Source organism: Rhinoderma darwinii, chromosome 5, assembly GCF_050947455.1.
Source record: "Rhinoderma darwinii isolate aRhiDar2 chromosome 5, aRhiDar2.hap1, whole genome shotgun sequence".
NCBI classification, from domain to species: domain Eukaryota; kingdom Metazoa; phylum Chordata; class Amphibia; order Anura; family Rhinodermatidae; genus Rhinoderma; species Rhinoderma darwinii.
Window position 1 is genome coordinate 317025229 of NC_134691.1, and position 66647 is coordinate 317091875.

At 40.6% G+C, this 66647-nt stretch overlaps 1 protein-coding gene across 1 annotated transcript; it reads left to right on the forward strand.

The window, feature by feature from the left end:
• Positions 1 to 17109: 17109 nt before the first annotated feature.
• On the forward strand, positions 17110 to 50339 carry LOC142653010 (patched domain-containing protein 3-like). The gene is made up of 4 exons (XM_075828717.1): positions 17110 to 17856; positions 28815 to 28936; positions 46867 to 47012; positions 48670 to 50339. The coding sequence occupies exons 1-4, from the start codon at positions 17110 to 17112 to the stop codon at positions 50337 to 50339; spliced, it is 2685 nt and encodes an 894-aa protein (XP_075684832.1).
• The last annotated feature ends 16308 nt before the right edge of the window (positions 50340 to 66647 follow it).

The following is a 66647-nucleotide window of genomic DNA, read 5'->3' on the forward strand; positions in this document are numbered from 1 at the left end:
AGTATCTTCTTTCGCTGCCAGAGCCGCTCCTATCAGCACGGTCACATCCTGTAACACGCTTCCTGCTTTCCCCGCTGGTCTCTGCAGTTCACCCAGGCATCTTCTCAGCCAGTCCTCCATTATGTGCTGTTTACCAGCTTGAATCCAGCTGGTCTGAGCTAGTCACTACCACACTTTTAAACACAGAATCTTCCCGCCATTGGCGGCAATGACCAATCAGGATAATACAATTTTCCAGCTCTCAGCAGAGAAGAAGCTTCTAGAACCTTCCGTGATTACACAGCTGATCTCCAGGTCAACAAACTCAAGTAAGTACCACTGCACACACAAAAAAGGGGGAGGATGAAGAGCCATAAGCAAAAGCCTGATACATAATATAGGACTTCATAACCATGTGTCTCCCAAGCTAATTGCTATAGGGGGCTTTGGCAGGAGTGAAAGAGCACCATGAGCATCAGAGGCATAATTTGCCATTGGCTGACAATCGCAGAGGCCCTGAGGTGAAATGATAAAAGAAACCTCCAAGTAGTCACCCCATTTTGGAAACAGTAGTGCTTAAAGCATTTATCAATGGGTGTAGTGAGCATTTTAACCCCACAGGCAAGGGCGGATTGGCAATGTAACCTACTGGAAAGATTCCCGGTAGGCCGTCAGTCAGTGGGCCGCCCCCATATCTCCAGCTGCCGGCTCACCTGTATGCAACACACTCGGTGCCACTTGGAATTTCTGATTGGATGAAAGCCTGTCAGTCTCCCTAGCTGACAGGCATTCATCCATTCAGCAGGTCCTCTTGCAGATATATGACAGAAGCAATGGAGTGACAGTGGGCGGCGCCATGACGAGAGGGCGGCCCTGCAAGTTAATGCAGGCAAATTACAGGAGATAGTAAAAGAGCCTAGGCTGCAACGTACTACTCAAGTAAGAGTAATGTTGGGGGGGGCAATGTCTGATTATATTTAATGTGCTCGGGCAGGTGAGAAATTTTTTTTGTTTTTAAATCGCGGCATTCAGAAGGGTGGTTTCAAATGCGACAGGCAAAAAATTTGTTTTTTTACTGTACCATTTTCCAGAGATTTTCCCAAAAACGTAGCAAAACCACGCCGTTTTCCTATGATTCTTCCGAAAATAACGTCAAAAGTGTGCGCTTTTGCCACGATTTTCTGAAAATCGCAGGACTAAAAGAATTTTACTGCGATCAGTTCCAACCTGCTATTTTTTTCTTTCAGCAGATACACTTAACTAAAGAATCTGAAGCATATGTTGCTACGGGGTGGATCACTTATGGCTATAAATATTTTTTTTCAAGGGGAGTTTGTATACTGATTCATAGAGCGATCCAGTTCAAAGAGGTGAATTGTGCGAGTGATCTGGAGGGGAGATACATTCTTTTACATTGTATGATAGAGGGAATTAGATGTATCCTGCTCTCGGTTTATCTCCCCCCCCCCCCCCCCCGTATCATTGTGTGACCCTCTCTCTCTGAGGAAAGGCCTAGATGCCCTTTGTTTATCCTTGGGGATTTTAATAAAATCTTAGACCCAAAGTTAGATAGGGTACAGGCGAATGGGCAATATAAAGGGCCTACTGAATTCACAGGGCTACTAAATGAATTAGGGTGGGTAGAGATTTGGAGATATTTTAATCCAGATATGAAAGCTTATACATGTATTTCAAGAGCTGGGGCAAGTATGTCTAGGATTGACTTTTGTATCTTGAAATAGGAGACTTTTGACTCTGTATTATCTCCCTTTGCTCTGTTCCTAGTTTGTTACCTCTGTTTCCTATATGGCCTACTTACTTTGTATTGTTACTATGTATACACACTCCAGTCCTTCACACATCACAGGAGTAACATATAACCCTCGCAGATACTTAAATATATAAAAATACTTTACTCATGACATAGAAGTGAGAAGCAATATACATTACATCAAGATACAATACATTACATAGAGAACAAAACCACTCACAGCTGCCTCCTTTTCCTACCTTCCCTGGGCACTTTGCACATCTGACTAGTTATGTGTATATATAGCATAAATCCAGGTCCCAACCCTATAACCTATAGGTCTCCTGATACTACACCTATAACCAAAGCCACATACAGCGCCTGACCCTTAGCACATGTACATATAGAGACTCATGCATAAATAGCATATATATAATCTACTCATCTATAAACCACACAGGATTCCTAGAATATCTCTATGTACACATATAAAGTCTGCTGTAATGGTATTATACTTATATTTATATACATACACAGAAAGCACACATATGATATAACTTAGCTTGTTCCTGATGTTAAGTGCTATTCGTCCAGGGCTGGCAGGAAAAGAGCGAGAGAGACCCAGAACTTCATATGGCCTATATGTTCCTATCCCTGAGTTGAACTCCACCTTAAGACCACCCATATACCTTCCAACGTGCATCTGTACAGTATAAGTAAATCTTTGATCTTTGTTTAGAATTTTTTTTATTCAGTTACAGTAGTGTTATTCAGTCACTATGTTCAGTGGCGGATTAAGTAGACCATGGGCCCTGGGCTGTTACCCAAACTTGGGACCCCCTTCCGCACCGCTGCCGTGCCGTGCCGTAACTATTTTTAAAGGAACAGTGTCATCACAAATTATTTTTTTATATGTTAAAGATGTTAGTGCTTTATTAAAAACGTTTATATTCATTTGTGTGTTTGTGTTTTACTTTTTCTTATTTTTACACTTTTTCTTCCCTATGGGGGCTGCCATTTTTTGTTCCATTTCTGTCTGTGTCGATTAACGACACATACAGACATGGAATACGGCAGCCACAGTCCCATAGGGACTGCGAACGGCTCCCGTCCCATTGACTTCCGTGTACGGCGTCTGTGTGGGAACTGCGCATGCGCCGCTCCCACACAGTCCAATTCGAAATTGGCGCCGTCCGGCGCCATTTTCCTGTGGACCGGAAGTCGCGGCCGGACAGTAATATTACTACTTCCGGTCGCGGCTTCCGGATTTGTGCACTTGGACCAGCGGCAGCAAACGGAGCGGACGGGCCGGAGGGAGCCGCGGCGGCAGGAGCAGGTAAGGGATTTCAATGTATGTTCGTGTTTGTGTGTGTTTACTACTGTATGTAAACCTACTACACTGTGTGTTAGCTCAAAAAATGGCGACACACAGTGTAGGAGGTTACACCGTTCAAACCCCTCGTTTATCCCGGCACTAGCCAGGATAAAGGAGGGGGGATGCTGAGAGCTCACTAGAGCGAGGGCTTTTAACCCAATGTTGCAATGCTGCAATTTTGGGAATAGCTCCATCTAGTGACCAAAAATGGGTAGTATTATAAATTAGAATTAATTTATAATATTTCCTGACTCGTGAAAAAAATAAAAAAAATTTGAACAATGTTTAATCACCCACACACTAAATGTTTAATTTTTTAAAAAAAAACATGTTTTTCTGGCAACACAATGCCTTTAAGACTACCTTTTTGGGCAAGCATTAACAAATGAGTTTTACGATTCCCCTTGTCACAGGGCTGTGTCCCTACATACTGACAGTATCACACTGTGCAGGGACACGTCCTCCTGACAAGGGGAATTGTATATCAGTCCTGGACTTCAGAAAGACTTTGTGAAATACAAGGATTTCCTATAATAAACATGTCAGGAGAGGTGACAGATTCTCTATATATCTAGTGACTCACAGGTGACGACGTCTCAGATTCTAGTAGTTTTTTTCCTCTTTTCTTCTCCATCCGATCCAGCACTCATGACGACTTCACCCGGCCATGACTTATTTCTGCAGCCTCTAAATATAATATCACCAATCACTGTGCCCCTGACTATAATTGTGTCATGACAAAAGAAAAGACAGATGCCTCCAGCTCACCTTGTTGTGTGGACTTTTGTAGTTAGTCCCTGCGCACGGGTCTTCGTGACGGCACACGATCGGTGTATAGGGGAAGAGGTAGATCCAGCGCTAATGATATTTAAAAAGTAACTTTTTCCAAGTATTATTTCTGTTTGTTTAAAAATTGGGATCAATGAAAAAATATGTGATCATATCCTGTGTTGCCAAGATGATTAGTTGTAGAATAGATGGCCTACGCGTTTCGAACGCCGCCTGCGTTCTTAATCATGGCTTGTCAAGCCATGATTAAGAACGCAGGCAGCGTTCGAAACGCGTAGGCCATCTATTCACACACACAAATATCATTAGCGCTGGATCTACCTCTTCCCCTATAATTGTGTCACACACTGTAAAGTAAAGCACCACAGACACAGTGCCCCCTGTAGAAAGCGCCAACCCCCCATGTAGATAGTGCCACACACACCCCCCTGTGCATAGCGCCACAGACACACACAAAACACACATGTAGATAGCGCCACACACACACATCCCCCTGTAGATAGTGCCACACACACATCCCCCTGTAGATAGCGCCACACACACACATCCCCCTGTAGATAGCGCCACACACACACATCCCCCCTGTAGATAGCGCCACACACATCCCCCTGTAGATAGTGCCACACACACACACCTCCCCCTGTAGATAGCGCCACACACACACACACACACACACACACACACATCCCCCTGTAGATAGCGGCACACACACACACATCCCCCTGTAGATAGCGCCACACACACATCCCCCTGTACATAGCGCCACACACACACACACACACCTGAAGATAGCGCCGAAACACACACACACACACACACCTGTAGATAGCACCACACACCCCCCTGTAGATAGTGCCACACACACACAACCCCCTATAGATAGCACCACACAGCACCCTATAGATAGAGCCCCACAGCGCTCCCTTCCTTATATATAGTGCCACACAGCGCTGCCTTCCTTATATATAGTGCCACACAGCGCTCCCCCCCTTGTATATAGTGCTACACAGCGTCGCTACACTGCAGCGCTGGGATGACATTTTATCCCATATGACTGCTGCAGCCTGTGATTGGCCTGTTATTGGCTGCAGCGGTCACATGGGGTGAAACATCATCCCAGGAGGCTGGCCTGGACGAAAAAACAGAATTCTGGGCAAGTATAAGATTTTTATTTTTTCTAAATTGCGTTTTTACATAACATCTGCTATCTGTTGCGGGTTTTACCTCCCCATTGAATTAAATGGGGAAAACCCGAAACAAATAAGCAGTATTTACGCAAATACAATTGACATGCTGCGGAATTAAAAAAACGCACTGCAGGTCAATTTCTGAGCTTTTTTTTTCCGCTTATCATTTACGCAGCGTGTGATGAGAATTGTTCACATCTAATCTACTCTGCTGCTACTGTATTAGGGCTTGTCCACACTTAACGGAATTGCTGGGAATTTTCTGCCCGGAAAATACGCAGAATAAAGTAGCAGCAAAGTGAGTGAGATTTAACAAATCTAATCCAGACACTGCGTAAAATTTCCGACCAGAAATTTTGTCCCGCGGTGCGTATTTTTCGTGCCGCATCATGTAAATTCCTGCTGCAGATAGTGGACTGAATTGCTGCGTTTTTCAGAGGAGACGTCACCATCTCCCAACATTGTGAAAAACGCAGCAAAATACGCACCACTTTCTCCAGTAAAAACCGCAGGAAATAGTGCTTTTTTTCTGCAGCGGAATTTCTGCTAGTTTCTGCGGAATTGCTGCAGAAATATGTATATTATATATATATATACACACACACACACACACACACACACACACACACACACACACACACACACACACACACACACACACACATACATACACTATATATATATATATATATATATATATATATATATATATATATACAAATAAATACATACATACATACACATATTATATATACATACACACATACACTATATATACATACACACACACACTATATATACATACACTATATATACATACACACACTATATATACATACACTATATATATATATATATATATACATACACACACTATATATACATGCACTATATATACATACACACACTATATATACATACACTATATATACATACATACATACATACATACATACATACACACACACTATATATATATACATACACTATATATACATACACACACACACTATATATATATATATATATATATATATATATATATATATATATATATATATATATATATACATACAGTGAAGGAAATAAGTATTTGATCCCTTGCTGATTTTGTAAGTTTGCCCACTGTCAAAGACATGAACAGTCTAGAATTTTTAGGCTAGGTTAATTTTACCAGTCAGAGATAGATTATATAAAAAAAAAAAACAGAAAATCACATTATTATATATTTATTTGCATTTTGCACAGAGAAATAAGTATTTGATCCCTTTGGCAAACAAGACTTAATACTTGGTGGCAAAACTCTTGTTGGCAAGCACAGCAGTCAGACGTTTTTTGTAGTTGATGATGAGTTTTGCACACATGTTAGATGGAATTTTGGCCCACTCCTCTTTGCAGATCATCTGTAAATCATTAAGATTTCGAGGCTGTCGCTTGGCAACTCGGATCTTCAGCTCCCTCCATAAGTTTTCGATGGGATTAAGGTCTGGAGACTGGCTAGGCCACTCCATGACCTTAATGTGCTTCTTTTTGAGCCACTCCTTTGTTGCCTTAGCTGTATGTTTCGGGTCATTGTCGTGCTGGAAGACCCAGCCACGAGCCATTTTTAATGTCCTGGTGGAGGGAATGAGGTTGTCACTCAGGATTTGACGGTACATGGCTCCATCCATTCTCCCATTGATGCGGTGAAGTAGTCCTGTGCCCTTAGCAGAGAAACACCCCCAAAACATAATATTTCCACCTCCATGCTTGACAGTGGGGACGGTGTTCTTTGGGTCATAGGCAGCATTTCTCTTCCTCCAAACACGGCGAGTTGAGTTAATGCCAAAGAGCTAAATTTTAGTCTCATCTGACCACAGCACCTTCTCCCAATCACTCTTAGAATCATCCAGATGTTCATTTGCAAACTTCAGACGGGCCTGTACATGTGCCTTCTTGAGCAGGGGGACCTTGCGGGCACTGCAGGATTTTAATCCATTACGGCGTAATGTATTACCAATGGTTTTCTTGGTGACTGTGGTCCCAGCTGCCTTGAGATCATTAACAAGTTCCCCCCGTGTAGTTTTCGGCTGAGCTCTCTCCTTCCTCAGGATCAAGGATACCCCACGAGGTGAGATTTTGCATGGAGCCCCAGATCGATGTCGATTGACAGTCATTTTGTATGTCTTCCATTTTCTTACTATTGCACCAACAGTTGTCTCCTTCTCACCCAGCGTCTTACTTATGGTTTTGTAGCCCATTCCAGCCTTGTGCAGGTCTATGATCTTGTCCCTGACATCCTTAGAAAGCTCTTTGGTCTTGCCCATGTTGTAGAGGTTAGAGTCAGACTGATTAGTTGAGTCTGTGGACAGGAGTCTTTTATACAGGTGACCATTTAAGACAGCTGTCTTTAATGCAGGCACCAAGTTGATTTGGAGCATGTAACTGGTCTGGAGGAGGCTGAACTCTTAATGGTTGGTATGGGATCAAATTCTTATTTTTCTGCGCAAAATGCAAATAAATATATATAATTTTGACAATGTGATTTTCTGTTGTTTTTTTTAATATAATCTATTTCTCACTGGTAAAATTAAGCTAGCCTAAAAATTCTAGACTGTTCATGTCTTTGACAGTGGGCAAACTTACAAAATCAGCAAGGGATCAAATACTTATTTCCTTCACTTTACATACATACACACACTATACATAAATACATTCATACACTATATATACATACACACACACACACACACACACACACACACACATACACACACACACACACACACACACAAACACACACACACAAACACACACACTCACTATATATACATACACTATATATACATACATACACACACTATATATACATACACACACACTATATATACATACACTATATATACATACACACTATATATACTGTGAGACAGTGACAGGTAAAGTCATTGAGGAAAGGTACATTTCCCCTAGAATCCTGTCATATGTATCCTAGGCTCCAAGCGGAAAATCGTTGCTAGGGGCAACAACACAATTTTTTTTCTCCCCGAGAGTGCTTGGAAGTGTATGTCCTGGGTGAAGGCGGCAACAGGGCTAAAAAAAGAGACTGTTAAAATGGATGAAATACTTAAACAGCTGATTCAGGCTAATATCAACCAGGGGAAGATAAGCACAGCTCTACAAGAAGCCAGCGCGACTCAGCGAATGGTGCATGAGGAAGCCATGCGTGCACAGGCTGAAACCAATATTCTGCTGGGTGAAGCCCACAGACTGGCCTAAAAAGAACAGCAGCAAATTAATCGCTATTTGCAAGACCAAATTCAGGCCTCAGTGGAGAGGTCAGCGGGGCCTCATGGTTTGCGCCAAACCACTCGTGCAGCGGTACAGACATCTCTGCAGAAGATGACATCCACCGACGACGTTGAGGCCTATCTCATGGTGTTTGAGTGAGTGGCAGAACGAGAGAAGTTACCTTCAGATCAGTGGGCAGCAGTGGTGGCACCTTTCCTAACCGGAGAGCCGCAAAAGGCGTACTTTGATCTCAATGAGCAGGATGCCAAGGATTACTCTGGGTGTTAATATGAATGTGCGTGCTCGACGGGTGCACAACTGGCCTTTTGTGGAACACCTACCTGCCCGATCACAAATGTATGATCTTGTCCATCTTGCAAGGAAATGGCTACAGCCAGAGGAATCAACCCCTGCGCAGATCGTGGAGAGAGTGGTGCTTGACAAATACATCCGCTCCTTACCACCGAAGGTTCAGCGTTGGGTCGGTCAAGGAGATCCTACAGATGCGGAACAGCTGGTGAACCTGATTGAAAGGTACAGAGCTACTCAGGATCTACTCCAAGAAGTACCGCCTGGATGTTCTAACCCCAGGAACAGCAAATCGTGCGGAGCACCCGGTAAGACTGTTCCATTTACTAGAGGGGTGAGAAATGTCTTTAAGGGAGGTGGCTCAGAAGGGGAGCAGACGGAGGGAAGAAATCCCAGAGAGACACTGAAGGCCAGACCAGGGTCTCAAGTTGGGGACCGGGGCCGCATACAGTGCTGGCGGTGTTATGGACCTGGGCATATTGCTGCCAATTGTCCCCTGACTACTGAGCCAATGGAGTGTGATGCAGCAAGGCGAATATCCTTGTTTGCACGTCCTGTTTGTTCTGCTGAGACGGTTTACGAGACTGAGCAACAAATGTGTGTCGTAAAAGTGGAAGGGTGTACTGTGAGTGCCTTGCTGGATTCTGGGAGTCTGGTTACACTCGTGCATGCCAGCCTGATAGACCCTGGAACATTCAGAGGACATAGTATAGGGGTCCTGTGCATTCATGGGGACACTAAAGAATACCCCACCGCTTTGGTCACTCTAGAGACTTCCTGTGGAACCGCTTGCCATGAAGTGGGTGTGGTCAAGTCCCTGATGCACAGTGTGATCCTGGGGAAAGACTTCCCAGTGTTCTGGGACTTGTGGAGGAAGAAAGATGTAACCTCCACTGTAAATGTTAATGATGGTATTAATGTGTGCACTGTGATTAGCCCAGAACCCTTTAACGAGGATGCTGAGGTGCCAGCAGTAGGGGTGACCACTGAGCCTGATAAATTTCCTCTGGCTGTTTTTGCTGGTGAAACAGATGAGCAGGAGGAAATTTCTGAGATACCTGAGTTAAATGTATCACGTAACAATTTTGGGACTGCTCAACTTAGCGATCCCACATTGGTAAAACCCAGGGAAAATACTAAGGTATTAAATGGAGTGCCTCAACATCCAGGGGCTGATAAGGTGTTTCCACACATGGCGGTTAACCAGGATTTGCTGTATCGGATAGATAACGTACGTGGGGAGGTGGTTGAATAGCTGGTGATACCCCAACCGTATCGTAGAACGGTGTTGGACCTGGCTCATAAACACGTGCTGGGTGGACATCTAGGTTGCGAAAAGACCAGAGAGCGTATCTTACAACGATTCTTCTGGCCGGGGGTATATACGGAAGTTCAGAGGTATTGCGAGTCCTGCCCGGAGTGTCAGATAACGGCTCCTGTGCCACATTTTAGGAGTCCGCTGGTGCCTTTGCCTATCATTGGGATCCCTTTTGAAAGAATTGCCATGGATCTGGTCGGCCCTTTAGTCAAATCCTCTAGAGGACATCAATATATCCTAGTGGTGTTGGACTATGCCACACGCTACCCTGAGGCAGTCCCTTTGCGAAATTCCTCTTCAAAAGCCATTGCAAGAGAGTTGTTTTACATGTTTTCCCGTACTGGTTTACCTAAGTACCTAAGGAAATCCTTACCGATTAGGGAACTCCCTTTATGTCCAAAATCTCCAAGGAATTATGTAAACTGCTGAAAATTAAACACCTGCGTACCTCTATATATCACCCTCAAACTGATGGTCTTGTCGAAAGATTCAATAAGACATTAAAAGGCATGTTGAGGAAGGTGGTTAGTAAGGATGGGAAGGATTGGGACTGTCTTCTGCCCTATTTGATGTTCGCTGTACGTGAAGTTCCTCAATCATCCACAGGGTTTTCTCCTTTTGAACTTGTATACGGCAGACAACCACGTGGTCTCCTGGACATAGCCAAGGAAACCTGGGAGCAAGAGTCCACACCTTATAGGAGTGTAATTGAGCATGTCACGTTGATGCAAGACCTAATTGCTGCGGTCATGCCGATAGTTAAGGAACACTTGGAGCAAGCTCAGGATGCTCAAAGCAGGGTGTATAAGCGAACTGCTAAAGTTAGAAATTTTAATTCTGGTGATCGAGTGTTGGTCTTAGTGCCATCCATAGAAAGCAAATTTCTTGCTAGATGGCAAGGGCCGTATGAGATAATTGCAAAGGTGGGGGATGTAAATTATAAAGTTTACCAACCAGGTAAAAGGAAGACAGTGCAGTTATACCATGTAAACTTAATTAAGCCATGGAAAGAAAGAGAGAACCTCGTGGCAGTAAGTACCCCCTATAGTGTTAACCCAGATGTGTATGTGTCAGAATCCCTCGCAAAGCCACAGAAACAGGAGACAAAAGAATTTGTGCAGAGAAACACAGACGTGTTTTCAGAACTGCCAGGACAGACTAGTATAATAAAACATGACATTGTGACCGAGCCTCAGGTTCGGGTCCACTTGAAACCCTACAGAGTCCCTGAAGCTCGTAGACAAGCCATATCTGAGGAGGTCAAGAAAATGCTAGACCTTGGGATTATTGAAGAGTCAAAAAGTGAATGGTCAAGTCCCATTGTATTGATTCCGAAACCAGATGGGTCATTACGTTTCTGTAACGACTTCCGCAAGTTAAATGAGATGTCAAAGTTTGACGCATACCCAATGCCAAGAGTTGACGAGTTAATAGAGAGACTGGGCCATTCAAGGTATTTTTCAATACTTGATTTAACCAAAGGCTATTGGCAAGTACCCCTCACGGAGGGCGCCAATGAGAAAACTGCGTTCATCACCCCGGATGGTCTGTTTCAATATATTTGTTTACCATTTGGGCTACATGGGGCTCCAGCGACCTTTCAAAGGTTAATGGACATAGTCCTCAAACCCCATCGTCGGTATGCTTCGGCATATCTGGACGACATTATAATCTTTAGTGATGACTGGGAAAGCCACTTACCAAAAGTACAAGCAGTACTAAACTCCCTCAGAGCCGCGGGGTTAACAGCAAACCCAAAGAAATGTTCCTTAGGCTTGGAGGAAGCACGGTATCTGGGGTACATAATTGGGAGAGGGGTGATAAAGCCACAGGTCAACAAAGTTGAGGCTATCCAAAACTGGCCCCAGCCCTCAACCAAAAAGCAGGTCAGAGCTTTTCTTGGAATTGTAGGTTATTACCGCAGGTTCATTCCAAACTTTGCCAGCACAGCAGCGCCCCTGACAGATCTTACCAAGGGAAGTAAGTCTGTCATGGTCAAGTGGGACACGAAGGCTGAAAGCGCCTTTCAAGAGTTGAAACTGGCACTGTGTAACCAACCAGTCTTAGTCACTCCTGACTTCAAAAAGGAGTTTGTTGTCTAAACTGATGCTTCTGATGTGGGGCTCGGAGCAGTTCTGTCACAAGAGGTTGGTGGTGAGGAACATTCTGTGACCTATTTGAGCAGAAAGCTTACCCCGGCTGAGAAAAACTATAGCATAGTTGAACGGGAGTGCTTGGCAATTAAGTGGGCACTTGAGTCCCTGAGATATTATTTATTGGGTCGTCGGTTTAGGTTGGTTACAGACCACTCTCCTCTTACGTGGATGTGTCAAGCTAAAGAGAGAAATTCAAGAGTTACACGGTGGTTTCTTACTTTGCAGAACTTCAAATATACTGTGGAACACAGAGCAGGAAAACTGCAGGGCAATGCTGACGCTTTGTCTAGGACACACTGCCTTGTAGCTAAATGTGTCCGATCCCACGGGCTCGAACAGAGGAAGAGGGTATGTGAGACAGTGACAGGTAAAGTCATTGAGGGAAGGTACATTTCCCCTAGAATCCTGTCATATGTATCCTAGGCTCCAGGGAATGAGTATTTTTTGCAATAGAAAGCTCTAGCTTTCCAATCTCGGCTTAAGGAAAAGCCGGAAAAAGGGCCTGGAGTTGGATTGGGGAAGAGCAGGGCGGGTTCCCCAATCCCTAGTCCATCTCTGTTTGTAGGACAAGGCTGCTGCTCAATTAGCTGCACCTGCAGCCTGTGTATAAAAAAGTGCAGACACAGTGTGTGTGAGTCTCACCCCTGACTCAGACTGGAGACTACTAAGTCTGGAGTAGCCTGTATTCTATGTGAGTAAAGACCTGTGTTACTTTGTGTCCAGTGCCTGGTAGGAAGGCACTTGGTATAGTTAGATAATATCTTGTTTAGTTAGTGCTCAGACGAGCAGGATTTATTTTGTATTTTGCCTTGTTGTACAAGAGGCTGTTTCTTTGACAAGAATAAAACACAGGCAAAGCCCTGTTATGAACTTTAATGCACGGTGTCCCTGCCTCTGGCTACTAAGAAACCGCTGTACCAACCTCTCCTGATGCTAAACCCTCACAATACATACACTATATATACATACACACGCTATATACATACACTATATATTCATACACACACACACACACACACGCACATACACACTATATATACATACACTATATATACATACACACACACACACACACACACACTATATATACATACACACACTATATATGTACTGGGCGTTTTTAACTTTTGACCAACTGGGCGTTGTTCAGAGAAGTGTATGATGCTGACCAATCAGTGACCAATCAGCATCATACACTTCTATTCATTCATGTCCACTTGTACTCAGCACAGCGTGATCTTGCGAAATCACTCTGTACAGTGTGAGTAAGTCCCACAAACTTTACCGTAGTGTCTGGAATGTGGCTGGAAGTGATGTCTATTCACTCTCAAGACACTTCAGTAAAGTTAATGTGTGAGTAAGTGACAGCACAGCATGATTTCGCGAGATCACGCTATGCTGATTACAAATGGACATGAATGGAGAGAAGTGTATGACGCTGATTGGTCAGCGTCATACACTTCTCTTTACAACGCCTACTTGGTCAAAAGTTAAAAACACCCAGTTGGGCATTAAGAAACGAATTAGCATAAATCTAAAATAAATTAGCATAAATCTGGTGACAGAGCCTCTTTAATAGCACGTCATGGTGCGGTTGTTGATGTATGGAGCTAACTCACGTGCTGAGCCTGCTCCATACGCTGCTGGTGTCAGCTGTATATTACAGCTGACACCCGGGACTAACGGACAGGAACAGCAATCGTGCTGTTACAGAAGCCTGTAAAATTAACAATATACTGCAATACATTAGTATTGCAGTGTATTGTACCAGCGATCCAATGATTGCTGGTTCAAGTCCCCTAAGGAAGTAATAAAATGTGTAAAAGAATTAAAGTTATTAGTAGTGCCCCAAAAATTTTTTATAAGTTAAAAAAAATAAATTTCCCCACTTTCTTCTAAAGTAATGTAAAAAAATTAACAAAATTGATATCGCTACGTTCGTAAAAGTCTGAACTATTACAATATACCATTATTCAACTCGCACGGGGAACATCGTAAAAAATAAAATAAATCATTTAAAACGCCAAAATAGCTGTTTTTTGCACCATAGCTCTAAAAAAAAATGTAATATAACTTTTTTATCACTTTTTATGTACCAAAAAATGGTACCAATAAGAACTACAGCTCACCCCGCAAAAAAATAAGCCCTCACATTGCTCAATCGACCGGAAAAAAAAAAAGGTACGGCTCTCAGAATGTGGTGAAACAAAACAATTTTTTATTTTAACAAAAAGATTTTTCTTTTTAAAAGTAGTAAAATATAAAAAAACTATATAAATTTGGTATCACCGTAATTTTATTGCGACGCATAATGGAGTCAAGTGTTCGTTTTCACTGCATGATGAAAGCCGTAAAAACGAAACCCCAAAAAATGGAGGAATCACAGTTTTTTCCAATTTCAGTCCGCAAATATTTTTTTCCCAGTTTCCCAGTACGTTTTATGGTATTTTAAATGGTGTCAATAGAAACTACAACTCCTCCCGCAAGAAATAAGCCCTCACACTGCTCTATTGATGGAAAAACAAAAAAGTTACGGCTCTTGGAATGCATGGAGTGAAAAACGAAAATAAGAAAGCAAAAAATGTATCAGTCCTGAAAGAGTTAATTCATTTCTAATGAAAAAAAAAATGTATGACCACATGTGGGGTATTTCCGTACTCGGGAGAAATTGCTTTACAAATGTTGGGGTGTTTTTTCTCCTTTATCTCTTGTGAAAATGAGAAAATGCAACATTTTAGTGGAAAAAAATTTGATATTCAATAATTCTAATAAATTCTTCAAAAGACCTGTGGGGTCTAAATGCTCGCTATACCCCTAGAAAAATTCCTTGAGGGGTGTTGTTTCCAAAATGGTGTTACTTTGGGGGGGGGGTCCCTCCAGAGTGTTGCAAACGCGACATGGCACTGAAAAGCATTCCAGCTAAATCTGTGCTCCAAAATCCAAATGGCACTCCTTCCCTTCTGAGCCCTGCTGTGGGTCCAATCAGCAGTTTATTACCATATATGGGGTATTGCCGTAATTGGGAGACATTGCTTTACAAATGTTGGGGTGCATTTTCTTATTTATTCCTTGTAAATATTAAAAATGTCTGATTTTTAGAAAAAAAATTGATTTTAATTTTACAGACTAATTCCAATATATTTAGCGAAAAACCTGTGTGGTCAAAATGCTAACTAAACCCCTAGATAAATTCCTTGAGAGGTGCCGTTTCCAAAATGGGGTAACTTTTGGGGTGTTTCCACTGTTTTGGCACCATAAGACCACTTCAAACCTGATAAGGTGCCTAAAATACATGCTAAAAAAAAGGAGGCCCAAAATCCTCTAGGTGCACCTTTGTTTCTGAGGCCGGTGTTTCAGTCCATTAGCACACTAGAGCCACATGTGGGATATTTTTAAAAACTGCAGATTCTAGGCAATAAAATATTGAGTTTCATTTCTCGGGTAAAACCTTCTGTGGTACAAAAAAAATGTTTTACAAATGAATTTCAGCAAAAACATTTTACAATGCATAGCAAAAAAAATTACATTTGTAAATTTCACCTCTACGTTGCTTTAATTCCTGTGAAACGCCTAAAGGGTTAAAACACTTTATGAATGCTGATTCTAATACTTTGACGGGTGCAGTTTTCAAAATGATGATTTATGGGGACTTTCTAATATATAAGGCCCTCAAAGCCACTTTAGAACTGAACTCGTTGCTGAAAAAATAGCCTTTTCAAATTTTCTTTAAAATATGAGAAATTGCTGCTAAAGTTCTAAGCCTTGTAACGTCCTAGAAAAATAAAAGGACGTTCAAACAATGCAAACATAAAGTAGACATATGGGAATGTTAACTAATAACTATTTTGTGTGGTATTACTATTTGGTTTATAAGCAGATACGTTTAAGTTTAGAAAAATGCAAATTTTTGCACATTTTCGCGAAATTTTGGTGTTTTTCAGAAATAAATTCTGAATTTATCGATAACATTTTTTAACTAGCATAAAGTACAATATGTCACGAGAAAAGAATCTCAGAATCGCTTGGCTAGGTAAAAGCATTCCAAAGTTATTACCACATAAAATAACACGTCAGATTTGAAAAAAATCGGCTGTGTCCTGAAGGCCAAAAGAGGCTAGGTCTTGAAGGGGTTAATATTTTGTTTTGCAGAAATTGATATTTTCCACTAAATTATTTTACGGGTGCATGTTCACCTTCTTCCACTATATGATACAGTCACAGTCATTATGCCAAGTTTATTCTTGACTATGGACTTCCATATAACTCTACTGCGTTATGCATGGGACCATTGTTCCATAAAGCCAACAAGTCATGGCCTTGATATGTTGTTTTTCCACGTTATTGAACTGAACAAACCCAAGCAATAACTCACTGTTATTTTTCATTGTATTATTTTATTAGATGGTTGTATGTTTTCTTAAAAAATGTAATAAACATGGATTATATATAAATTAAGAGTAGTTAATGCACAAAGTATATTAGAAAATTGCATAACTTTTTTATTATAAAATGAACAAACTTTTGATTTGTCAGCTTGGAATTCGTTTATATTCTGCATAACCATTGCTCTAATTGATTTTCGATGTGACACCCTCACACTTCCAAAACTTTAAACAATAACTACCTGCTTACATTGACCTCATCAAGTCATCTATTTAATTTGGCAGGTGTCCTTAACAACTTTCTCCTTATAAACATATTTCTTTTTTATTTGTTTTCGCAGTAACCAGACTTTAAACAATCTTCTTGTGAAGAACGTAGATAACTGTGCTAAGGTCAATTGTTTATTAGTTACCATATAATCCAGATAAGGAAAACTTCCTTCCTACTTGATACTTATCTTTAGAAAATGATAGTATTCGTCATCCATTTATCTGCTGCCACTAACTTATCTAAGGTTTACGTAACTATATATGTGATATTAACAGTACAAACTTTTCAGTTTTTTATTCTTGGTAAATAACAGAGGACTGACAATGGCCAGATGTCACACGGACTGCTTACAGAAACCTCTCTCGATTGCCTTCGGTCGGCTTGGTAAGCTGGTGGGTAGGTACCCCTGGTGGTTCCTACTAATTCCCTTTGTTTTATCTGCTGGGTTGGGTGCTGGCTTTTACTTTTTACCTCAGAGAGAAGCAAATAACATAGAAGATCAATTTACACCAATTGGAGGTCCAGCTAAAACTGAACGAGACTTTGTAAGGACACATTTTCCCACCAATGATTCCGGCCATTTTTCTGCACAGCGCTTGTATACAGAAGGGTCTTTTGTCTCTCTCATAGCTGTAAGCACGACTGATAATGTTATTAATGTTAACACATTCAAAGAGCTCATGAAGCTGGATGAGATGGTGCAGAACTTCACAGTAATGGATGCTGCAACTAACACAACTCTCACATTTCAGAAACTATGTGCAGAAGTCCAGGGACAAAAATGTATTTCAACCAATCCGCTCCTATCTGCAGTACAAAGCAATGTGAGTCTGATAGAGACAATACAAATAGGTTACCCCCTGTTTCAAGGTAGAACTTTCCTGGGAACCTACCTGGGTGGGGTGACACTGAATCCAGGTAATATTGTGCAAAAAGCCAAAGCAATCAAGTTACAATATTACCTCAGAGAAGAAAATGAACAGGACAAAGAAAACAGCCTGCAATGGATCAGTCAGTTTATCAAATTCCTCTCAAAGAATACCAATGAATACCAACTCAATGAAATAAAGGTAAGATTTCTGTAAGACACTGTATTCTCCCCTCGAAGTAAATCTTATAGGGTCAAATACCTCTATAATACAGCATTTGATGGAACATGCAACAATTTCTTAAAATCTTTTGAAATGCTTTTTGTATGAAATAGGGGACAGACAGAGGTACAATATGGCGCCATAGATCTCTATAGGTGCCGTATGACTGATCCATAAAACATGGATCATTAATTCGGCTGTGTGCATGAGTTTGAACATCAGAAACATGACAGAATATGATAACACTATTTATTTATTTATTTATTTATTAACCATTTCATTATATTTGTGCTTCGTTGTGACCATATAGATTTTTTAATGCACTTTAAGGGTATTTCAACTTTGTTTTTTTGTGGTGTTTCATAAAGCCGCACCTCTATTGCTCCCCAAATTTGTAGTAAAAAAAAATCTTCCAAACAGTTTGTTGTATTTTAACCATGATTGCAGGCTGCATTTTTTATTAACCCCTTAGTGACCAGCCTATTTTAGGCCTTCATGACCAAGCAATTTTTTTTTTTCCAGGGTCACATTCAAAAAACTATAACTTTGTTATTTTTCAGTCGACATAGCTGTATAAGGACTTGTTTTTTGTGGGATTAGTTGTATTTTTAATGGTACCAATTTGGGGCACGTATCATTTTTGATTAACTGTTATTAACCTTTTTGTGGGGGGAATAGGAATAAAACAGCAATTCCACCATATTTCTATGCGTTTTAACCCCTTAATGACCAGCCCATTTTAAACCTTAATGAGCAAGCTATTTTTTGCGTTTTTCCATCGTCGCACTCCAAGAGCTATAACTGTTTTATTTTTGCATCGACATAGCTGTATAAGGTCTTATTTTTTGCGGGACAAGTTGTATTTGTTAATATCACCATTTTGGGGTACATATAAATTATTGATTAACTTTTATTAACTTTTTGAGGGGGATAATGGAAAAAAAACCCATACATTTTGACACTCCTTTTTGCATCTTAGATTTACGCCGTTTTCTGTGTGGTATAAATAACATAAAAACTTTATTCAGTGGGTCATTACGATTGTGGTGATACCAAATTTATATAGATTTTGTATGTTTTACTACTTTTACACAGTAAAAACACTTTTTTTTCAAAATTATTTGTTTTTGTGTCGCCATGTTTTAAGAGCCATAAGTGTTTTATTTTTACGCCAATGCAGCTGTATGGGGTCTTGTTTTTTGTGGGACGACTTCTAGATTTTATTGGTACCATTTTGAAGTACATACGACTTATTGATCACTTTTTAGCACAGTTTTTGGAATGCTGGATGAACAAAAAACAGCAATTCTGTCATTGTTTTTTATTTTATTTTTTACGGCGTTGTGCGGGTTAAATAATGTAATGGCTTTAAAGGTGGGGTCGTTACGGACGCGGTGATACCAAATATGTGTAATGTTTTAATTTATTTTCTATTGTTTTTCCATATTAAATTATTTTATAACGGAAAAAGTGGGTTTTTATTTGGGATGTTTATTTATTTGTTATTAACTTTATTAAACTTTTTGATAACTTTATTTTTAGTACCTCTAGGGGACTTCACTATGCGATCTTCTGATCGCTTTTATAGTACACTGCAATACTTCTGTATTGCAGCGTATTATTGCCTGTCATTGTAAAACTGCTTAGCAGGCATCCACTACATTTAGACCTGGGGGCCTTTGTTAGGCCACCAGCTGCCATAGCAGCCATTGGCACCTTGTGATTGCAATTGCAGGGTGCCAATGGGGTGAGAGAGGGAGCACCCTGCCTCCAAAACCACTTGAATGCGGCGCTCGCTATTGAGCGCTGCATCTAAGGGGTTAAACAAGTGAGATTGATGTTGAAATCGATCCCGCCCGTTAGTGCAGGTATCCGACTGTCTTTAGACCGCCCGATACCTGCTTTAGCTGGCACAAGACATAAGGCATAAGTCCCCTTAACCTTTAGCCGCCGTGAAAAGGTGTATTGGCGGTCGTTAATTTACTTTATTCTATGGTCGGTATGATTTTGACGATACCATATATAAAGCATATAGGTTTTTTATGTTTTACTACTTTTGCACAATAAAAACACTTTTGAACTAAAATTATTTGTTTTTGTATCATCTCTTTCCAAGAGCCATAACTTTTCTCCATCAATGTAGTCATATGTGGGCTTGTTTTGTTCAGGATGGAACATACTTTTGATTGGTACATTTTTAGGGTACATGGGACTTATTGATTAACTTTTATTATCACTTTTTTGGGGGGCACTTGAAGAAAATAGCAATTCCGCCATTGTTTTTTGCGTTGTTTTTTTTTTTTACGGCGTTCAACTTGCAGTTTAAATTACATGTTTACTCTATTGTTTGGGTCATTACAATGACAGCGATACCATATGTGTGCGTTGTCCGGCAGCTCCACAGAAATGAATGTAGCGCTTGTGCACATGCATGACCGGCACTCCATTCATTTCTATGGAGCTTCCGTACACACAAGCTGGACACAGACCCTGGAAGTCCCATGCTGCTCATGGAGCACTTCGGGGAACTTTCGTTCCCCCGTTCTCCTTATCGCTGGGGGTCCCAGCGGTTGGGATACATGTCCTGTGGATAAAGGATACATGTGTTTTGTGGGACAACACCTTTAACTAGGCTACAGGACGGGGTTTTTTTTTTGGAGGGGGGGTGTTGGGGCTGTATGATGCTATCTACAGGAGGTGAGCTGTATGGTGCTATCTACAGGAGGGGGGTTGTATGGCACTATCTACAGGAGGGGGGCTGTATGGCGGTATCTACAGGAGGGGGGCTGTATGGCGATATCCACAGGAGGGGGGCTGTATGGCACTATCTACAGGACGAGGGCTGTATGGCACTATCTACAGGCGGGGGGCTGTAAGGCGCTATCTACAGGAGGGGGGCTGTATGGTGCTATCTACAGGAGGGGGGCTGAATGGTGCTATCTACAGGAGGGGTGGTTGTATGGCGCTATCTACAGGGGGGCTGTATGGCGCTATCTACAGGCGGTATGTATAGTGATATCTACAGGGGGGTTGTATGGCACTATCTATAGGGGAGCTATATGGTGAAGGGGAAATGGGGGGCGCTATCTACAAGTGGGTGTGACACTATCTACAGGGAGGTATATAGCACAATCTTCAGGGGGATGTATTGCATTATCTACAAGGGGGCGCTGTGTGGCATAATCTACAGGGGGGCACTATTTATAAGAGGGGCAGTGTGTGGCACCCAGGGGAGGGGGTGGGCCCAGTCAAAAGACATGTTCTATCTTTTGCTTTACAGTTCTACGGCATGGACACCTATACGTAGCGATACGGAAAGGCGCCCGCGGCCAATAGAACTGAATGGGTCCGTAATTGCGGGCCATATTACGGTCTGCAATTACGGAGATTTTTTACGGTCGTTTGCATGGGGCCTAAGTACAGCAAGTGATAGATCAGTAATAGAGAACTTCCTTCCCCTAAGGGTATGTTCACACAGAGCCAAGCAGAAAAAAATCTGTCTCAAAATTCCATCAGGAATCACCCCGCTTCTACCACGTCAGGCTGTACTCTTTTTTGCTAATAAGCTCCCTAAGGTTAAAGGCATCTCTTTATTTTATGGCCTATTTTCTACCTATACCCCTACTGCCAAACTCTCATACATGTCCACATGGGATATGGATTTGGGGCTAGATATCTCGTTCCAAGATTGGTTTAAAGCATTGGCTTGGGTGAGAAAATCTTCTAAAAGTTCGATAAGTTCCCGTAAAAATTGCTTTCCATTGGTACCTTACACCTGTACGTGTCGCTAAAATGTTGAGCTTGGCTTCGGAGTCATGTTGGAGGGGATGTGGAGCAAAGGGTACTTATATGCATATGTGGTGGGAATGTCACTTCCCTATGGTTGATTGCTTTTCAGCTGATCTCAAAAATGTTAAAATCTAAGATAACGGTTTCAGCTGGATTGGCTTTATGCTTTCTAGGTGTGGACCTCCTTCCTCCCTCTGGGCGCATTGTTGCATCACACATTATTATGGTCGCGAGGCTCATGATAGCTCGCCAATGGAAACTGGCTGACCCTTTGACTAAAGCGGAGTTAGTTAACCAAATTCAATTCTCTTATCATATGGAGAAGTCGTGGGCCTTTAAGATTTCAAAAGAATGTGGAAACCTTGGAGCGAATTTTCCCTACCCTCAGACGGAACCTTCCCTCCCTGCAGACAGAATAGGAATCTTGTCGGTTGCCCATATTCCTTATACTGCTCTATCCTTTAGCCCTATAATTGGCTACATGTAAATCTATGCAAATCCTCATGTTGAGAACCCTCCCTGTCCAGTTCTGTCTGTTTTTCTTTAAAAAAAATCCTAAATTCCATCACGATTTTGAGTCAAATTTTGTAATACAAGCCTTTTTTAATGCTTTTTTTGCCACTTTTTTATTTTTACGATTTTTGGTGTAAACATTTTTTTTTTCTGCCTCCTATTGATTTCAATGGAGGTTTAGAGGCAGAAACTGCTCCAAGGTAGCGCATGATTCTTTTTTCATTCTGCAAGCGGTCAAAAAAAGCGCAGAAACAAAACCCCTCTACCTCTTATTGAAATCAATGAGGGGAGATTTGGCCCATTTCTTGGCATGGATTCCGACATGGTTTCCACGTTAAAATCAGTGACAAAATATGTTGCCTAACACAACAAAGTCTCAGTGTCTCCTATGTGATGCTGCTTCAGGCTATCTCCTGCTTGTGACAGATTTTGCTCTGTCAGTTTTTCCACAGAAGGCAGTGATGAGCAGCATCTCATAGAAATACACTTTAGTCTTTCCACGCAGCTCTCACAGATAATATAGACAGTGTGAGTCAGAGTAGTTTTATAACGGTGCAGCTAATCATTGTCTAGAGTCACCAATTATATCACTGCACTCCTGCTTCCTTATATAGGGCAGAATTAATATAGTATCATCAGCAGCACTCTATTCATTGGGGGGACATACAGAGGAACAAGGAGGGTGGAGCTTGGTGGGGAGAGGTGGGTTTCAGAGCTGCTAGGAGGGATTTTATAGATGATCCTGTTATTCACAAGAAGTCAGCCACACAGGAGAGACTGACCTCCTGTCTACACATGAGAGCATGGTCTATTTTGCTGGTCAGACTGAGATCACATGACACAGCTGCCCAAAATTAAAGTGTTCAAAATACATGGATGCAACTGATCTGGAAAGAAAGACATGACACTTCTAAAATATTGCTGGCGAGTTAGCATTATATATGCAAAAAAAAAATGCTTCTGTAAAGCGTACCTCTGGTTATAAATAACTTTGCACAAATCTGTAGTACAAGCAACTGTAAGAAACTCTGAAATATATCTTTTAGAGAAAAATGCCTCTTTCTCCAGTTATCAGACCCCACCACCCCCCCCCCTTTTTCCTAACTGTTTACTTACTGAGAATTTCCTCAAGAATCAGTATTTAGTAAGGCAGAGAGGAGATGGTAGCTAAGCTCCACTGAGAGCAGTTTACAGCTGTCAATACAAGTCTATGAAGAGGGGAGGAGGAGGAGAAAGCAGAAGAAGAGAAAGACACAGACATGCTGCAGCTTCTGGTATGTGTTTTACTGTCTCATCCCAGTGCTGGATTCTTAGCTACATTGTTCCCGACTGCTGTGAACTGCCCTCCATACTGCTTCTAGTAAGTGTTATATCGCACCCCAGTGCTGGATCTCAGCTGCACTTCTACTGACTGCTGTGTAATGTACTCCATGCTACTTAACCCCTTAAGGACGCAGCCTAGTTTTGGCCTTAAGGCTCAGAGCCCATTTTTCAAATCTGACATATTTCAATTTATGTGGTAATAACGTGGGAATGCTTAAACCTACCCAAGCGATTCTGAGATTGTTTTCTCGTGACACATTGGGCTTCATGTTCGTGGTAAAATTTGGTCGATATATTCAGTGTTTATTGGTGAAAAATTGCAAAATTTAGAGAAAATTTTGAAAAAATTGCATTTTTCAGAATTTAAATGAATCTGCTTGTAAAACAGACGGTTATACCACCCACAATAGTCACTAGTTCACATTTCCCATATGTCTACTTTAGATTGGCATTGTTTTTTGAACATCCTTTTATTTTTCTTGGACGTTACAAGGCTTAGAACATAAACAGCAATTTCTCATATTTTTAAGAAAATGTCAAATGCCTTTTATTTAAGGTACCTGTTCAGTTCTGAAGTGGCTTTGAGGGGCCTATGTATTAGAAACCCTGATAAAACAACCCATTTTAAAAACTAGACCCCTCAAAGTATTCAAAACAGCATTTAGAAAGTTTTTTAACCCTTCAGGCATTTCACAGGAATTAAAGCAAAGTGGAGGTGAACTTTGCAAATTTCATTTTTCTTGCGGAATTTCAATTTTATTCATTTTTTTTCCTGTAACACAGAAGGTTTTACCAGAGAAACACTACTAAATATGTATTGTCCAGATTCTGCAGTTTTTAGAAATGTCCCACATGTGGCCCTACTGCGCTCGTGGACTAAAACACAAGCCCTAGAAGCAAAGAAGCACCTAGTGCATTTTGAGTCCTCTTTTTTTATTAGAATATATTTTAGGCAGCATGCCAGGTTTGAAGAGGTGTTGAGGTGCCAAAACAGTAGGAATCCCCCAATAGTGACCCCATTTTGGAAACTACACCCCTTAAGGAATTCATTTATGGTTGTTGTTACCATTTTGACCGCACAGTTTTTTCACAGCACCTATTTGAATTGGGCTGTGAAATGAAAAAAATGTCATTTTTTCCAATAAAATTTCTTATTTTCACAGGGAACAAAATACCCCATTTGGTTGCCCAATTTGTCCTTAGTGTGGCAATACCCCATTTGTGGTGATAAACTGCCGTTTGGGCCCATGGGAGGGCTCAGAAGGAAAGGAGCGCTATATGTTTGTTGGAGTCCAGATTTGCTGGATTGGTTTTCGGGTGCCATGTCGCATTTGCAGAGCCTCAGGGGTATCAAAGCAATGGAAACCCACCAAAAGTGACACCATTTTGGAAACTACACCCCTCAAGGAATTCATTTATGGTTGTTGTTGTTGTTAGCATTTTGAGCACACAGTTTTTTCACAGCACCTATTTCAATTGGGCTGTGACATTAAAAAAATGACATTTTTTCCAATAAGATGTAATTTTTTAGCGAAATTTCTTATTTTCACAGGGAACAAAATGCTCAATTTTGTTGCCCAATTTCTCCTGAGTGCAGCAATACCCCATTTGTGGCAATAAACTGCCGTTTGGGCCCATGGGAGGCCTCAGAAGGGAAGGAGCGCTGTGTGTTCTTTGGAGTCCAGATTTTGCTGGATTGGTTTTCGGCTGCCATGTCGCATTTGCAGAGCCCCAGAGGTATCAAAGCAATGGAAACCCACCAGATGTGACCCCATTTTGGAAACTACACCCCTCAAGGAATTCATTTATGGGTAATGTGACCATTTAGACCCCATAGTTTCTTCACAGAACTTATTTGAATTGGGCTGGGAATTAAAAAAAATATATTTTTTCCAATAATATGTCATTTTAGCTCAAAAATTCTTATTTTCACAAGAAATAAAATACTCCATTTTGTTGCCCAATTTGTCCTGAGTGCGGCAATACCCCATTTGTGGTGATAAACTGCCGTTTGGGCCCATGGGAGGGCTCAGAAGGAAAGGAGCGCTGTGTGTGTTCTTTGGAGTCCAGATTTTGCTGGATTGGTTTTCGGGTGCCATGTCGCATTTGCAGAGCCCCAGAGGTATCAAATCAATAGAAACCAATCACAAATGACCCCATTTTGGAAACTACACCCCTCAAGGAATTCATTTATGGGTGTTGTGACTATTTTGACCCCATAGTTTTTTCACAGAACTAATTTGAATTGGGCTGGGAATGAAAACAAAATTATTTTTTTCAAATAATATGTAGTTTTGGCTGAAAATTTCTTATTTTCACCAGAAACAAAATACCCCATTCTGTTGCGCAATTTGTTCTGAGGGCCGCAATACCCCATTTGTTGTGATAAACTGCCGTTTGAGCCCATGGGAGGGCTCAGAAGGAAAGGACCACCATTTGGCCTACTGGGGATTTTCTAGTGCGAAGTCATGTATGCAGAAGCACCTGAGGTACCAGTACAGTTGAAACCCGCAAGAAGTGACCCCGTTTTAAAAACTACACCCTTAAGGCATTCATCTAGAGGTGTAGTGAGCATTTTTTGTCAGAAAATCCTCTTTATACCGTTTTTTTTATAACACAAAAGGATTTATCAGTGAAACGCAAATTAATACGTATTGCCCAGATTCTGCAGTTTTGAGAAATATCCCACATGTGGCCCTCGGGCGGTAATGGACTGAAGCAGCGGCCTCCGAAGCAAAGGAGCACCTAGTGGATTTTGAGGCCTCTTTTTTATTAGGCATCATGTCCGGTTTGAAGAGGTCTTGTGGTGCCAAAACATTGGGAACCCCCCAAAAGTGACCCCAATTTGGAAACTAGACCCCTTGAGGAATCCATTGTAGTTTTCTTGGGGTGCATGCGGCTTTTTGATCAGTTTTTATTCTATTTTTAGGTGGCGTGGTGACTAAAAAACAGCAATTCTACTATTGTTTTTTTATTCTTTTTTTTTTTACTGCGTGCACCGTGCGCTATAAATGACACATTGACTTTATTCTGCGGGGCGATACGATTAAGGCGATACCAGATGTTTATAGTTTTTTTTTATGTCTTATGGCGTTTGCACAATAAAATACGTTTTGTAAACAATCATTCACTTTTTGTGTTACCTTATTCTAAGAGCCATAACGTTTTTATTTTTCAATCAATAAAGCCGTGCGAGGACTTATTTTTTGCGTAACGAACTGTAGTTTCGATCAGTACCATTTTTAGGTACATGCGACTTTTTGATCTCTTTTTATTCCATTTTTTGGAAGGTGAAGTGACCAAAGAATTGTGATTGTGGTACGGTTTATTATTATTTTATTTTACGGCGTTCATCGTGCGGGATAAATAACGAAAAAGTTTTGTAGTTCAGGCCGTTACGGACGCGGCGATACCAATTATGTATAGTTTATTTGTTTGTTTATATATTTTTATTAATAATAAAGGACTGATAAGGGAAAAGGGGGGATTTTTACTTTTATTACTTTTAAATCTTTTATTTTCTTATTTTTACACATCTTTTTTTAACTTTTTTTTAACTTTATTACTTTGTCCCACTAGGGGACTTGAGGGCAGGAGGCCCTGATCGCTATTCTAACACACTGCACTACATGCGTAGTGCAGTGTATTAGAACTGTCAGCTACTCACTGACAGCAAGCATAGTGGGTCCTGACGTTGTCAGGACCCACTAGGCTTCCGTCTATGGCATAGCCGGACGCCATTGTTTGGTGTCCGGTTGCCATAGTCACCATCGCCGGCCGCTATCGCGTAGCAGGCCGGCGATGGCAGCTTAACCCCTAAAAAGCCGCGATCTCTATAGAACGCGGCTTTTAAGGGGTTAATCGGCGGGGACACAGCGATCGGTCCCCGCTGTAGGAGCTGTGACAGCTGCTGAACAAGACAGCAGCGTCACAGCTCCTGTATGTGTCGGGAGGACGGCCGAAACGGCCGTTACTCCCGTGACGTACTATTACGTCATGGAGCGCGAACGATACAGCTGCCATGACGTAATAGTACGTCAAGGAGCGGGAAGGGGTTAACAAACAAATAAATGTTTGCAATTAAAATAACTCCAATACAACAGGATGTAACCATTCCCACTTTGAACTTGGACCTTTACCTATAACCCAGAAGTGATATCTAGCACTAGGGTATTTAAACCACAAGCAGGGGGAGCTTTCCATATGTATGATTAAGACCCAGGTACTGGGTCGAAATGCGTAGCATGTTTTATATATATTTTTACCTATGTATTTTATAGAATAAATAACCATTTTATTCACATCAATGTGAGGAAGATTTTTATCACCGAACATCTTGCAACTTGACACAGCGCAAGAGGGCCTTTATTTAGGAGTATTTCTTTCTCCCTTGTACTTCAAACATTATACCCATCGGAAACTGCTGGTAGTACCAGCTCCCGGTGCCTACTCCGAAGGCCAGCAGACTGCCTATCCACTGAGTCTATGTACTCGATACGCCCTGACTTTGCATTTTGCCGACGCCACTGCACAACCAAAAAAGGTGAGTGTGCATTATAATCAATGTTTGCACTCTCGTCTGTTTAATACAGTTGTCCTATCATATTACCTTAGAGGAGCGCCTTGTCTCTCTTTTTTCAAGTAGAGAAAGAGGTATTTTTCTCTAGTAAGATATATTACAAAGTTTATTATATTCGCTTGTACTTTTGATTTATGTGTAGCGATTTTATAATTGGTAGAACACTTTAAATATAATTTTTACAGATCTCTTTCATATTTATATATTATCTGCACACTGAAAAAAAAGCAGGGCACAAAAAAGCAGGAAAATACATACAAAGTTTGAACTTAGTATAATTGTTGTAGAGCCATCCTGCATTTGAGTAGTGTTTTTATTTCTGAACTTACAACTCTTTTGAGCCTTGGTTTTTCTGAATTTCGTTGATAATGTACTTTAGGCTTTATTCACATTTTCATCAAAGCTTCCACCCCAACATTTGACATATGTTTTAGACTTTTGTTTTTTGCTGGGTAAGTAGTGTAGTGGACAAGGCTGTTCTGGTTGGCATAGCAATAGAAACTTCATGGAGCTGAGAAAATTTATTTGAAATCAATTTCTCTGTAAAAATTGTGGGACAAAATGACCTGTAGAAAAAAAAGCCAGTATAAATAGAGCCTCAGTGATACTTTCACTGTAGGATATCAATGGTAGATGCCAGGGTATACTCTTAAGTTAGCATAATGGTTGTCTTTATTACTAGTGTTTTACTCACTGAAACATAAAATATTCTAACATTCTCTTTTTATACTAGGTATCTTATTATACATCGTTATCACGACAGCAGGAATTTGATGGCACAACCAAAACTGTAATCCCGTTGTTTTCTATTACTTATTTTGTCACCATATTTTTTTCTATCATGTCCTGTACAAGGTAAGATAATTTGTCTAATAAAAAGAGGAATACAGCACATGCTTAAAGAGGACGTGTCATTTGTACGGACATGTCTTTAGCAGAGGCGTAGCTAGATTCTCCAGCACCCGGGGCAAAGATTCAGTTTGGCGCCCCCCCGACCTCTTTCCCGACATCTCCTTCCCCCTCGCCGTGTTTGTTTTCTCTACCAATCAAAGACGTGGCATTTCTTTTCCACATTTCTTTTTATGTAACTCGAGCATAAAAACATTTGCACATTTTACAAGCAATATAGTTCTATACACAACACCAGAACCAAGCTCAGTACATATATACAGCACCAGAACAAAGCTCAGTACATAAATACAACACCAGCACAAATACAGCTCAATTTAGTGCAACCCCTGCCAGCATGGCCCAAACAATGGTAAGGATATGCTGGGAGCTGCTGTTTCACAAAAAATAAATCATATCATAATCATACCACCATCATCTCGCTGCAGATCATACAGTGACTACATTACTGATTAGAGCCAGAATAAACATTTACATTATGTGACTCACCGGTGACATCTCAGATTCTAGTTCTTTTTCTCCATCCGATCCAGAGCTCTATGATGAATTCTCCCTGTCACAGCTCATTTCTGCAGCAGTTTGCCGCTCAGATGTCTTCAGCTTCCCACTTTTCCAACATTTCTACACCTATAAATAAAGATAAAGTTCTCATTATACCACACACTACGCCCCTAAATATAATAGTGCCATACACCATACGCTATGTCCCACACACACACACACACTGTGCCCCTAAATATAATAGCACCATACACTGCACCTCTAATTATAATAGCACCATACACCGTGTCCCACACACACACACACACACACACACACACACACTGCACCCCCTGTAGATTGTACCCCCCATGGATAGTGCCCCATATAGCCCACCCCTGTATATAGTGTCCAACAAATAGCTCCCCCTATAGTGCTCTACAGATAGCCCACCCCTGTATATAGTGCTCCACATATAGTCCACCCCTGTATATAGTGCTCCACAGATAGCGCACCCCTGTATATAGCCTCCCTGTAGATATAGCCCACCCCTGTATATAGTACTCCATAGATAGCCCACCCCTGTATATAGCCCCCTGTAGATATAGCCCACCCCTGTATATGGTGCTCCATAGATAGCCCACCCCAGTATATAGCCCCCCTGTAGATAGAGCCCTCCCATAGATAAAGCCCCCCCCCTGTAGATAAAGCCCGCCCTGTAGATAAAGCCCCCCTGTAGATAAACCCCCCTGTAGATAAACCCCCCCGTAGATAAAGCCCCCCATAGATAAAGCCCCCTTATAGATAAAGCCCCCATGGATAAAGCTCCCCCTGTAGATAAAGCCACACACTTTTTTATTACAATAAAATAATAAACTATTCAAACTCACCTTAATCCCGCTCCCACGCCGGCCGGCAGCAATGGAGACCTGCTCTCTTCTGCGCAGGTCTTCTGTGGGTTGAACGAAGCGTCTATGAAAGGCGCTGATTGGCTGGACAGAATGACTTTCCCTGTCAGTCAGCGCCTTTCAGCGACGGAAGCGCGATACCGCTTCACTCGTACAAAAGAGCTGAATGGCCGGGCACAGAACGTACCCGGCCATTCATTGCTTCTAATTGTACCTGTGTCCTATAGACACAGGTACAATTATAGTGCAGGAGGAGGTGGCGCTTGTGCCCCACTCTAAGTTGCGCCCGGGGCACATGCCCCGCCTGCCCCCCTAGCTACGCCCCTGTCTTTAGTACATACTTGTATCGCTCATAAAATAAAAATGCTGGAGCATTTTGTCTTTTTGTCTTAAAGGGAATGTGTTGTTAGCAAAAAATGTTTTTTTTTTTTTAGTTAAACAATTAGTGTGTAGGTGATTAAACATTGTTCTAATTTTTTTTATTTTTTTCATGAGTCAGGAAATATTATAAATTAGATTCTAATTTATAATATTTCCCAGCACTGGTCACTAGATGGAGCAATTCCCAAAATTGCAGCATTGCATGTGGTAAAGCAACCACATTGCTTTATGCTGCAAAATTGGGAAAAAATCCCTCGCTCTAGTGAGCTCTCAGAATCCCCCCCTCCTTTATCCTGAGAAACGAGGGGATTGAATGGTCTAACCTCCTACACTGTGTGTCGCCATTTTTTGAGCTAACACACAGTGTAGAAGGTTAACATACAGTAGTAAACACACTGAAACACGAACATACATAGAAATCACTTACCTGCTCCTGTCGCCGCTGCTCCCTCCGGTCCGTCCGCTCCGTCTGCTGCCGCTGCTCCAAGTGCACAAGTCCGGAAGCCGTGACCGGAAGTAGTAATCTTACTGTCCGACCGCGACTTCCGGTCTACAGGAAAATGGCGCCGGACGGCGCTCAGTTCAACTTGGACTGTGTGGGAGCGGCGCATGCGCCGTTCCCACACAGACGGTGTACACCATAGTGGATGGAACGGGCCCCGTTCGCATTCACTATGGGACTGTAGCTGCCGTATTCCATGTCTGTATGTGTCGTTAATCGACACATACAGAAATGGAAAAAAAAATGGCAGCCCCCATAGGGAAGAAAAAGTAAAAAAATAAAAAAAAGTAACACACACACACACAAATAAATACAAACGTTTTTTATAAAACACTAACATCAAACTGATATAAAAAATATTTTTTTGTCGACACTATTCCTTTAAAGCTCTGCATTGTTCCATTCCTCTATTATTCCTCCTGGAAATGTATGAATAAATTGACAACTGAGTGATACCATTACACTTGTCAATAGAGGAAGTCCCTTCACAGTCTTACATTGTCAGCACTGATTGAACAGTGTCAGAGTATGTTGCGACATGTACTATTGTCAATGGGAGTGGTAATGCCCATTTGTCCTTTTTATTTTATACATTTCGGTACGCTCCCCTGTTAGTCCTCTGGAAAATGTATAAATACATTTACGACTGGGTGTTACCATTCCCGTTTTAAAAAGGTGTGTCCCTTTACAATCTGACACTGCTATAACTGATTGAACAGTGTCAGAGTATGTAGGGTCAGGTTCCATTGACAAGTGAACTGGTAACACCTAGTTTAATTATTTATTTATACATTTCCACTTTAAATAATAGAGGAACATATCAAAATCTATGAATAAATTGGCAAATGGGTGTTACCATTGCCGTATCATTGGGACGTGTCCCTACATACTCTGTCACAGCTGAATCAGTGCCGACAATGTCAAACTGTGAAGTTATACTCTCTATCGACAAAAGGAATGGTAACTTGATAGTTAAAATCAATCAGTAGTGTTAGAGAAAGTCTCTGTGTAGCCCAGGCTTAATTGACAACTGAGTTTTACCATTCCCCTCATCAATAGGATGTGTCCCTACACAGTCTGATAGTGTCAGTGATAATTGTACACTGTCAGACTGTGTATGGTCACAGCCCCTTAACAAGGGGAATGGGGAATGATGAGGTCATCTAAAGCCATGCAGGGACAGGAGGAGTATCACATATCGCAGATTCTCCTCTTAATGCACGCTCTCGTCAAGGAATGTTTAATCATACTCACAAGATTAAAAATCGTATCTCATAAAATCATATGCAGAATCCCAAGTCTCTGCCCAGGCCCAGAGTTTTTGCATTCTTGGGGTTTTTCTGGGCATACTAAGTGCTTCTCTTGATTGCAATTTAACTCCTTAATGACCGCCCACAATCTTTTGACGGCAGGCGGTGCAGGTCCCCAGCCTACAACATCGTCTTTTGGCGTCACTGTAGACGAGGCTGATGAGCGCTCATGTGAGCACTCATCCTCTAAGCAGGAGCTGTAACTAAGGCTGGGTTCACACGACCTATTTTCAGACATAAACGAGGCGTATTATGCCTCGTTTTACGTCTGAAAATAGGGCTACAATACGTCGGCAAACATCTGCCCATTCATTCGAATGGGTTTGCCGACGTACTGTGCAGACGACCTGTAATTTATGCGTCGTCGTTTGAGAGCTGTCAAACGACGACGCGTAAATTGACTGTCTCGGCAAAGAAGTGCAGGGCACTTCTTTGCAACATAATTTGAGCCGTTCTTCATTGAAGTCAATGAAGAGCAGCTCAAGATTTACGAGCGTCAAAGACGCCTCGCATAATGCGAGGAGGAGCTTTTACGTCTGAAACGACGCAGCTGTTTTCTCCTGAAAACAGTCTGTCTTTTCAGACGTAAAAGCCTCTCATCGTGTGCACATACCCTAACAGCTCCTGATCTTAGAGAAGCCTGCTGAACACAGCTGGGCTCGGAAAACATTCCATTCCCAGCTGTTTAACCCTTTGATTGCCGCGGTCCGTGACCGCAGCATGATCAAAGGGAATTCCCCTCTTTGATCGCATCACCGGGATTCCGGTGATGCGATCAAACAATGGGGAATCCCTCTGCAGTCAGCCCTGGGAAATGTTCCTGGGAAATGTTCCGTTTGCCTGCTTTTCGGGCACACTATGTCCTGTCCGATTAACAGCCTGTGTCATAGTGACACAGTGTAATGTATTAGCATACAGGAGTATGCTAATACATTAAAAGTAAAAAATAAAGTTATAAATAAAGTTATCCCTTAATGGGATTAAAAAAAAAAGTAACAAAAAAATATATAAATAAAAAAAGTCCCAAAAAAAGGCATTATTTTGCATAAAATATATTTTATTGCCCCTACACTAAATAAAAGCAAAAAAACCTACACATATTAAATATCTATACGACCGTAATAACCTGAAGAATTAATCGAATGGGTTATTTAGCGTGAAACGTGAACAGGATAAAAAATAAACAAGAAAAACAATGCCAAGAATCGCTTTTTCCTATATTCACGCGCAGGGGCGTAGCTAAAGGCTCATGGGCCCCGATGCAAAAATTCTTACTGGGCCCCCCGCAAACTTCTCATGGCCGACGGTCCGCAGCTTTCAGCTGCATCGCTGGGTCTCCTAAGTGACCCAACAATACAGCACTAGCAGCCGTGGGCGTCACTAAGGCTGGGTTCACACACCCTATTTACGGACGTAATTCGGGCGTTTTAGCATTGAATTACGTCCGAAAATGCGGCTCAAAAGCGTTGGCACATCTGCTCATTCATTTGAATGGGTCTTACGATGTTCTGTGCCGACGGTCATTTTTTTTTACGCGCTGCTGTCAAAAGGCGGCGCGTAAAAAAGACGCCCGCGTCAAAGAAGTGCCTGTCACTTCTTCAGACGTAAATGGAGCCGTTTTCCATGAACTCCATAGAAAAACAGCTCCAATTACGTCCGTAATCGACGCAGCGAAAGACGCCTGCACATGCCATTACGGCTGAAATTACGGTGCTGTTTTCTCCTGAAAACAGCACTGTAATTTCAGCCGTAACAGACGCTGCTGTGTGAACATACCCTCAGGGTTTAAAATGTCAGGGAAATAGCCCCAATACATATGTGTCCGCCCAAAAAAAAGTGTGTATATGAGACAGCATAGCATATCTATAGCACTACGACCCTACAAACTATGGATAGGATTAGATACAGTGGCTGAGCAGACAGTATCACACAAGATACGATTAGATACAGGGCCCAGCAGACAGTATCACACATGATTGGATTAGATACACAGCTCAGCAGACAGTATCACACATGATTGGATTAGATACAGGGCCCAGCTCGCTGACATTGCGGCTCCAGCGCTGGACCCAGGATAGGTAAGAATAATAATTTTGCTTCTTTATGTGTTACTGATTATTTTTGTGTGTTTGTGTTTTTTTTACAGGTTCGGTTGTTGGACTTCGGATTCCAGGACTTCAATGACGGCGTTTTTTTTATTCTCAATAAAATGGTTAATGAGGGTTGTTTTTTTATTTCAATAAAATATTTTTTCTATGTGCTTGTATCTTTTTAAACTTTATTATCACCGCCTTAGTAATGGCCGCCGGCTGATTGACAACCTCCATTACTAAGGCGAGGCTTAATGTTAGCCGGTGCAGAGGCTACAGTAACCCCCATTATTACCCCGGTACCCACCGCCACCAGGAGTACTGTGAAGAGCCGGGTACGAACCAGTACCCGACCATCTGTAGTGACGGGCAGGCACCGGGGTGGCCGCAGGCTGGTAGTATTAGGCTGGGGAAGGCCAAAAACAGTGGCCCTTCCCACCCTTGTAATGCTGCCTGCTGCTGCTGTGTTGTATCTGGCTGGTTATGAAAATTGGGGGGGACCCGACATCGTTCTTTCCAATTATTTTTTATTTTTTATTTTTTTAAATGACGTGGGGTCCCCCCCATTTTTAATAACCAGCCAGATACAATAAAGCAGCAGCAGCCTAGCATCACCAGGGTAGGAAGGGCCACTGTTTTTGGCCTTTCCCCTCCTGATAATACCAGCCTGCGGCCACCCCAGTGGCCGACCATCACTACAGATGGTCAGGTACTGGATCGTACCCGGCTCTTCCCAGCACCCCTGGTGGCGGTGGGTACCGGGGTAATAAAGGAGGTTAGTGTTCGCCTCTGCACCGGCTAACACTAAGCCCCGCCTTAGCAATGGATGCTGTCAATCAGCCGGCGGCCATTACTAAGGCGGTAGTAATATAGTTTAAAAAAAAACACAAAGACATGGAAAAAATATTTTATTGAAATAAAATAAAAAACCCACACAACCCTCATTAACCATTTTATTGATAATAAAAAAAAAGCTGTCATCGAAGTAGTCCTGGAATCCGACGTAGTCCAATGACCGAACCTGTAAGAAAACACACAAAAAATGATTAGTAACACGTGTGTTAGGCTTAGATACAGGGCCCATGTGTGATACTGTCTGTGGGACCCTGTATCTAAGCCTACCACAACGTAGGCTTAGCTACAGGGTCCAGCAGACAGTAATCTTATACAGTATAAGATTACTGTGTGCTGGGGCCCTGTATCTAAACCTACAGTGTGGTAGGCTTATATACAGGGCCCATCAGACAGGATCACACATGGGCCATGTATCTAAGCCTACCATGTGATTGGTTTAGATACAGGGCCCAGCAGACAGGATCACGCATGGGCCATGTATCTAAGCCTACCATGTGATTGGCATAAATACAGGGCCCAGCAGACAGGATCACGCATGGGCCATGTATCCAAGCCTACCATGTGATTGGCTTAGATACAGGGCCCAGCAGACAGGATCACACAATCTGTGATCCTGTCTCATGAGCCCCCTAAGCCTGCTACATCGTAGACTTAGGGGTTGTGCAGTCCCTAATCATTGATGGCCTATCCTCAGGATAGGCCATCAATAGCTGATGTGTCTCTCGGGACCCGCAAATCAGCTGTTTTGAAGGGGCCGCAGCACTCGTACGAGAGCTGCTTCCCCTTCATTTCACTACTTGCTCACACTGTGAATCGCCGACACGGATTCACAGTGTGACCGGAATGAAGTGACAGGAATGAAGGGGAGCAGCTCTCGTACGAGTGCTGCGGCCCCTTCAAAACAGCTGATTGGCGGGTCCCGGGAGTCGGACCCCGCCTGTCAGGGCTAACCTTACCGTCCTCTTCGGCCGCGGCGGGAGTTCTGTCGTCTCGATGCTGTGTCAGGACCTCCGCTGCGATCCGGAACCAGGAAGGTAAGTAAAGTATGTTACTATAGTAACAGGGGCCCGTGGCCCGAGTTACTATAGTAACTTTTTATTGATGTGGTGCGGGGGGCCGTGGGCCCCCCTGGCTTCGGGGCCCGGTCGCAATTGTGACCGCTGCGACCCCTATAGCTACGCCAGTGTTCACGCAGTAAAAAAAAATTTTTTCTCAAAACTGTGTGAAAAAAAATGCTCTTTCTCTCGCATAAAACAAGGCCTCATACAGCCATGTCAATGAAAAAATAAAAAAGTTATGGCTGCTGAAAAGCAGAGAGGCAAAACCAGAAAAATTTAGCTGGTCATTAAAGAGACTCTGTCACCACATTATAAGTGTCCTATCTCCTACATAAGGAGATCAGCGCTATAATGTAGGTGACAGTAATGTTTTTGTTTTTTTTAAAAAACGATCTATTTTTACCACTTTATTAGCGTTGTTAGATTTATGCTAATGAGTTGCTTAATGCCTTAGTGGGCGTATTTTTACTTTAGACCAAGTGGGCGTTGTATAGGGGAGTGTATGACGCTGACCAATCAGCATCATGCACTCCTCTCCATTCATTTACACAGCGCATAGGGATCCTGTTAGATCCTTATGTGCCATCTTATACTGACACATTAACAATACTGAAGTGTTTAGACAATGAATAGACATTACACGGGATGTCTATTCACAATCTCTGCACTTCGTTACTTTGTCTGTGGTAGTTACAGCAGAGGACGTGTAATCTCGCGAGATTACGCGGTAGATGATAGGTTGCAACGAGATCACGCTTCCTCTGCTGTAACTACCATAGAAACTGTAACGAAGTGCAGAGATTGTGAATAGACATCCTGTGGAATGTCTATTCACTGTCTAAAGATAGGAAGCCATGACTAAGGACGCAGATCGCGTCTGAAACGCGTAGGCACCCGCCTATTCCCCACAACTAGCCACCGTATCCAGAAGGAACACTGCTTGTCTACTTTTTAACTCACTCCCTTTTGTTACTTGCACCAATAAATCTTGGAAGAAGTTTCCGTTTTAAACCTACCTGGTCTCAGCGCTGGATCCATTCTTCTCTCCTTCTCGTCCATTTACTGCGTGTGCCGACACGAGGACCCGAGCGCTACTGACAGTGGGACTGCAATGTTCAGGTGAGCTGGAGGAACCCCTCTATTCTATATCACTGTCTAAACACTTCAGTATTGTAAATGTGTTAGTATAAGACAGCACATAAGGAACTAACAGGAGCCCTATGCGCTGTGTAAATGAATGGAGAGGAGTGCATGATGCTGATTGGTCAGCGTCATACACTCCCCTGTACAACGCCCACTTGGTGTAAAGTAAAAATACGCCCAGTTGGGCATTAAGCAACTCATTAGCACAAATCTAAAAACGCTAATAAAGTGGTAAAAATAGATTGTTTATTTAAATAAAAAGCACTGCTGTCACCTACATTATAGTGCCCATCTCCTTATGTAGGCGATAGGGCACTTATAATGTGGTGACAGAGCCTCTTTAAGGTCTTTTCAGGCCCAGTCATTAAGGGGTTAAATAGCCATCATGTACTTCAATAAAAAAATCTTAATATTTTTCCCCGATTTCAAAGTAAACATTAAAAGTCCTTCTGCAATAACAATATCCATATACATCCTGACACATATGAAACAATACAGTACCAAATAATAAATAATAAATCTGAAATAAATTATTAGCATGCATATTATTTTTGTATCCCACCATTACAAAATTATAAATATGCACCCTATTCCAATATCTGAGTAAAATATATATGTTAACTTTATCGATGCTAAAGTCCTAATTTATGACCTCAGTATTTGTATTTCTATTCCCAATACTCCTGTTGTCTCACAGTTCTACTCACATGTATCTGCTATTTATCTCCATAAGTCTGTATTACGTGTCTGCTTTTGGCCAACAGGCGGCCTCTACAGTCTCTTTTATCAAACATTTATTTACTATTTACTCCCGAGTAAAGATGAGCGATTCGATTTTAAACAAGTCTAATTAGTTAGAAATTTCCCAAAAGTTTTAGATTTTCTCAAATCTCAAACTTTTGCGGTTCATCCCGAACGAATTGCTTAAAATGGCAGTCGCCATTTTTCAGATCAGAAGAAGACAAGAAGACAGAGAAGAAGGATCGCATGACCTTGGGCATCGGCCCAGCTTGATTTACCATAAGGCATTTCAGGCAGCCTTGCCTCTAGCACAGCCAATCATGCATGGTATAGGTGTTAGTCACTGATGACAGTCATATGAGTCATACCCACTATAAACAGCTTAAAGGGAATGTGTCGCTAGAATTTTTTTTTCTGTTAAACAATTAGTATTTGCGTGATTACACATTGTTTTAATTTTTTTTATTTTTTCACAAGTCAGGAAATATTATAAATTAGATTCTAATTTATAACATTTACATGTGCTGGCCACTAGAGGGAGCAGTTCCCAAAATTGCAGAATGGTCACTGTGGTAAAGCAACCTCATTTATTTATGCTGCAAATTTGGGGTGGACACACTCTCCTCTAGTGTCCTCACACAATCCCCCCTCCCTTCTTCTGGCTAGTGCCACAAGAAGGAGGGGTAAGAATGTCTTAAAACCTCCTACACTGTGTGCCGCCATTTTCTGAGCGACTGCACAGTGTAGGAGGATTAGATACAGGGCTCAGCAGACAGTATCACACAAACATACACGAACATAATACACACATCATACACGAACATAATACACACATCATACACGAACATAAACATACACGAACATAAATTACCTTCTCCTGCCGCCGCCGCCTCCGCTAGTCTACGCTCCTATTCTTGGTGCCTTCACTTTGTTGAACATATGGCCGGAATGAAAATGGCGCCGGATTTTGCTCTACAAACGAGCTTCGTTTTGGTCTGTGTGGAAGCGGCGTACGCTTCTGAGAATGGAACGGCTCCCATTCGCATTCTGTATGGGGTTGTATGTGCCGTATAGTATCTCTGTATGTGTCGTTAATCGACACATACAAAGATGAAAAAAAAATGGTAGCCCCCATAGAGAAGTAAAAGTTTGAATACAGTAAAAAGTATTAAGTGACAACACTAATAAACACAATTTCTGTTTATGTTTTATTAAAAGTAATATAATAAAAAAAATTAAAAATCATGACACCTTCCCTTTAACCAGGAAATGCATTGCTAGGAGCGAGTGCTGCTGCTGTTTTACAATACTTACATTAATTTCTGAATCACTAATCTTCATCACATCATCCATAATTTTTCTTCAATAATATTAATCCTGGTGCTGATAGCGTGCCACTGCCTTCTGAAAACAGATGTCACGGAAGTGATGTCACTCATTGTTTTGCATATATCTAACAGTGCCACCAAAAATTTTCATAATTTGCTGCGTCAAGCATTCATGCTTCACCGTTTTACTTTAGTCTCTGTCCAAGTGACAATTTTTTTCAAATAAATAGATTTTTATTTAAATTTAAATCCTGGTTCTTATAGCTTGCTGCTGCCTGCTGACGCCATAGACTTGATGTCACTCATTGTTTTGCATATATCAAATAGTGCCACCAAAAATTGGGGTATTGTACTGCATCCAGCATTTATACAGCATCAATATTTTATCAAATAATTAGAGTAAAAAGCCATTGCTTATTCACTTTCCAGGATGATCAGGCACACTGTCACTGGCACATGTAGATATAGTAGTGGAAGTTGCGGAAAAAAAGTAAAATAAAAAATAATATATACATGTATATAGAGATAAACAAATGGATCCAGCAGCACCGATATATATAGATATACTTATATAGATAAATATATTTTTTGTTGTTGTCATTTTTTCTTTTTGTTCTTTAAAATAACACTGAACCTGCTGTTACCCCCCAAAAAGGGATACTTCTTGTACCGCTTGTTAAAGAGACATTGCTTCTTCCGATACCACCGTGTGTGTATAAACACGGGCAGGCATCTGACCCCAAAAAGGGATAATTAACTCTTTTAATTTTAAAAAGCATACAGAAAGCCGACAGCTCAGTGTGTTTTTAAACAGGCTGTTTGTTACCACCAGTTATCATCCGTTAAGGCCTTATTCACACGACTGTGAAAAAAAATGTCGCTTAAAACTGATCAACTGTCAGTTTTTCATGGCCATTTTGCATCAGTGTGTCTCTAAATTTTCATCCATTTCCAGTCCATCTGTCCGTTTTTAATGGCCGTTTGACATCCATTTTGCATCAGTTTTTCATGGCCGTTAAAAAAACTGATGAATTTCATTGGTCAGGCTTTTTTTGTCCCAGCCCCCTGAAAACACCCAAAGGAAGGTCACATGTTTACCTAGACACTATTTACAGCCTCCCTGTAGATGATGCCACACCAGCCTTCCTGTATATGATGCCACCCCCCTGTAGATCATGCCACACCAGCCTCCCTGTAGATGATGCCACACCAGCCTCCCTGTAGATCATGCCACACCAGCCTCCCTGTAGATGATGCCACACCAGCCTCCCTGTATATGATGCCACACACCTCCCTGTATATGATGCCACACACCTCCCTGTATATGATGACCTGACACCCATAATGACATAAATAACTCATGAAAGAATAAAGTAACGTTAAAACCAAGCACACCATTGTTTTTCTTGTGAAATTCTCGATAAGTTTGAAAAACTTCCCATTGAAAAAACTAAAGTTGGATACAAAATGGCCAACTTCAAAATGGCCGCCATGGTCAACACCCAGCTTGAAAAGTTTCCCCCCTCCCATATGCTAATGTGCCACAAACAGGAAGTTAATATCACCAACCATTCCCATTTTATTTAGGTGTATCCATATAAATGGCCCACCCTGTACATAGCAGTCTTTATTTCTACTGAACCGCCAAACAGATCATTATTAGTTCATTTATATATCTTTAAAATAAATAATTTCTGTGTATGTCTCCTAAAATGTCCAACTAAAATACAATCTATATAAAGTCCAGTGTTACACATGTTGATACCCTAATAAAATTATATTTTTACACCTACTTAATTTAGTGCAGTTTGTATGAAACCCAATATCAAACATTTTGATATCAAGAATTTTGTTTTATTGTTGGAGGACCCTTAACTTACATTTTTTTAATTTATTATACAAAACATTTTAATTTACAATGAATATTTAATTCCAAAGGCTTTTTGTCTCTTAAAGCTCTCCGTTTGACAAATTTTTCTTTCATAAAATCTTCCCTGCTCCAGTTTAATTGAACTACTTCAATAACATTAAAAGTAGACCCTGCTGGATAATAATTCTGTTTGGGTTGACACACTATGATCTATTTTTTCTTTCCTAATATTATTTTAGTGTTCTGCTATTCATATTTTTGATTTATGGCCAGTCCTACCGATATATTGATAGCCACTCCAGTATTTAGCTCAAACTCACAAAGTCTGTGATTTCAAAACGCTCCTTATTAGATTTTGAAGTGAACACCCTCCGAAACCAACTACCGGTTATTGTATATTTTGTATTATTTGCCTTGTGGTATATGTTCAAGGGATTATCAGGGAGAGATGGACCAATCACAGGTTTTTTTTTAAATTATTATGAACCAGTTCTTTTTTATTATTATATTTCTAGTCAAGTATGAAACAGTTTCATAATTTGTGAAAAAAGGTATTTGTATTGAATTGTCCTGCTGATGGTTTTCTAATGTTTCCTTCTTTTCATTATCTCGCACCATATTAAATAGACTTAGATAGAATTGAGGTTCTGTATAAACTTCTGAAGATCGCTTATCTTGCCTTCTTATATAATCTGTATGTCAACAATATAGCTTTGAAAATGTTATATTCGAATACGTACACTTGTATAGATGAGAATACATTTGTTTATCCTCTCAGACTGCTATGTACATATTATTGTAACTGGAGCGAATGTTGCCACCTTTGCTGAACCTGTCTGTAGGTAATTTACATTATCGTACCAAAGATATTTTTTCTCTAGACCAAATTTTATTAAGTTAAAAATTAATGAAGCCTGTTCCCTGGGAATACCCATATCCAATGTGCATTTTATAGCGTCTAAATAAAAATGGTGTGATATGTAAGTGTATAGTGATGCTAAGTCACATATGCAAAATACCATGTTATCTTTTATTTCAATATCTTTAAAAGGGGTATTCTGGTCCATTAATCACCAGAACAGGGTCCCGTTTTCCCCATTCCCACCAGCGGCAATACCACTTGCCTGGAGAAGTTGAATGGAGCGGCCGCTCCAGTCTATGGTACTGATGAAAATAGAGCACAGCGCGGACCTCGCCATTTGGGTTTAGAAGCTATAAAGTTCACATTGGATCAGGAAATGTATATGCCCAGATAACAGGCGTCATTCATTTTGAACTTAATACAATTTTGTCTGGAAAATAAAAATGATTTTTGGTAATTTTGGAAGTTACCTACAGACAGCCGATACATCGATGGGGGCGAAATTCGCCCCCAGTTATGCTAATGTGTACAAGGCAGTTTGGGAGGATGAACTGGTGCATTCCCAGTGTAATCCCTATCTTTCTAATATAAGAATGTACAAAACATATATTTATAACATATTGGTTATACGGGAAAGGGAGGTAAGCGATTTCCAGAAATGTATGCAGTACATCAATTTTATACAGAAATTAAACAGAAATGTATACAGTACCTCAATTGACATCAATCAACAAATTTAATCTGTCATTCATGTCAGATATTAATGAAACAAATATCTTTTTGGATTTGGAAATTTATATGGAGGGGGCGATTTTAGGCATATGTGATTATTTTAAGCCAACAGATTGCAATAATTATATTGATTTTTCTAGGTGGAATCACAAACCCTGATTAAACAATATCCTGAAGGGACAGTTCAATTGGATAAAAAGAATTGCACCAAAGAGACTGACTTCTTAGAAAAATCTGCAGTGATAGAGAAACATTGATTAATCCAAAATTATAATCAGAATTTAGTCAAAAAGGCATTTAATATTGTGCGAGACAATAAAAAGAAGCAAATATTAGGAAACCGTCTGTGGTGCAGGACAATTCATGACATATATAATTTTACTAACTATGCGACCAATTCTTACATGATTAGAAATACAATAAAAAGAACTGATGAATATTATATATTCAATAACCAGTAATTATATCAATAATTAAAAAAAAACTGTTTCTACAAAAGTTTTCCATCTATGCATAAAATCAAAAACATGTAATTAAGTAAAACATAACAGAAAGTGAAAGTGAAGAAAGCGAAATCTGAGGCGCCCAACGTCTCTCTAACTCTCTCGGCTCTCTCCTCACTATCTTCTTCTTTCCTGTTCAAATACTCACCTTTGACACTGCAATAGCTCGGGATCAAACTTACCCACAGTCTCTATCAGGCAAATTTGCCACAGCTTCTTCAGTCTTTAAATACAAGTCTGGATGGATGCTCACATGGAACCTTCACCTGGTTCGGTCGCATGAACCTCCTCCCCAGGATTCTATATGTCCTACAGGCCATCCCGATTCATATTTCCTGATCCTTTTAGCCACCGTATTCACCAAGTTTACATGGAACAACAAACCGGTAGAATCTCAAAGACGATTCTCTATAGAGCCAAAGAGGCCGGTGGAGTCGGCTTACCTAACATCCACGACTATTTTGTGGCCTTCCACCTTGCTAGACTGGTCTCCCTGGAGTCTCAGTTCTCCCCCTCTCTTTTTCAGGTCATCCCTTGGTTGCTTACCCCCCTATTTCCCCGTTCTATCGTACTTTCTCCCCCATGCTGGTGGTGATTAAACGGTCCATCGCAAAACAGCAGCTATTGCATCGCCCCTTACCAATGCTACCGGTTTTGGGTCACCCCTTATTTAAGCCAGGTCTGAGGGACCCTGTTTTTCAATGCTGGGCCTCCTCCGGTTGCTGTCGAGCCCTTCATTTTCTTGTAGGGCATTCTTGGCCTTCTCTGGAGTCTCTAACTACTACTTTGGACCTATGTTCTTTAGGATTCTGGAGAGATAATCAACCTTATCACTTTCTTCTTTCCCTAACATTCCCATCTTCCTTTGCTCACGTCAAAACGCCATTAGAGTTTCTTTGTACTAACCATGGTCCAGTGAGACATACCTTGTCCTCCATGTTGGTATCCCCCTTCACAGCCTCCACCCTCCTTCCTGAGTAAATCAGAAGAAGATTTGAATTTATAATTCTCTAAATCTCAATTAATGAGACTATATCGTCTTGCCCATGAATCATCTATATCAAGCCGCATCCAAGAAGCTGGATACAAAATTCTCTCTAGATGGTACCGTGTCCCGGCTAAACTGCATGCCATGATACCTACCATCCAATCAACATGTTGACAGCGTCAAAATGCCGAATACACCATCCTTCACACTTTCTGGTACTGTCTGGTATTGCAACCTTTTTGACAGGTTTGGAGAATTACCTCCACCTTCCCTAACTTCTCTATCCCCTTCACATCTGCATTCTTCCTGTTTTCTTATAGCGAAATTCCCATTAGGACCTACAAAAATTAGATACACCTGGTCAATGGTGCTCGGCTTGCATACCTGCTTTGTGGAGATGTCCGTAACCCCCCTCTCCCAAGCTCTGGTATCAAAAGGTGGAACATCTGTGGCACATGGAGGACCTCAATTCTCAGTTGACTAACCGTCATGAGGTGTTTCTTCGTACCTGGCACTACTGGATTGTGTACCAAGATACTCCAGAGTATAAGTCTATCCTGGTCCACTGATATTGTAACTTGCTGAGTGCATAGTCTTATTCCATGGAGTGGATTGTTTTGTCCTCGGAGATGGGATGGATGGTGATTCTTTCCCCCTTTCTAAATTGACTCAGTTGTATATGACATTTTGAGCCAGTGTGCTCCTGTTCTCCTGTATATTATATGCTGTTACAGCTCCCGCTGTTTTTGTATTTCTTGCAGAATGTGTATTGTTTTCTTACTGAGAACAGGGTTCTCCCCTGCTCTCATTCCCTTTGCCTTTATTTTCTAGTTTTGTTATGTAACCATTTCAAAATTTTGTGTCCACTTTGAAATCTAAGAAGAAGAGTTTTGAAATCACAGACTTTGCAACTTGTGATACAAATAGGTAAAACTGTCCGTAAAGCCAAAAAATTAACAGCAGTACACTGCAATACAGGGCTGGGACGAGGGGTAGGCGGGGTAACGCAACCCACTAGGGCGCCATATTGTAGCAAGGATTTGGGGGTGCAATTTTATTAAAAAATAATAATAATTACAATGATTTGGAGGAGAGATTCAGAGTGTGATTGTCACGAAGGGTGTAATGACGGGGTAGGGAGACGGACAAGTGAGTCCTAATCTACCCGCAACCCAGTCCCTGCCTACTTGTACGGCCCATCCTAGGCGACGGCGTACAACTGGGCGATGGTCCCTACACTCAATATGTGCACGACAGACAACAAGACAGGGTACACAGAAGAAAGGGAAGTGGGGCAGTTGCCCACGGCAAACTCGTGAGCAACAGGAGTAGTGAACGAGCCAAGTTAAACCAGGAGAGTACGTGGTAGCAAAAGCAGAGCAGGAGAATAGTAGTCAAACAAGCCAGGGTCAATATGAAGCAGCTGTCAATGGAAAATATCAGGAACAGCAGAGCCAGGAAAACAAGACAATCACAGGCAAAGGACAAGCAGAAAATGAAGGTATACATAGACCAAGGGCGGGAGCTAGAACTGTCTGGCCAGGCTGTGATAGGTTCTCCCACTCCTCAGCCTCCCAGCCTGAGTGGTAGCAGCTGCAGGTACCTCGGAAGTATCAGGCACCGGGAGAGGAATTTTTGGGTACTGGCCATAGACAATGCAGAACGGTGTGATTATTGTAGGAGAACTCGCAGCCACGGACATTACGGTGATCTGCTTAGTATAAGTGTCTGATGTCTGGTTTTGTATTTGTAATAGTTTAGGGGGTCTCTTCTGGGGTCTGTATTAGTTTAGGGTGTCTTGTCTGCGTATATTTAGGGTGTCTGGTCTGGGGTCTATGTTTGTTTATGGGCTATGGTGTGGGGTTTATATTTGTTTAGGGGGTCTGGGTGGGGGTCTTTATTTCTTAAGGCGGTCTGTTCTGGAGTCTGAATTTGTTTAGGTGGTCTGGGGACTTCATATGTTTAGGGGGTCTGGTCTGGGGTCTGATCAAACTCTTTCATCTATCAACTGTCATGCTGATACCATTATACTGTTTATGTAATGCAGCTGTAGTTACATTTTAAACAGGACACATCAAATTTTTGCCTTGCAACTATCTAAATTTTCAATGTAATTGCCTTACAGATTTGATTGTGTTAGAAATAAAGTCTGGGTTGCTGGGTTTGGAGTAATTTCTTCTGGATTGGCTGTTCTCTCTAGTTTTGGACTGCTGTTACTATGTGGAGTACCCTTTGTCATTACTGTTGGAAATGCTCCGTTTCTTATACTCGGTAAGTTTCTAAATATCTTCATGAGGAAGTAGCAAGAAATAGAAACATGTTACTTGTAATTCCAGTCAAATATGACCTTTCTACCAATCAGATCCTTAGTTTTGGCCATCACAGGCAGTATTATAGTAGTTAGGTTTTGTATAGTAAAAATATTTGGTTTGGTTTGTCAAGTCAGTGCCTGAAAATAGGATTAAAAAGAGGCAACTGTTTATTTTGAGGCAGAAATATGTCCAAAGGACCAGCTGTCACTTTTCTTCTCCTCTCTTCTGGGGAGGCAAGTGGGAAGTGATGAACACAAGAGCAAATGCCTCCCACAGTAAATAAAATCTGTTACCCATCCTGAGGCATTATGAGGGTGAAATTCTGAATGAATAAAACCTAAAAATTAAATAAATATAAAAAGCAATTTTAATTCAATACTAATTACAGTCATGTTAAAATGCAAGGACACCCTGTGTAAAGTTTTTTTTAAATTAATATTTGATCTTCATACAACAGTTTAAAAAGATAAATTTTATGTAATTAAGTGAAAAAAATCTGTAACAAACTTTGCAATAATTTATTCAACAAAAAGATCACAACTATGCCATTTCCTTTCCATTGGCTCTAATACCTGGTCTTGCCCCTTTTGGCAGGAACAACCTCAAAAAGACATTTCTTATAACTTTCTCGCAGTTTCTGATGTTGAATGGTAGAAGTTTTTCCCCTCTCCTCCATTTTGCTGTATGATGTTTGTTGGGGATTCATAACTTTTTTATTTTTTCGTTGATGGAGTGGTATGAGGGCTTGTTTTTTTCAGTGGTGAGCTGCAGTTTATATTGGTACCATTTCAGGGTACTCAGGACATTTTGATCACTTTTATTACGTTTTTTGGGATGCAAGATGACCAAAAAACAGCAATTCTAAATTGTAAATTTATTTTTTCTATGGCGTTTACTGTAGTTTGGACTTTTATGTACACAATGATACCAATTGTTTCCATTTTTTTCTATTGCTTACATTATTTTTTGCGAGAAATGTAAACATTTTTTTCAACTAGTTAGCTCGTTTTTATTTTTTAATATTTAAAAAAATTCTATAAAACATTTGTTTGCTTTTTTTTAGTCCCCCTAGGAGACTTTACCATGCGATCACAAGATCGCTCATTGCAATGCACTGCAATACTTATTGCAGTGTAGTGCTTTTATCTGTTCCCTACTATAATCTCGCAAGGCTTAATAATACAGAACAGATGACAGACCTGGAGGCCTTCAATAGACCTCCGGGTGCCACGGCAGCCATTTGGCACCCCAAGATTTTGTCACAGGGTGATCAGGGGACCGAGGAAGCCCCCTCCCTCAGTCATATGCCACAGTTTGAAACAGTCAGCTCCTCTTCCTATTGTGCGGGATCAGCTCCTGAGCCCGTCCCATATTGGGGTGGCGTACATCTGGCATGCATGTACGACGGATGTCACTAAGGGGTTAGGGTAGTGATAAATGTAAGATCGTACTTCCACAGAAGGAAACTATATAATTGTGAATTCTTTGTTTCATTTATTATTACAAAGTCAATTTGTTACTATCTTTTTGTTCAATAACATTTATTATCTTTTTAAACGTTATTATGTAAATATTATATTGAAATATTTTATGGGATTTACTACTGTTTTTTCCAGGTGTCGGGGTGGATGACATGTTCATTATGATTTCCAGTTGGCAACAAACTAAAGTGAAGAATAAAGTTGAAGAAAGAATGGCTGAGACATACGCTGAAGCTGCTGTCTCCATAACAATCACAACACTCACAGATGTTCTAGCTTTCTACATTGGGATTCTGACCTCTTTCCGGTCAGTGCAGTCATTTTGTATATACACTGGGACTGCCATCTTGTTCTGTTTTCTGTATAACGTCACTTGCTTTGGGGCTTTCTTAGCTCTTAATGGTAGAAGAGAGGAGAGTAACAGGCACTGGTTCATTTGTAAGAAGGTGGAAGAAGAAAAAGATGATGACCGTTCCTCTGCATACAACATGTGTTGTGTTGGAGGAGGATACAGCCAAACCACTGGTAAAGAGACTGATCATCCCATCACTGGGTTTTTTCGTAAGCAGTATGGCCCATTCCTCACAAACATCTGGACCAAGATCCTTGTTGTTTTTCTGTATGGAGGATATCTGGCCAGCAGTATATACGGCTGTTTTCAGGTTCAGGAAGGAATTGACTTAAGAAATTTAGCAACTGATAGTTCTTATGTTCGTTCCTTCTACGACGATGATGATTTATATTTTTCAGAGTTCGGTCCTAGAGTTATGGTTGTGGTGACTGAGGAGGTTTCATACTGGGATTTAAATGACCACAGTAAAATTGACCAATGTCTGGAGTCATTTATAAATAATTCTTATGTTAGTGAGTCTTTCTCAGAGTCTTGGTTCAGTGTGTACAGAGAGATTGCTAACCAGATGAACTTGAACATCAGTGACAAAAGCAAATTTATTGGTAATTTGTCGATATTATTTACTCTATTTCCAGATTATAAACGAGATGTGGAGATTCAGGCAAGAGCTATAAGAGCTTCTCGTTTCTTCATCCAGACTGTAAATGTTACTTCAGCAGTGGATGAAAGAGACATGTTAAATCAAGTCCGAGATACTGCAAAGCGCTGTGAGATCCCGGTTCTTGTCTATCATCCAGCATTTATATATTTTGACCAATATGCCGTAATCATAGATAACACTATACAGAATGTCGGAGTTGCTGCAGGCGCCATGTTTGTGATCTCAATCCTGCTAATTCCAAATCCTCTGTGCTCCTTGTGGGTGACATTCACCATAGCGTCTATTATAGTGGGTGTTACAGGTTTCATGGCTTACTGGGATGTTAACTTAGATTCCATCTCCATGATCAACCTTGTCATCTGTATTGGATTCTCTGTAGACTTCTCTGCTCACATTACATATGCGTTCGTCTCTAACCACAAAACCAAAGTCAATGAAAGGATAATTGATGCGTTACATTCTCTTGGTTATCCTATAGTTCAGGGTGCATTGTCCACCATCCTGGGAGTGATAGCCCTTTCTGCGGCTGAGAGTTACATCTTCAGAACTTTTTTCAAGATCATTTTCCTTGTTATTGCATTCGGTATGATACATGGACTGGTTTTCCTTCCTGTGTTTTTAACATTGTTTGGTGATTGTAAGAGGAGATTTGATGATTCTACAAAGATTAAAGTTCACATAGATAAGCAAAATTTAGCAGATGATCTAAGAGAAACTAATTTAAATCATTATGACAACATAGTAACCACTTTTCAAAACAAATTCCTCTATCCCGATCCTGACTGTCCTTAACTTTACCTCCTAAAACGTATTTAGTAACCATAAGTTTCATATGATAGTCTTAATTCGAAGTAAATTATTCTTGAATGCAGACTGAGGGTTTTTTAAACAAATGCAGATGCTAGTCATGAAAATTGCATGTGTTTTTTTAGGGCGTCTATTTAATTGATGTTACTTTTTAATTAATTGAGATTTATTATGTAATTGAGAAAATATGCCGTAGTTCTATGTCTTAATAAGGGTGCTTTCACACTTGCCTTTTTTATTTACTTTTTATGTGGCTTTTGAAGCCAAAATTAGGAATGAATAGTAAAGGTCGGGGAATTATATAGGGAAGATTCTACTTCACTGTTTTTTTTAATCAATTTCTAGTTTTGGCTTAAAAAAACTGCATTAAAAACGGAATTCAAACGGCACATGTGAAAGCACCCTCATTAGGACACAAAACACCACCATGTTTTCTCAATTACATAAAAAACCCAGTTAATGAAAACGATGCACCAGAAAAACGCATGCATTTTTCATTATTATCATCTGCATATGTTTAAAAAAACGTAAAAAAAAATTGGCTTTGGCTGTTCTCCACAATCACATATTTTCAATAAATGTACTGTTTTAAGTTTCCTCTATTCAGTGACATAGCTGTAAGGGTTGCAGAGGTAGCAACCAACACAAGGTATCAAAACCTGGAGATCATAGTCCACTTAGTCATATACAAAAATGTGATCTGAGTGTATTTACCACAAAAACATGATATTGATTGGAGGTTTCTTCTAGCAGAATTAGGTCTGTCTATTACTGTATGGTGTTATCTAGAAGAAGATCCATGCAATTTAAATGTTAATAACTTTTGTTTTTGCATAAATCAGTAGTACATGTAAATACATAAAAGTGCTATGTTCCTATCTTTCAAGCAGCCTCTAATCCCTCTATCCCTGACTGCAGGCTGTTCATTGTCACCCAAAATGCAGTCTAATGTAAAACACTAAATGGAATACAGGCAGGAGGGGATGCAGCTGCAGTATCTCTACCTCAGTGTGTGTGTGTGTGTGTGTGTGTGTGTGTGTGTGTGTGTTTGTTTGTTTGTTTGTTTGTTTGTTTGTTTGTTTGTTTGTTTGTTTGTTTGTGTGAGTCAGGAGAGGAGTAGAAGTGGTGAAACACCTGTTTGATTCAGAGTAGATATCACAGTTTTTTAAAATCACACCAAGAAGAGCCTTCTGCAAACAGGTTTTTTTGTAACTATTGGAAGCTTTCAATAGAAATCACACAAAAATTCTATAAATTATAAATAAATGTTTGATAAACCCTGATCAAATTTTATCATATTTATGCTTATGCTCTTTCTACATTTTGGCATACATGACTCATGATGGTGATCTTGCAGGTACAGCACAGTGCATCATGATCATTGATGATTGCAGTTAAAAAAGGGAGGGTGTTCCTATTGTGGCTCATTAGTGTACCCTGGCATTACAATACCAGGGTTCATTGTGCACACAGACAGCCTGCACCCTAAAAAATGTCCCTTGGACTGTCCTGTGATACTGCTTGTTAAGGCATAGTCTATGTATACCCTAACAGATTCATGGGAATATTATTATTATTATTATTATTATTATTATTATTATTATTATTATTATTATTATTATTATTATTATGTACAGACAAAATGAATTATAATGTATATAATGCCAGTACATAATAGAAAGAAAAAGCTCCCTAATGGGACTAAAAACAAATGTAAAGTTAGTGACAATATTAAATATAGTTGAAAAATAAAAAAATACAATAAACACTAATTAAGAAAACAAATAAAAATCTATAAAAAGTAACAAACATGTACATATTAGGTATCCTCATACTCGTAATAGCCTAAATACTTATCACATCTATTAATGTCCTTACTGAACGTGTAAATAATAATTGTGGGATTGCTTTTTTGTTTATTTCGCCATTACGTTGAAATAAAAGCACTTTTTACATTTTAGATCCTCATAGATTGCAAGCTCTTGCGAGCAGGGACCTTACTCCTCTTGTTTGAATTGTTACTTTGTTTATTAGTTTATCACTATGTAGTGTCTGATATTGTCTGTACATGTACACCTCTGAATAGTAAAGTGCTGCGGAATATGTTGGTGCTATATAAATAAAGATTATAATTATATTATTATTATTATTATTATTATTATTATTATTATTATTATAAGTTAAATGCATATATATACACTACTGTTCAAAAGTTTGGGGTCACCCAGACAATTTTGTGTTTTCCATGAAAACTCACACTTATATTTATCAACTGAGTTGCAAAATGACAAGAAAATATAGTCAAGACATTGACAAGGTTAAAAATAATGATTTTTATTTGAGATAATAATTTTCTCCCTCAAACTTTGCTTTCGTCAAAGAATGCTCCATTTGCAGCAATTCCAGCATTGCAGACCTTTGGCATTCTAGCTGTTAATTTGCTGAGGTAATCGGGAGAAATTTCACCCCATGCTTCCAGAAGCCCCTCCCACAAGTTGGATTGGGTTCATGGGCACTTCTTGCGTACCATACGGTCAAGCTGCTCCCACAACAGCTATGGGGTTGAGATCTGGTGACAGCGCTGGCCACTCCATTACAGATAGAATACCAGCTGCCTGCTTCTTCCCTAAATAGTTCTTGCATAATTTGGAGATGTGCTTTGTGTCATTGTCCTGTTGTAGGATGAAATTGGCTCCAATCAAGCGCTGTCCACAGGGTATGGCATGGCGTTGCAAAATGGAGTGATAGCCTTCCTTATTCAAAATCCCTTTTACCTTGTACAAATCTCCCACTTTACCAGCACCAAAGCAACCCCAGACCATCACATTACCTCCACCATGCTTGACAGATGGTGTCAGACACTCTTCCAGCATCTTTTCAGTTGTTCTGCGTCTCACAAATGTTCTTCTGTGTGATCCAAACACCTCAAACTTCCATTCGTCTGTCCATAACACTTTTTTCCAATCTTCCTCTGTCCAATGTCTGTGTGCTTTTGCCCATATTAATCTTTTCCTTTTATTAGCCAGTCTCAGATATTGCTTTTTCTTTGCCACTCTGCCCTGAAGGCCAGCATCCCGGAGTCGCCTCTTCACTGTAGACATTGACACTGGCGTTTTGCGGGTACTATTTAATGAAGCTGGAAGTTGAGGACCTGTGTGGCGTCTATTTCTCAAACTAGAGACTCTAATGTACTTGTATTGTTGCTCAGTTGTGCAGCTGGGTTAGGGTTCTCTTTCTACTCTGGTTAGAGCCTGTTTGTGCTGTCCTCTGAAGGGAGTAGTAAACACCGCTGTAGGAAATCTTCAGTTTCTTGGCAATTTCTCGCATGGAATAGCCTTCATTTCTAAGAACAAGAATAGACTGTCGAGTTTCACATGAAAGCTCTCTTTTTCTAGCCATTTTGAGAGTTTAATCGAACCCACAAATGTAATGCTCCAGATTCTCAACAGGCTCAAAGGAAGGTCAGTTTTATAGCTCCTCTAAACAGCAAAACTGTTTACAGCGGTGCTAACATAATTGCACAAGGGTTTTCAAGTGTTTTCTAATCATCCATTAGCCTTCTAACACAGTTAGCAAACACAATGTACCATTAGAACACTGGAGTGATGGTTGCTGGAAATGGGCCTCTATACACCTATGTAGATATTGCATTAAAAACCAGACGTTTGCAGCTAGAATAGTCATTTAGCACATTAACAATGTATAGAGTGTATTTCTGATTAATTTAATGTTATCTTCATTGAAAAAAACTGTGCTTTTCTTTCAAAAATAAGGAAATTTCGAAGTGACCCTAAACTTTTGAACGGTATTATATATATAAAATTGAAAAAAAAAATCTATAACTTGTGCTTGTCCCACAACAAAAAAAATATTTATTTTTTTTAAATTTTATAATAAAATTAATTGCGCAAATGTCACCTAGGATCAGGCTCCTTTTGACGTTCACATACACTTCTGAGCAGCATGATTGGACGAAAACCTTCCCTTCACTTTGAATGCCTGAGTGATATGCTAAAATCTGTATTTTATTTTTTATTATCATCCCTGGAAAAATTTTTAAACAAAATGTAACTTTCGGGTGATGTTGTGACCCTGGAGATGAAAAAGTCTGCTTTATTTTGAAGATCAATGTCTAGACATTATTAGATACAGCTTTCTTCTTAAAGTGGCTCTGTCACCACATTATAAGTGGCTTATCTCTTACATATTGTGAATAGACATCCCGTCCTGGCTGGAGGTGATGTCTATTCACTGTCAAGACAGTTCAGTAATGTTAATGTGTGTGTATGTGACTGCACATAGTGATCTTTCTAGATCATGATGTGCAGAGTAAATGAATGGAGGGAAGTGTATGACGCTGATTGGTCAGTGTCATACACTTCTCTCCACAACGCCCACTTGGTCAAAAGTAAAAACACGCCCAGTTGGGCATTAAGAAAGTCATTAGCATAAAGCTAAAATAGGACATAACTTGGTGAAAATTGATCTCATTATGTAGAAGATAGGCCACTTATAATGTGGTGACAGCCTCTTTAACATTCATAATACATTTGGTCTATAAGACAAACTTTTTGAACTCATTAAAAAAACAATATAAACAAGATCATTTTTATTAAAAAGTGCAGTTATTGATAGATTTCATTTATGTGTTACATTTTGCATAACTAATATTTACTTTTTACCTCATTTCCCTGAACCCCATTTTTGGAGTATTTTCTGAGAATAGAAAGCGTGTGTGACCTATGTGCTGGAAGTTCTCAAAATCCATGGTTACTGTGCAAGTTTGTTGTCTTTTATAACTGAAGTCTTAATTTTGTACATCTCCTGTTAAGAAAAAATGTTGTTTACCAAATGCTGATATTGGCATATAAGTCAATGTATGACGGATGTATTTGTGAATTATTTTAGGTACATTTTTTACTTGATGAATTGCGAAAGTTTTCAATTACATTTAACGAAGTACAGTAAAAAATAGTGTAGTACCGTGTTAGCCAGAGACAATATGAAATGTTAAATACTTTTGTGTCAAAAAGACTTTTGTCTTTTTTGACACAAAAGTATTTAACAATTACATTTAACTAATACAAAAAACATGTTGCAAATGTAAAATGTGTTTGAATTTGTAGAATACTGTACCAAATTTTTTCTGTAGTCCTGCATGTTCTTTAAAGTCAAAATCTCTGTGCAAAATGTCATAATTAGTAAAATGGATCTACAAGGGTCATTAAGAAAGGGGCATGGCCTTCCAAACACATGAAGTCATATTAAACATTGTCCTCCACTTTTCACCTTAGAAAGTCGAGGTGAACAATTCTCAGACGCAAAACACACACCCTATTGGAAAATACTGTGCACAATTGTTTAGTCAGACTATCAAACCTTCACACATGTGCTGCATGTCACGATCTGTGGGTATGTGGACACACTGGGCCGTACCACCGTAGCAGGATAGCAGCTGGCCAAACAGTCTACCAAGTCAATGTCTAAATAGTCCAAGCACAGGGGTACCTGTAGCAGTTCAGACAGTAGTAACAGAACAGCTAGGCTCAGATGGGACCTTGGCAGCAGACACCAGGCATGATATAACACAGCAGGCATGACCGATGGCACAACACGACTCCAACTTTCTAAGGCACAGGAACAACGGTAGCACGGGATACAGGTAACAGGTATGGGAACACTGGGAAAAGGATAACACTAAGGGATCATTTGCAAGACTAACACGGGTAAACACAACAATGGGGGAAAGGGCAGAGCCCTTTTTATAGTCCAGGGTGATCATGGGTTAATTGATAATTATTTTCATGTGTGCGCTGGCCCTTTAAGGTCGGGCAGGAGCGTGGGTACGTACCCTACGGGACACAGCAGAATGGAGCAGAAGTGAGTGCTGGCGTCTCCTGGGGAGGAGATGCGGGCCGGTGCTCACAGATCCATGGCGGCGGCCGTCGTGAGGTGAGTAATCCTGACGGTCCACGGCTGTGGACGCTACACTGCATTGGGCTGAAGTTTTTTACAAATAATTGTATTAAACAATACCAACATAGCAGCACCACACATGACGCACATAATCATTCCTTTCAATGCCCAAATAGTATCAGCCATTAAGTGTCAACAAAAAACCTAGTATGTTCCCCTCACTTTGTGGTTCTTTCCGTTGTGGTCACTCAAGGTGCTATTGTTGTAATAATATATCACATAGAACCACATCATACACTTCTGCCGTCACCCTTGAATCCTTCCACATTAAAACATTCCTTAATTGTGGGAGCGACTATGTGGTCTACTTATTGACATGCCCCTGCAATCTCCAATATATTGGTAGAACAACACAACCCTTACAATGCAGGATTAATAAGCACCGTTCTAATGTGAATAATAGATACCTCAAACAGAGTGTGTCGAGGCATTGTGCACTAAAACATAACTGTAAATTCGACAATATATCCATTACACCCATCGAACAAATTCCTCCAGGTACTGCCAACAGATTCCCCCACTTAAAACAGCGAGAAAACTATTGGATCTATAATCTAGCATGCTTGCACCCTGAAGGCCTTAACGATATCACAGAAACGTCACTTGATTGATGTCGAATGGCTATTGTTGCTTAACCCCTTAGTGACCACCAATACGCCTTTTTACGTCAGTCACTAATGGGCTTTAGGCTAGGCTGACGCCTTTTCTGATGACAGCTGAGCTCCTGCTCCAACGCCCGCGATCGAAGTTTACTTAGATCGCGGCCGTTTAAACCGTTAAATGCCGCCGTCAATAGCGACCGCGGCATTTAACTTTGTTTACAGAGGGAGTGCGCTCCCTCTGTCACCCATCGGCGGCCCGCGAATGCAATCGCGGATCTCCGATGGGGTGTCATGGCAGCCGGGGGCCTGATAAAAGCCCCCAGGTCTGCCCTGGACATATGCCTGTTAGGACGTGCCGGAGGCACGTCCTAACAGATTGCCTGTCAGATTTACACTGACAGGCAATAATGCTCTGGTATACGAAGTATACCAAAGCATTATAGCAGCGATCGGAAGATCGCACAGTAAAGTCCCCTAGTGGGACTAATAAAATAAGTCATCAAAGTGAAATAAAGATTATTAATAAAAAGTACAGTAGAAAAAGAAATAAAACCATTTTTTTCCATAAAAAGTGGTTTTATTTAGTAAAAGTGTAAAAAAAAAAAAAAAGTACACATATGTGGTATCGCCGCGACCGTAATGACCCCATTAATAAAGTTAATATGTAATTTAAACCGCAAAGTGAACACCGTAAAAAAAAACACAAAAAACCATGGCGAAATTGCAATTTTTTTCCATTGCCCCCCAAAAAAGTCATAATAAAAATGAATCAATAAGTCCCATCCACCCCAAAACAGTACCATTCAAAACTACGTCTTGTCCCGCAGAAAACAAGCCCAAAAAATCACTACATTGATGGAAAAATAAAAAAATTACGGCTCTTGGAAAGCGACGATGCAAAAACAAATAATTTTAGTTCAAAAGTGTTTTTATTGTGCAAAAGTCGTAAAACATAAAAAAACCTCCACATATGTGGTATCGCCGTAATCGTACCGACCCATAGAATACAGGTAACATGTTATTTACGTCGCATAGTGAACGGCGTCAATTTAAAAACGCATAGAACAATGGCGGAATTTCAGGGTATTTTTATAATCCCCCCCAAAAAGGTTAATAAAAGTTAATATAAAAATTATATGTACCCATAAATGGTGCCATTAAAAAGCACAACTAATCCCGCAAAAAACAAGTCCTCATACAGCTATGTAGACGAAAAAATAAAAACGTTATAGCTCTTTGAATGCGACTATAGAAAAACGATTAAAATAGCTTGGTCATTAAGGCCTAAAATGGGCTGGTCACTAAGGGGTTAATCTTTATATATATATAATTGTTTGCTAATCAGGTATTGGCCCTTGGCATCATCACACTACAATTTTTGTACTTGTTGCTCTCTCACACATTATGTTCTCTAATTATGCAGCATCGTTTATTTATATTTTTATTAATTTCTTTAGTAACCCCTTCATTATGTCGACCATTGTTGTGCTGTTTCTATTCGATATTTCTTTGCCCACTTCCTGTTGATATAGCATTAAAACTTTCTCCAAACAATAACATCCTATTTTAACACAATGGGATTCTATCAGAACCCCTTTTACTATATTTTAATTTTTTTCTTCTTCCTTCTGATATGATGTATTGCAGCACTTAATCGCAATACGGTAAAGTCAGCGTCCACCCGCATTGACGTCTGTATGCTCTATGCCACTGGGTCACCAACGCCCTTGTGCCCATTCTTAGGCATATGTTTTATTTTATTTTACTTTGTATACTCTATGTACCTTCTTGGCTCTTATTTAGTGTACTTGCACTTTTATTTGTTTGAAGTATTAACATTTTAAATGTAAATTGTGGTCTATTTTGCATTGAGTGAAGTTCTTTTTTCAAACCTCTTATGCATGTGAGCACATTGGCTATATGAAATGACTGTTTTATGGCACTGCACACTCGGCCTTATGAAGACGCTGGTTCAGCGATGAAAAACGTATTCTTTTGCAATAAATTATTTATTTTTGTATTTCAAAACACTGGAACTGCTTCTACCTTTATTATTACCAGCATCGCCGTTTATGGTCCACCAATTTTATCTTCCTGAAAATACTTTACAGAGGCAACCACCTCCACCTGGCTGCAGCGGTCTAATGATACCTATTTCATTATAACTCTACAACAGCGTTGTGCTTGTACTAGCACAACGCCAAGAGGTGAGCTCAATTGACTTTCCTCTGTTTTATTCTATTACTTTTGGTGATCTGCACTATGTGGCACCGTGCGTTTTTTGCTTTCTTCTCTAGATAATTTTGAAATACAGTACACAAAAAATACAGTCATACACAAAGACATAAATATACAAACACACTTACATACATACATAACCAACCACACATAATCACAACAATCAGCCACTCGCACACTGACTACATACAGGCATATATGTGCACTACATATAGGCACTCATACGCACTACACACACACACACACACACACACACACATGGCAAGTCTGTACTGTATCTACATTGTATTTTCTTTAGTCCACTGTGAGGGTGTGTAAGTAATATCCAGGCAGCCTTGTCCGATATTGAGTATTTTTCTGTCTTCTTAGATATAGGATAGGATTCCAGGATACTTAGATGAGATTAAAGTTTAAGCACAATTCATCATTAATTTTACATTTTGCATGTGCAAGAAATGCCAAACGTCTCTATATTTGCACTGGATTAGTGCTACTTTGCAGTTTCACATTTATGTTGTAGTTAACACCTGACAAAAGGTCAGTTATTCCCTAAGAAAGCCTACAGCTTCATGGTCTTTTGTTTTGTAAAGAGAAATCTATCAGCTAAATTCTTCCATAAGGAAGAAGACATTGTGGCATTGCGTAAGGCTGGGTTCACACGACCTATTTTCAGGCGTAAACGAGGCGTATTATGCCTCGTTTTACGTCTGAAAATAGGGCTACAATACGTCGACAAACATCTGCCCATTCATTTGAATGGGTTTGCCGACGTACTGTGCAGACGACCTGTCATTTACGCGTCGTCGTTTGACAGCTGTCAAACGACGACGCGTAAATTGACTGCCTCGGCAAAGAAGTGCAGGACACTTCTTTGCAACGTAATTTGAGCCGTTCTTCATTGAAGTCAATGAAAAGCAGCTCAAGATTTACGAGCGTCACAGACACCTCGCATAATCCGAGGAGGAGCTTTTACGTCTGAAACGAGGCAGCTGTTTTCTCCTGAACACAGTCTGTCTTTTCAGACGTAAAAGGCACTTCTCGTGTGCACATACCCTAAGGGAAAAACACTCAACATTGAAGAAGTAATATGTATACTAAAAATAGCCTTGCCAAAAAAAGTAAAACAAACAAACAAACATAAAAAGGACTAGCACGTATCTTAGTTCCAAGGAAGTTTATCAGTGTAATAAATAGAAGGTATGTTTTAAATAGGAAACACACTAAACTTGTGGAGCAGAGTGGGGAGTCATACACCTTTATAATGGGAGTGGATACTCCTCGTACTTTTCTGAAGTGTTGGCAGAGAAGTTCCTCTGTTTTCTCATTGTTAACCTTCATATTATATTAGGAGCATATTCAGTATCCTAGACAATTAAGGTTTCACATATTTATGTTTAAGAGTACCCTTTACCAGTACATGTCTCTATTGCTGATGTTGAAATAGAAGACACAATTAGGGCCATTTTCATAAAGAATTAATACTAGTTATTTTAGTTACATAATGTATTTTTTCTAAATTACAATTTCTCTATATGTTTTTAATTATTCTGCAAAATTTGTAAAATGAAGTAAAAGGTCCTTGGCCTCCCGTGTAGTTGGTGCTTGAGTAGAGGTGAAAATCCAAGTAACTCTAAAAACATAACGCCTCTAAATGGGTGTGTAATACTGTATGTTTTGTTTTTAGAATTATTAAGTGAAACCTACATAAACTCGAATACATAATCTTTAGAACCACCAAAGGTACAGTTATCAGAGGCATAATTTGAGGCTCCTCGGCCCCAATACAAAATCTGTAGCAAACTATTATGTGTCATTTTTAGTACTTTCTGCTCATGTGAGTCAGAGACCTTTTGTGCTCCTATGCCCAGGTGTGACCACAAGATTTGCACTCTTTATAGTTTTGCCCCTGACAGTTACTGTACCATGCCAGATTAAAAAAAAACTTTGTGTGTAAAACGTGCAAGCTAGATAATTACCGTAGCCCAAAGGTGTTTTTTTTACTGCAGCTTAATTACCGTAGCATAAGGTATTTTCTGCAGAACTCCTGCTGCCAGTTTGGATTAGGGTCACCTCTAAGGGCAATATCTAACTAGCCTCCACGGTCTACATCCTTTAACCCTGATACAGGGATCTGTTTTTTGCTGCGGGGAGGCTACCAGTTCGCTACCACAGGTGGTCCCAGCGAAGTAGCTGCTGGCCAAACAGACAAGAAACAGACACTGGTAGATGGTACCTTGACCAATGGAAGCTGACAGTAGATCACTGGTCACAGAAGAATAGCGGATAGCTGGGTACAGGCAGGCAGTGGGCAGCTGGACACAGGCAGGTAGCTGGACACAGGTAGCTGGACACAGACAGGTAGCAGGTGGCTGGACATGGGCAGGTAGCTGAACACCGGCAAATAAGAGACAACAATAGCGGACTGGATACAGACTGGTATTGGCTGATAACAGATATAAACAGTGGATTGGATACAGGCTGGTAATGGATAACCGGATACAGGCTGACCACAGACAGCAATAGTGGACTGGATGCAGACTGGTAATTGTTGGAAAAGTTTGAAATTCATATATTAAAGAGTTAATGCAAGGATGTAATGATGATGTTGACTGAGACAATAAAGGCAAGCTGCCAGGAAACTTAGTCAACCACCAAGACCACCAAGATGTAAAACTAGTTCTGACAGAATGCGCCCTGTCATGAGTAAGTCTGAGCTGCACCTGGTTTTGGTTAAAACAAAAACCCCCCTACTGTACCTATATAAATTAATTTGTCGTGAAAGAGGCCAGTCCCCCAAGACTGAGTTGGAGTGACGGATTCTGAAGTGAGAGGAGAACTGAGGACGTTTTCATTTGAATTAAGGTAAGATAAAAATAATTATGCTGAATTATTATTGTATAACTAAATCTAGGGCGGTAACCTTAGTACCTAGGGGCGGTAAATCCTAGGGGGTTGGGACGGTAATCTCAACATAAAACTTAGTCCATAGTCTATGTGAGAAGACTACAGGAATAAATAACTCCGTGCAGCATGTTATAGATATAACCAACTATAGTAATATATAAGTATGTAAAAATATAGGTCAAATTATCATCTGTTTGCATTGTGTTTATAAATTGTATGTTTTTGTATAAATGTGGCAAAAGTGAAAGTTGAGACCGTCTTTCACATCTCCAGTCGTGGTCACCTCGGGTGAACGACATCACTGTCTTAAGGACTGCGTTTTGGTAAGCGGCTCTAGGCGTCTAGAGAGCAGCGAGCTCTGCAGTTCAGGGAGAATAACGTTTTGGTAGGCGGCCTTATTTATAAGGTGCAGCGAGCACTTTTATTCACAAACTAACCATAGTTCATCCCAACATATAACTAAATTCACATAAGACTCCTTAAATTATATGTTGTGTGAATGTATGAGGATTAAATAAATAAAATCCTGACTGTATAAGGGAGTCCACCTACATGCGTTTGTAACGTCCACTATAAGACCAAGGACTAAGAACAAATCATAGTTATAAATGAATTTTACTAATTCTGTCTGTCTTTCAACACACAGGTGGATTAGTGCCCATTGTACCAAGGGCTTCATCTTAATTATAGTTGGTCTCTTATTGTTTACTATAGTAATGATAGTCAAAATAGCCAGGAATATTTTCAATGGACAGAGACTCACTAGATTGATTTAAATGTCTTGCCCCCATTGCCCCTTGGGTTAACATTAGCCATCTCAGGGGATGGTTGGAGAATAGTCAGGTTGATCAAAAAGGAATAGAAAATAGATCAAACAGGATTTGGTCCACTATCACCTAGTCTTTGCACCTTCAACGTATTTATATTAAACATACATAATATTCCCACTGTAGAAAGAACCATTGGGACCTTGTTCAGTGACCTTGAAGAGGGAAAATTATACGTCCCCAAAGACGCACCATTTAGGTGCCCATTGAATAGAAAACAGACGTCCTCCTGAAAGGTTAACAATTGTAAAATGGGGAATGTGTCAGGAAAAGGTTTTGGATGTGGTTGTTTCTATTGCTGTCAGAAAAATTTGAGTTTAGAAGGTGATGTGAAATATATGTACAAGATTGACCCAGAGAGTATTAGGTACGTAGATAAATGGAAAAATAAATTTAGCTTCACTAACAAATGAAGTTTCATTGCATGTAAAAAGTTAGTAAAAGATATTGAAAGTTGCAGTGAGAAAGATAAAAGGCAGTATGGCCTAGATAGTGCAAAAAGATGGTTAAATGAGGCACAAAAAAGGAAACAGAAAGTGTAAGAAAGAAAGACAAAGGTAATAATAATGAAATGTTGCCGTTATGCGATCAAGAGGATGACATATGTCTGATAGTCCCCAGGCCACAACCATATCAACCGCCTTAACAACCGCCTGCCACTGCACCAGGACTCGTAAGTCCTGTACAGATACCCATTCCCACTCAGATACCCACTCCTGCCGTCACAACACCTATAGCCCCCGTGAGGATGGAGAAAATACAAGGACGCACGCGCAGTGGTGCCTGGTATGGACAATGGGCTATAGTACCATCAAAGTCTCCTACCATATACAGAGAGGAGTAAGAAGATGTTCTTCCCATGATTGAGGTCCTGTTTCCCAAACAGGCCAAGATGTGGGAGGAGTGGTTAGGGGCCCCACTATGTATGTATATCGGCCTTGGAACACTGAAGATGTTCGCAAATCCACCGAGGGCATTCCCCACCCCAAAGTCAAGGTACAAATATTTGAAGGAGTTAGAGGACTATATAACAGTTACAGATTAAATGGGCCCGAATTAGAGAGTAATAAGGCAGATAATGGGTCCAGACTGGTGTGTCATATGTGGAGATTTCAGAGGGATTCATGGAAATCCACCAGTTCCTCGGAACTATGGAGACCCAGCCCTTAATGAAACCCTTGATCAACTTATGGACAGAGTAAGACACAGGTATACGGGGACAGCAAATTGGGTAGAAATTAACAGAACTATACAGCAGGACAACGAGAAAGTAGATAGATTCTATCACAGGATGAAGGAGGTATTTGACATCCATAGCAGTATTACGCCACCTTCAAATATGGATCAAAATTGTCCCTATGGACTCATACGAATGCTGCGGCCCCTTCAAAACAGCTGATTGGCGGGTCCCGGGAGATGGACCCCGACACATCAGCTATTGATGGCCTATCCTGAGGATAGGTCATCAATGTTTAGGGACTGGACAACCCCTTTAAGCCCACGATGTAGCAGGCTTAGAGGGCCCATGAGACAGGATCACAGATTGTGTGATCCTGTCTGCTGGGCCCTGTATCTAAGCCAATCACATGGTAGGCTTAGATACATGGCCCATGTGTGATACTGTCTGTGGGACCCTGTATCTAAGCCTACCACACTGTAGGTATAAGATTACTGTCTGCTGGACCCTGTATCTAAGCCTACCTTGTGGTAGGCTTAGATACAGGGTCCCACAGACAGTATCACACATGGGCCCTGTATCTAAGCCTAACACATGTGTTACTATTAGTTTTTTTTGTGTGTTTTCTTACAGGTTCGGTTGTTGGACTACGTCGGATTCCAGGACTACTTCGATAACGGCTCTTTTTTTATTAGCAATAAAATGGTTAATGAGGGTTGTGTGTTTTTTTTTTTATTTCAATAAAATATTTTTTCTATGTCTTTGTGTTTTTTTTAAAACTTTATTACTACCGCCTTAGTAATGGCCGCCGGCTGATTGACAGCATCCATTGCTAAGGCGGGGCTTAATGTTAGCCGGTGCAGAGGCTAACACTAACCCCCTTTATTACCCCGGTACCCACCGCCACCAGGGTTGCTGGGAAGAGCCTGGTACCATCCAGTACTTGACCATCTGTAGTGATGGTCGGCCACTGGGGCGGCCGCAGGCTGGTATTATCAGGAGGGGAAAGGCCAAAAACAGTGGCCCTTCCCACCCTGGTGATGTTAGGCTGCTGCTTTATTGTATCTGGCTGGTTCTGAAAAATGGGGGGGACCCCACGTCATTTAAAAAAAAAAAAATAAAAAATAATTGGAAAGAACGATGTGGGGTTCCCCCCAATTTTCATAACCATCCAGATACAACACAGCAGCAGCAGGCAGCATTACCAGGGTGGTAGGTGCCACTGTTTTTGGCCTTCCCCAGCCTAATACTACCAGCCTGCGGCCGCCCCGTTGCCTGCCCGTCACTACAGATGGTCGGGTACTGGTTCGTACCCGGCTCTTCCCAGTACCCCTGGTGGCAGTGGGTACTGGGGTAATAATGGGGGTTAGTGTTAGCCTCTGCACCGGCTAACATTAAGCCCCGCCTTAGTAATGGAGGTTGTCAATCAGCCAGTGGCCATTACTAAGGCGGTGATAATAAAGTTTAAAAAGATACAAGCACATAGAAAAAATATTTTATTGAAATAAAAAAACACAACCCCCATTAACCATTTTATTGAGAATAAAAAAACGCTGACATTGAAGTCCTCGTATCCGAAGTCCAACAACCTGTAAAAAAACACAAACACACAAAAATAATTAGTAACACATAAAGAAGCAAAATTATTATTCTTACCTTTCCTGGGTCCAGCGCTGGAGCCGCAATGTCAGTGAGCTGAGTCCTGTATCTAATCCGATCATGTGTGATACTGTCTGCTGGGCCCTATATCTAATCCAATCATGTGTGATACTGTCTGCTGAGCCACTGTATCTAATCCTATCATGTGTGATACTGTCTTCTGAGCCACTGTATCTAATCCTATCATGTGTGATACTGTCTGCTGAGCCACTGTATCTAATCCTATCGTGTGATACTGTCTGCTGAGCCACTGTATCTAATCCTATCATGTGTGATACTGTCTGCTGAGCCACTGTATCTAATCCTATCATGTGTACTGTCTGCTGAGCCATTGTATCTAATCCTATCATGTGTGATACTGTCTGCTGAGCCACTGTATCTAATCCTATCATGTGTGATACTGTCTGCTGAGCTACTGTATCTAATCCTATCCATAGTTGATAGGGTCGTAGTGCTATAGATATGCTATGCTGTCTCATATACACACATAATTTTTTTTGGGGTGGACACATATGCATTGGGGCTATTTCCCCTGACATTTTAAGTCCTTAGTGATGCCCCTGGCTGCTTGTGCTGCATTGTTGGGTCACTTAGGAGACCCAGCGATGCGGACCGTCGGCCACGAGAAGTTTGCGGGGGGGGGGGCAATAAGAACTTTTGCATGATGGCCCATGAGCCTTTAGCTACGCCCCTGACCCAGACCAATAACCTAATTGCAAAATCCTTCCTAAAACATTATTCAGCACAAGCATCAGAGCTAATTGCATTAACTCAAGCCTGTATAATAACACAAGGTAAAACTGTCACCATTTACACGTTTGCACAACAGTGGAAGAATAGACGTATGGTAACCTCTTCAGGAAAGGATATTAACCATAAAAATCTCATATTGCAACTTTTAGAAGCTATA

Coding starts and splice junctions, on each gene's coding strand:
- LOC142653010 (XM_075828717.1), top strand. CDS start 17,110: ATGGCCAGATGTCACACGGACTGCTTACAGAAACCTCTCTCGATTGCC. Junction 17,857..28,814: donor ACCAACTCAATGAAATAAAG/GTAAGATTTCTG, acceptor TTTTTATACTAG/GTATCTTATTATACATCGTT. Junction 28,937..46,866: donor TCTATCATGTCCTGTACAAG/GTAAGATAATTT, acceptor ATTGCCTTACAG/ATTTGATTGTGTTAGAAATA.